Below are 72,089 nucleotides of genomic sequence, written 5' to 3' on the forward strand. Positions count from 1 at the left end.
AAACAAACGCAATAGTGAAAATTGCGTTGTGAGGGTTGTGTTCCATGAGAAAAATTATATTTTCAAATAAAAAATCATATTCATGGTTGCAAATAATTACTGAAATGGAGCTTCATGTTGTGATTCTGTGTATCATAGTGTACTAAATGTTAAAAAATGTCTGTAAGCAGTATAAAAAGGGATATACAGAGATCTGTGTTATAATCCTTTTACCTTAACCTGGTCCAGATTTTCATCCTTTGCTGCTTAATTCATGCAGCTCAGTGGCAGAATAAGATGATAATATGGCTCTCCATCTTTTCCACAGCACCTCGTCATGACTGGCATCATGATCTAGTGTTAAGTTCTTGCTACAACTCAACATTCAAGATGGAGAACTGACAATTTTAGGCCAAGTTACAGTAGAAAGTGTATATGCTGCTTGAACCCAGGCCCTTCACAGCACACCCTGACTGCTTAACTCCTCCAGTCCAGTGATGCAGTTTTTATTTTGATTCGGCCCAGGAGAACACCATCACTGGAATGGTTAATGGAGACACTAACTACCCTAGCCTTTCCAGTTTGAAAAGTCTCTCCTACGCAGAGTACAGCTGTTTGGAGGCAGTAAGAATAAATTGAAAAATACATCCTCACACTGAAAGGGTTGATAGTACTGCCAGCACATGTAATACCGTGTGTATTATGTGTTCATTACCAGCTTTATAGTGGTAAAATGTATTAAGTGAAAGGCCTGTATTCTTGCTGGGTAAAGAGGCTTCCCAGCACCTCTTCCTTAAGCAAGGAATTACTGTATATAGTAACAAATTAAACACTTACAAAGTAACGGAACAAGTACAATGGAAGTTTTCACACACACCTGACGTGTAATGGTTCTGGGAAAAGTATTCATTTTGGCCAAGGGAGTAGACTGTTTTGGGTCTCTAATATTGCCATCTTTTGACCTGAAATGGCCCAAAGTTACCATACTATCCTTCAATTCACTGCCACAGACAGATGACAAACACTACCAAGATGTATTTGGTGTCTATATGCAGACTAAACAATGTGGTTTTTAAATTATGCTCTAAAAAATCATGTATCTGCCCACTGTTTAACCCACTGACTGCGGCTGTATCATATATGATTTCCTGCTTTCAAAAATTCCGCCGTCAGAAATGGCACGAAATAAATCAGCTAACAACTCATGGCACCCTATAGAGTATTGTCATACATAGGTTATGAATTTTTACGAGGTGCAGAGCTCAGCTCAGTTACGTACAAAATGCCGAAGGTAAGGGTACGAAATCTTCTCCATGCTGCTGCTAGCAGTAGCCCAAGCAAATATTGGATGAAATCTCAGGATGAGTGTAGTAATGATAGTGATACATTGTTAGATGATGACAATGATGGTTTAGATGCTGATTTACACCTTATGTGATAGCAATATTATCACTGACAACAAAGTGCAACCATAACACATCATTCACCTGGCACCACCACACAGGGAATATTTATTCTTTCACAGACCTGTATCAGAGGTAATTTGTTTGTTTGCTATATTGTGTTATATACCATTGAACTCGGGATTTTTTTCTCTATCTTTTGACAGTATTATTTTTTTTTCTAATATTTTTTTCTAAATATTTGAAAACTGCTGCACACAGGATGTACATGTAAACAAACAATGACGCAGTGAATGGGTTAAGTGTTAAGTCAACATAAAATTCTCCAAATGTAAATCTAAAGCACAATACCAGTATTCAACATGTATTTCAGACTGGGAATGCTTGGACAAACAATTATATTTGCATACTTTATAAAAACCTACACATTTTCTCATTTATAGCAGCTCCAGCATGCATCGACCTTGGTCAGCTAATGGCGGCTCTCCACAGTGCTCTATCTCTAGCAGCCTCCTTATTCAGTTCCTTACATTGTATTACATCATCCCAACCTTTACTTTCTAAAGATGGTGCAAGGTAAGCTACAGACACAGGGAAAGAGATGGTATGAAAGAGGGAGAGCTATCAGCAACAATCTATTTCTCTACCTCAACAATCTATCTCTCTACCTACCTATTACTATTACTAGCTATCTACAGCCAGACCTCTTAATCCTTGGGAGGATGTCTACATACAAGCTGCCACCATGTTATCCTGTCCTCAGTCTCCCCTCCCTCCAGCTCAAAACACCTCCACTCCACCCTATTCTGCCACCTCATTCACAATCTCCCCCTCCATGTCACTCATGTACTCTCTCCCAGCCAGTCTTTCATTCTCCATTCTCTCCACATGACCAAATCACTGCAAGGTACTTCTCCTAATGCTTTTCAGCACCCATAAGAGTAAATATGCATAACATTCCAAAATGTCAATTTACTGATGATGATGATGATGATGATGATACTGTTGTTGATGCAATCCCAGGTCCATCTGGATGTGAAGCCAGTGGACTGCTTTGTACTGGTGCCTTATCTTTAAAATGAATGCTGATATGTATTCTCATGTTTGATTTAGTTCTGAACAGCTTACCACAAATATCACACTTGAAATTCTTTACTCCCGAATGGACCAATGCATGTTTACTGAGGAAATTTTTTCTAGCAAATCGTTCCCCACATTCCAGACATTCAAACATTTTCTCCCCAGTGTGAATCAGTGAGTGCTTGGTGAGATCATCCTTGCGAGCCAATGCCCTACCACACACCACACACTCAAATTTCTTTACCCCTGAGTGAACAATACCATGTGAATTTAAATTACTCTTAGTTCTGAAAAGCTTACCACAAATCTGACATTTAAAGTTCTTAACACCGGTATGAATGACTAGGTGCTTGTTGAGGTCACTGTTGACAGCAAACCGCTTACCACACTCCAAACACTCAAAGTTCTTCACTCCTGAATGTGTTAAAGAATGTTTATACAGTTCATCCTTGCGAGCAAACCTCTTACCGCACTCAATGCACTCAAAATCTTTTATCCCTGAGTGAACAAAGCTATGTGAATTTAAGTTACCTTTAGTTCTAAATGCCTTACCACACACGTCACAACTAAATCTTTTCACACCTGCATGGATTAGCATGTGCTGGTTAAGGTCAGCTTTACGGCCAAACAGTTTACCACACTCAAAGCATTCAACCTTTTTTTTATTTGCTGAGTGAGATTTAACACCATCATGAGTCAGGTAATGTTCGTTGAGGCCGTCCTTACGTGCAAACAGTTTACCACACTCAGGACACTCGTGTCTTTTCAACTCTGAGTGAACTAAGGAGTGTCTAGTAAGGTTCTTTTTACTAGCGAGCAGTTTCCCACATTCCAAACATTCAAACATTTTTTTTGTCGTAGGTGGACTTGAGAGTGGAACAATATCATTATTACTGTAGAATGTGGCTCTGCTTGAGTGTGGAATGTGTGGTAAAACATCAGTATTACCATAGCACAGGTTTCTACTTGCATCACCTGTGTGTGAAAAAATATCACTACTCATAGTTCTACTTGCATCACTTGAGTGTGAAACAACACCATCATTGTTCACGGTTCCACTTGCATCACTTGAGTGTGGAATAATGTCATCATTGTCTACCATTCTGCTCACAATATCTGAATGTGGACCGACATCAGTACACCTTATAGTTTCACTTGCATCACCTGAGAAAGGAATATCATCATTACTTCCACTTCCACTCACACCACTTGAGTGTGGAACAACACAATCATTGTTCACAGTTCCACTTGCATCACTAGTGTGTGTTATAGTGTCATCACTGCCCACCATTCTGCTCACAATATCTGAGTGTGGTACAGCATCAATATCACCCATATCACAAGCAAATTTTTCTTTGTGTCCTTCCTCACCCACTTCCATTATAAGGATTCAGGTTTATCCCTTTCAGTGCTGTATATGGAACTGGTGCATTCTGTTCATGGAAGGAAAACCCCAGCAGACACAGACATAACAGTTACTTTACTCCCACGCCAATTTAGGTTCAATTTGGTACTTCATACAGGTTAATGCTATAGTAACCCCTATGAGTTCAGGATTCCAGGTAATGAGTAATCATACTAAATATGCTTTCTGCTCTGGTCCATCTCACAGTTATATTACCACACTCATCATTATCATGCTGTCAAACAGCAGCTCACTCTCATTTCCACTGTTTTACCTTAGAGCTGGGAAAAATGCATCCAAAATCCTCACTGTTCAACACCACCAAGTTCTGTGGAATATGTTAGCCTCAGTGCTGAACCATCACTTTTAATCCATCTACCTTAACTTGGCCGAGATTTTTTTTCTTATGCAGCATATTCCATGCAGCTCAATGGTTGATTATGACAATACGATGAATCTATATCCTTTCCTTAGCACTCCTTCATGACTAACATCATGTTGTATTGTTTATCTCTTGTTACAACTCAGGATTCAAATGGAGGGATGGCAATATCACACCAAGTTAGAGTAAAATGGATATAGTGGTACCAACACACACACAACCTTAGAATAACAATACATCTATCAACAAACCCTTCACTACAATACCACTGTACTATCAACACACAATGTTTACTTTTCTAATATGAAGGGTTTCACAGCTTGTAAAAAAATCTATATGCCTTGTGTAACATACTTTTACTCACAATACTTTTCAATGGATTCACTTATACTCAAAAACTGTTGGTTTGTTCACCCATGGTGGCTGTGCCGGGACTGAGTACTCTCTTGGCCAACGATGAATGATGTGGATGGTGTATAGTTGGGGAGTGGTTGAGTGGTTCAGCAGATGTTGACAGCCACAAACTTGGTGCTTCCTATTCACTCCTGGTCTTCTTGTGCCTTCAATTGCACCTGGAATAACACTGTCATTAGCCTCATTCTTAGTAAAATCAAATCATCTGGAGCTGGGTGACCGCCCCTTACGGAATTAAGGCATCTGACTATAGATAGAGAGATAGAACTCTCCTTCTCTTACTGGTTCCCTTCAACCTCTGTCTCTTCACCACATTGTTGTTTTTATCTCTTTTCTATTGCTACTTCAATGGTCACTGCTCCTCTGAACTGTCTCTTAGCATATCTCAACCACTACAGCAGCCACGTAGCACCCGCCTAACAACAAACCCTCATCCCTTTTCTGCCCAACTCTCTAATGCAAGTGTTAACCAATATTCTCAGTCCTTCATGTTTGCAAAAGGTCAACTCATACTGTCTTCCTCTGTCTGTATTTCCTACGGCCTATGATCTCCAGTCATTTATATGCTGTGTATCCAGACATCTCGAAATGAAAGGATTTTAAACCTGGCTCCCAATTACTTTGTTTTAACTTGGAAGGAACAACATGCAGGCTTCTGGCCTTTGGTTCCTTCTTCCTTGCATTAAAAAAAAAAAAAAAAAAAAAAAAAAAAAAAAAAAAAAATCTGAGGTTTAGCAATTCTAAGCACTTTCTGCTACAAGCCATCACAAATGCTTTTCCACATACCATACTTAGTACATACAGAATTGGTGGTATACTTTCCAGTTCCTACCTCCATCATTTACTATATCAATGTTAAAATGAAATGAACTGAACTGAAGTGATTAACCTAACCTAATCTAATCTAGCCTAGCTTAACCCAGCCCAACTTAATGTCACATAGACGTGCTAAACAAACAAAGCTACGAGCTAGTCATCCTACCCCTCCCCCTTCTTATTTACCATCCGTCCATCCATCATCCAATCCTACATTGCCCCATGAGGAGTGTAGGAGCCCGGGGTTAGGCAGTTGGTCCTGACATTTAAGATGAGAGTGACCAGCCTCACTCATCCCTGAGTGGCATTGCATGAGCAATCAACCCCAACCACCCCTTGGATATAAATCTTCACCAGCTCAATCCAATTGGAGCGCAATAATTACCCACTAAACCACCAGGCGCCAAATTCTGGTTATATGGTTACCACCCAGTGTAGTAAATGGTTTCCTGGTGTACAGGGAACCATTTGGCTTGTCACTCAGTGTAGAGTCACCCACAGGCAGAAGGAAGAGGAAAGAATGAAGGAAAGAAAGACAGAAGAAGGAGTGTAATGTCACCCATTACACTCCCTCTTCTGTCTTTCTTTCCTTCATTCTTTCCTCTTCCTTCTGCCTGTGGGTGACTCTACACTGAGTGACAAGCCAAATGGTTCCCTGTACACCAGGAAACCATTTACTAAGCTGGGTGGTAACCATATAACCAGAATTTGGGAGATGGTGGTTTAGTGGGTAATTATTGCACTCCAATTGGATTGAGTCAGTGAAGATTTATATCCAAGGGGTGGTTGGGGTTGATTGCTCATGCAATGCCACTCAGGGATGAGTGAGGCTGGTTACTCTCATCTTAAATGTCAGGACCAACTGCCTAACCCCGGGCTCCTACACTCCTCATGGGGCAATGTAGGATTGGATGATGGATGGATGGATCATAATTAAGAAGGGGGAAGGGGAGGATGACTAGCTCGTAGCTTTGTTTGTTTAGCACATCTATGTGACATTAAGTTGGGCTGGGTTAAGCTAGGCTAGGTTAGATTAGGCTACATACTAAAATTTACGTTTGTAATGGGTGTAAAGTATAAGAGAAACTGCTTTTAACTGCATAAACTAATAGGATAATATTTTATTTTTGATATCCATCAGCTGGTGTAAATCCAAAATAATACAGGATTAAGTTTCACTGTATGGTATCCAAATTAAGGAGAAATATATAATACAATATCTGTTTACAGCCAGAAGACGATCCCACATGGGATGGCCATAAACAAACTGCCTCCATGTCGCCCTGTTCTCCGCGATTTGGCTGCCATCCCACCTACTTACACCCTTTCTCTCAGATACCTCTGTACTCCATCCCTTATCATCCTCAGTCTCCCCCTTCCACCTCACTCACTCTATCCAAGTTAGTCTCTCACTCTCCATTCTCTCCACATGGCCAAACCACCTCAGTGTATTTCTCCTACGGTAATGCTTTCTATCACATCCATATCCTCACCACAATGCTCCTTCACATCCTCATCTGTCTGTCAGTCTGTCCCTCCATGTAACTCCACATGCTTCTCTCAAATGACTCATTTCCACTGCTCTCACTCTTGACTTGGTGTCCTTCCAACACAGTCTAAGCTCCGTTTCCATACATTAGAGTGGGGATCACAATACTATCATGCAGCGACTTTTTTACTTCCATGCTCACTTCCCAATTTCTTATCACTGCTTTCAATGAACCAGCATCCTTCCTTCCCTGTTGTACCGGGTACCCGTTCACTTCATCCTCTAAACTTCCATCCTTACTCATCACACTACCCAAGTATAGTACTCAAATGCACATTTTCCATTTCCTTACTATCCATATACAATACTGTATTAGGGTGAGAGAGAGAGAGAGAGAGAGAGAGAGAGAGAGAAAGTGAAACTGCAGGTGAGCTTCCATGTACAAATGATGGAAATTTTATGGCAAATTATCTTTCATAACTGTAAATTCAGCTATGATACCCAGATTCTGCAGAAAGGTTAATTTACTAAATATTAAATAATTCATTCATGACACCCATATTCTCTGAAAATACTGTTACTCAAGAACACAAAGTTAGGTTTGCTGACATCAACGGTGGCATCCAACAGAGGGCAATGGGTCGATTTGGCCATGAAACTCAATTGTCCCCAAACTGTTCAGTTTACTAAGGTTAGAGTAAGTTGTGTTGGGTTAGGTTATATTAGGTTAGGTTAGCAGGCACACACAATTAGTGAGGAATTGACTTTAGAGTCAAATTAACCTAAAAGTTTGACATGGTGGGTGGCTCCCTGCCATGGTCTGCATATGAAACTGGTGGTTTTATGGTTGATATCAACAAAATTACAAATTTCTTCAACTTTTCAAAGCTATCACAATGATAATTACATCAAAGTTTATTGATAAAAATATCTATCTATTGCCAGATGCTTTAATCCCTCCATGTTGCCCTGTCCCCTATCATTTCACTGCCCTGCTCCCGGCTCACACCTCTCTCTTTCGTATACCTCTCCACTCCATCCCTCTATCTCATGGCAGCTCTCCTGCTGTTTCAATGCAAAAGTTGCTTCCATGTTAGTTATCCATGCCTGGCTCAGGTATAAAAATTATACTCTAACTTCAAAATTATGCATTTCTGCAACTTTTAAAACTGATTGCTTTAATGGGTTATATTTGTTGGGTAACTTGAAGATAAAAGTGCAATAAGCTTTATTATTACGTTGGTGGGAACTTACCAGTACCTGGATTTTCACCACATAACCTGTTCCATATGAGAGAGAGAGAGAGAGAGTGAGTGAGAGAGAGAGTAAAAAACAAACAAACAAAAAAGCTGGAAAATGTCACCACACACACACACACATACCTGTACAATAAGTAAAAACTGGGAGGGACAGAACAAGCATTGGTCTATAAAGCAAGCACCTGCAAATGCTATGTTGGACTCGGTTGGAGCCCACTAACTTTTACAACAAAATACTCGAAATTACAAAAGTAAAACTTCCATATGGACTCTTTAATGTGAATAAAATTGCTGAAACTCACAGCGGCCACAAAACTGCCTCAGGTATTGATGTTGATGTAGGTAAGAAACCCATCCCCTTCCCGTCCTCAGCTCCTCGAATCTTCCCTTCATGTTTTGCGTTCACGTGTGTTGTCCATTGTTTCTTGAATTATTTTCTCTTGTTTTCCAGATTTTGTATGGAGTTCTTATGGTTTCCTTTGTCTGATATATCACTGGGTGGAGAGGAAGTTCTGATTAGGGTCCCTATCCTCATTTATGGCTTTTAAACGACCGCAGTGTTACCAACTGCCAAAGCCAAGACCGCTACTTGATCCCCAATATTAAGTTTGATTTATGATTTTATGAACAAGTGCAAAAGTACTCGACCGACAGTGGAGCTTCAGCGCCTTAAAATGGAGCTTTGCTGAAGTAGCAAAAAGCTATAGGCGTTAAGTCGAAGATTCAGGGCCTTAATATGGAATCAAGCTAGTTGCTAAATTCTAAGGGAATGAAGCACGTTTTCGAAAAACGTTAGTGGGTGACAGGCGGACAAGGCAGTTCCTGGAGATACCCTTACATTTTTAAACATGTAGGCCTATTCACCACTGACCTACAGTAGATAATGAGAAAATGTCATCTTTATCCATTGCAGTTTGATAACCTAATCATGCATGAATATCAGCTAAAATTTCTGCTAGACTGTAGAAATTCGAAAAAAAGAGAGAAAAGACAAGTTATCTCGTTTTCCCAAATCCGCTAGAATAGATGTTTCCTGGATCTAAGTTTAAGTTGGCAACACTGAACGAATGTTGTCATAAAACTCAATTGACGGTCACCCTGCGCACACATTCTACGCTCAACATTTTCGAAAATAGCACATCAATTATGAGCTTGAATTCATAAATCTCCTCTTGTCATGTTCTTTGAGGTCGATAGGGATTGCCCTCGATAAATCTTTGAAATCTTTAACCTATGATTAATTTCTTACACTAACTTTATTCAGGGCTTCATTATTCCTCACGTAGGTGTGGCCCTGCAGTTGGCATGGGTATTCTCTGTGGCTTTGAAGATTTCTTAACACCACCTCGTTAGCAACTGAACTGAAATGAAATTTTTATTTCTGTAAAAGTATGTAGTAGACAAACAAAAGGTGGTGGTGGCTCTTGTCACATACCTCCTCCAGCACTGCACACACTACTACTACTAATTCTGCTTCAGCTGCTACTGCTACTGTTACTGCTGCTGCTGATACTGTTACTACTACTACTGATATATATATATATATATATATATATATATATATATATATATATATATATATATATATATATTAATTACTCTTTCCATTTCGGGTGGCTCAACACTTTGGCTCATGTTCTCGTCTGGTTGAGGCTTCCTAGCACCTCCTCTTAAGCGATTCATTTTTGGATATAGTTGGCTAATATCCTTTTGCATGGTATTTATCCTGAGCATGGCAACATTGGAAAGATTAATGCTACACAGGAGGGGAGAGTAAGAGGTAATAAGTAAAATAAATCACTTAGGAAAAGGTGTTTGGAAGTTTCCTTCATGGACAAATATGCGGACCTTAGTGACAAGCCTAATGATTTCCTGTAACCCAGAAAACCAATTACAGCACTGAATGGCAACCATATAACAAGGGATGTGGAGCCTGCTATGGTGCCCCTGGTAACTAGGTGTAGAGACAAATGCGGCGTCCATCCAGGAACCAAACTTCCACACTCTTCCCTGTGCCTCACTATGGGAAGGCACTATGTCACTTGAGAACATCAGTTCACTGCATGAGACAGTCCTGCAAGAGCAGTTGCTTGCCTGTGGTTGATGGGTCTGATTGGCCAGACTGGGGTTACTCAATAAAAAGAACAACAACAACAGCTACTACTACTACAGTATTTAAATTGTGATAGTGGCCTGGTTCCATCTGTTGAAAACAAACCCACTACAGTGATGAAGTAACTGAAACACCAACTGCCACACTGAAGAAAAAGTAGGGCAATTAATAACCAGGAAATGCAGTGGAAGAACAATTTCTGCAGAGGCATAAGACTGCTGGGTAGGTGAGTGTCAAGTTACCGGTGGAATGTTTTTTGATCTATCAGGTGGAGTCAAGAATCTAGGGCATCAGCGGTGTGTGAATGGGACTGTGGCCACTTTAACTGGGCAAACTTTGGTCAAGATCTTATTGTCAAGTTTCTCTGGCTCTCTGGACCCAACCTGGATGAAGATGATGATGATCTGTACAGATGCCTAGTGATCTAGTGCAGGGCTTTTTAACTGGTGGCCCACAGGCCAAATCTGGCCCTTGAGTCGATTTTCATTGGCCCTTTGACAGACTCAGAAGAGTGAAAATAAATACTGTATACCGTATGTAAAATAGCAAGTTTTGCTTTTTTCATCTATATCATCATCATCCAGACCTCCTCTCCCACCCAAGGGCTGGGTGAAGAGTAGAAACATCCAGACAGCCTAATTTTGCCCAATTAAATGGACCACATTTCCATTCACAAATCATTCAAGCCCACAGAATCCTGGCACCATCAGATAGGCCAAAAAAAAATTTACCACATTCCATAGCTTCACATATACTGTACCTATCTGTGCTTGGTGGAAAATGTAAAAGGAAATTACATATGAATTTTTTGTTCCTTCTTCTGTACAAGTGTTTACACAGAGGAAAGAAAAGGAGGAATGAAAAATGTATGGCCCTTCTATCAATTTGAGTGTCATGATCCAGTCCTACTCCTAGTGGTTGGAATGCCCCACTCAGAATGACTGCCTTGCACAGGTTTGATCCCTGAGATGTGACTGGAGGTTTCTTGAATCATACAATGTCATCAACCCCTTAACTGCGGGGTGTCACTTTCGTGACGCTTGGGAGCAAGGGATCATACCGCGGGGTGTCGCTTTTGTGATTCTGTGTTATTTTGAATTCACCCGGGCTTCCAAGTGGGGGCTTGTATCATCTATCAGTACTGCCAATGTCCAACACTAGTCGGCACTCCTAATCTCATCTGTACTCCCATCCATTGTTGACAATTTAGCCATTTCTCCCCGTTCTTGACTCCCCTCCCTACCCCCCCTCCATTACCCTATCCTCTCACCTACCCGGCCGTGCTACGCTAAGTAAATCTTCCCTGGAATTTTTCACTGATTTCATCCATTGAAATAAGCCCTATGTCGTATTCTTATACCAAATAATATATACAAGAAAGAAATAAGGTAAGTGAGAGTGCCATACACCTGGAATTGGCTAATTATCACCTGACAACACCTCACGTGCACTCGTTCGCTAATTTTCGCTGTTTTTTTCCCCTTGAAATATGCCCTATAATCTATTTTCGTAATAAATATACATGTAAGGAGGGAAGGGAGAAGCCTAAGTGATATTTACATTCACCTGGAACTACGGTACCTAATTTATAATGTATTGTCTAGATTTCCTGCCAATCATATCAGTGCTAGACAAAGCTGTTTCAAGATCTAACATTGGTAGCTCTGAATATATATCTCCTAAGTAGGCCTCTAATCTATTTTCGTAATAAATATACATGTAAGGAGGGAAGGGAGAAGCCTAAGTGATACTGTATTTACATTCACCTGGAACTACCAAATTTATAATGTATTGTCTAGATTTCCTGCCAATCATATCAGTGCTAGACTTAGCTGTTTCAAGAACCAATATTGGTAACTCTGAATAACCCCCAAGCAGGCCTCCACGCTGGCCCTCCGTTATCAGTTTACTCTCATCTTCTGAAGCGAGGGTACGTATGTTTCTTCTTGCTGACTTCAAGGCCTTTTTTCACCCCCATGCAAATGGCCCTGTGACCTTTACCCCCTACTAAACCTCGTGTGGAAAGAGGTAAAGGGCTGACAATTAATAAAAGAGTGACTACGATCTTTCTATTGAGTAAAACAGTGCAAGTGGAATTGTAAATAATGTGTAAATAATGTGTAAACAGCAAGTGAAAGTAATGAATGTAAATATACGTGAACAATGGAAAATAGTTTTATAAGTTATTTCAAGTGACAGTGCACTACACAGTGTAAATAAAATAGAAATGTAAATAACATAAATAAAATAGAGAACGTAAATAGAAATGTAAATGAGTAGTATTATAAGAATACGAGTATATACCCTAGGAGTAATGAAAGTGAAAGTTTCACTCTAGCATGTCTGAATGCTATGAGTTATGAGAGTGAAGATGAAAGTGACATTCACTCTCAATGCCAGTATACAGGACGAGAAAGTGAATGCTACGTACAGTATTTTACTGAAAGAAATTGAATCCCTACAGTGACAATAAACTAATACTACTGAAGGAAACTTATGGATAAAGACTGTAGATATATATAAGTGTTATATAGTAATAGAAATATAAAGTGTGAGGGGTTTTATGAATAATAAATGACAGAGTAACAAAAGCGAACTAGTGCCAGTGCGACGATCAGACGCGCTCGTAATTTCCATTGCTTTCACAGTGTTTTTTTTTTTTAGTATGGATCCCAAACTACTTGAAAATTGAAGAATAGTGTTTATAGTGTTTGTATCTGGCTGTGGTAATCATATTACAGGTTGTCGGGAAGTGTAAAGTGGAGACTTCGTTACCCTACTTCAGAGGTCTCCACAAGTCCTACGGTAACCGACGAAGGCTCAACAATCATTCCAGGAGAAAGCTGAAGGTATGTGCCATAAGCATATGTAATTTTGTTATTCTAGGACTAATAACTGATTTTTGGCAAATATTTTTTGAGAGTCTGTCGGAGCCCAAATAACCCCGCGGCACACACAAGTCATTGGTAAACAAGCCCGCGGTGTAGGGGTTAAAGGAAGCAGGCTGGTCATCTACCCTTAAATGTACTGGATTATGTTAGCCAAGACTTGAACCCCTGCCTCTCTGAGAGGGTAAACTGCCATTGCTTTTACCATTTTTTACAAAGGTCATCGTAAGAATGGAAAATGTGAGAATGATTAAGGGGAGTTTATGTGAGTGAAATAGAAGGGGAGACAGGAAGGAGACCAAGGATGACGAGAGGTATATGAATGAGTGTAAGTTGGAAAGAGGTCAGCCAGATGTCACTGTGACTGGGTGACATGCAGGCAATCTGTTTGTGGCCAACTCTTTTGATATTTAGGTGTCTGGCTATAGACAGACAGAAAGATGTGTACATAAAATGCAGCCTGGAGACCCTTCTATCTTGGCAATTCTCCGTGGGGACAATACCAAGACAAATACCATATATTTACAGCTATTTAATGTAAATTCACTTGGCTTACAAATAATAAAAGTATAGTAACAGTAAAAATATGGTACCAGTTTGCAATAGCTGTTTAACACTGAAAGTACTTTTGCAAAAACAAATCTTACAATGTTTTTGCACACCCTACAGCTCTAAAAATTGAAATAAACAATCTGTTTTCAGTAACATAAATATTTTTATAATAATAATAATCTACAGTCCTACTCCAATTCAACTGTTTTATCCAGTTAAGAGTACACTGTACCCCAGTGCGGTAGTTGTAGTTCCAATCAAATTTACCATGAATGACTGTTATATCACAGTATTTCATTAAAGACCTTTGTATGACATTAAAAACTAATACTTGACATGTACATACAGGATGCAAATATAGTACAGTATGTATACATACAATTTATACATAATGGTAGTGAGGCAATGGAATATGTTATGGCAACTGTAACAGCATAGTATCCCTCTTTGTATACTGTATAACTAACCACTTGTGAGCTTTGGGCTGTACGAGGACGTTCAGAATATCAACAATGATCAGTATGGAAGCGAGGCGTGGACCTTGCAAGAGGGGAACAAGTCAAGAGTGACAGCAGTGGAAATGAGTTACTTGAGAGGAGCATGTGGAGTAACGTGGAGGGACAGGTTGACGAATGAAGAAGTGAAGGAACGTTGTGGGGTGGATGTGGATGTGGTTGAGAAGATTAGGAGAAATACACTGAGGTGGTTTGGACATGTGGAGAGAATGGAGAATGAAAGACTGACTAAGAGGGTGTATGTACGTGAGGTGGAGGGAGGGAAAGGAAGGGGTAGACCGAGGATGAGGTGGAGGGATGGAGTTGAGAGGTATATGAGGGAGGGGGGGGGGTGAGTTGGGGGAGGGTAGTCAAATGGTGGGTGACAGAGCGACTTGGAGGCGTTTTGCCTGCGGCCACCCTTTGCAGGATTAGGGCATTGGGCTATAGATAGATAGACAGATAGATCAGTATTTATTGTACAGTATTAGCATAAACTGCATTTTAAATACATTAGATAAATATTGTGTGAAAACAGCTTTGACAAAATATCACGTACTGGCAACTGCTGAACAATGGCTTGCTTCCATTCTGCAGTAAATAAGGAATGTACAAAACTGAAGACTGTATATCTTTTCACAGTGTTTGAAAAACAGGTTATCTATCTATCTATTGCCAGACGCCATAATCCCGTACGGGGTGGCCATTTGACTCTGAGTTATTTGTTTTACAGGGAGGGGCACTAACCCTCCACCAACCCACTTGACACGTAGGGAGCACGTATGGTTTGGTTATATGGTTACCACCCAGTGTTGTAAATGGTTTCTTGGCTTACAGGAAATCATTTGGCTTGTCACTCAATGTAAAGCCACCTATAACGGAAAGAAAAGCAATAACAAGTGACAGGAAAGATGGGAGAAATAGGAAGAGAGGAGGGCAAGCACAGAAAAAGAATGATAAAGGCTAAGGAAGAAGTAGGCAGCACTACATCAAGACAGGTTATCATTCTCATTATTTATAACCAAATCAAAGCATTATAGTGTTTTAACAAGTTCTTGATATTATGTCAAAGTTACCATCACATGATGTTTATATATTTATTTTAAATTTAAGTTTTGCTGATTCTATGAATATTATCAATGTCAATATTTTTCATTTCCTTGTACGGTCCAAAATGAGCATATGGTCAATTAATTTCATCAATCAAATGTCAACTGTAACGAACTCTCTGAGGAAACTGAAGAACCTTCTCAGAATTACAACACATCAGGTTTGATAAAGAGGGCAGACACAGCCAACCATCCTGCCTACAATTTCAGTCTTACTCTGCCTGGCATTGCACTTCCACCACCGCTCTGCTACTTACCTAGACCCATTTGACTGTACTGTAATTTGGCCTACAATTTCTGTCTCTCCATCCTGAATACTGAGCTGTAACAACAAATTTACACTAGAATAAGATGTTAGTCCTGACTAAGTGTTATGAAATGGATGCAGAATGCTCAGGAAAGAGAGAAGCAGTCAGGGAGAAAGACTGAAAGTTGAGAAGCTGAGGATCAAAGAAATGGCAGATGAATACAGGACCAAAGTAGAGGACGAGTTAGAATTACTGAATTGGAATGAATTGGATCTGGACAGACTGTGGAAAGCATATAGGGACTGCTTAGTTAGGAATGCTAAAGCGGTGTGTGGTGTGGCAAGAGTAACAACAAAGAAGAAAGGTATGGCATGGTGGGAGGAAGAGGTAAAGAGAGCGGTGGAGGAAAAGAGGAAGAAGTGGCTAAAGTGGTTACAGGATAGGGGTTCAGTTGAAATAAGAACTGAATATGTTGTGAGCAAGAAGCACGTAAAGAGACTAGTGATGAGGAAAAAGGAGAAGGTATATGAGGATCTAGGAAGAAAAATTAATGCAAACTACTCTGAAAATAGAAAGTTATTCTGGAAAGAGGTGCGGAAATGTAGAAGTGAAAGCGGTAAGAAATGGGATGGTATGAAGGATGCAGGTGGTAGATTATTAACCCATGGAGATGAAGTAAGGACCAGATGGAAAGAATATTTTGAAAACCTGATGAATAGGGATAGAGAGAGCAGAGCAGCTGTAAACATGATTGGTTTTGGGGGGGTGCAGAGAAGGAATGCAGTGCCAGGAGACATGACACTCACACAGGTGAAGAGTGCTGTGAAGCAGCTGAAAAATGGGAAAGCAGATGGGGTTGATGAGGTGTATCAGAGATGCTTAAATGTAGTGGAGAGAATGGAATGAAGTGCTTGTTGGAGATATGTAAGAAGGCATGGATGAGTGAAACTGTTTCTGCAGAGTGGAAAAAGGCTGTGATTGTACCCCTGTACAAAAATAAAGGTGAATGAAGTGAGTGTAATAATTATCGTGGCATAAGCTTACTGAGTGTGGTAGGGAAGGTATATGGAAGAATTATTATAGAGAGAGTAAGAGAGATATCAAAAGTCCTAGAGAGTGATGAACAGGGTGGCTTTAGAAGTGGCAGAGGATGTGTGGATCAAGTATTTGCAGTGAGACAGATAGTAGAGAAGGCTTGTGAGAAGGACCATAAGGAGTTTATGACATTCATGGATCTGGAAAAAGCATATGACAAAGTGGACAGAGAAGGATTGTGGAAAGTTTTGTGCATGTAAGGTGTAGAGGGTAAGCTGTTAGGTGCCATCAAGAGTTTTTATGATGGTAGTGAAGCATGTGTCAGGGTTAATGGGCATCTAAGTGAATGGTTCACAATCAGTGTGGGCGTGCGACAAGGTTGTGTGATATCCCCATGGTTGTTCAATGTATATATGGATGGGGTGATGGGAGAAGTGAAAACACGAGTAATGGAGAGAGGGATGGCATTGGTAATGAATGGTGATGGATGGAATATCTCAAATTTGTTGTATGCTGATGATGCAGTACTGCTTGCAAGTACCGGACAAGAACTTGGTAGGCTAGTGCAGAGTCTTGCTGATGTCTGTAAGCGTCGTGCCTTGAGAGTTAACGTAGAAAAGAGTAAAGTGATGGTTATTGAGAGAGACGGTGACTCCCAGTGCAATGTCACAGTAAATGGAGAGAGACTGGAACTGGTGAGAGAGTTCAAATACCCGGGTACAGTGACAGAAAAGAGAGGAAAATGTGCAAAAGAAGTTGAAAGTAGTGACACAAAGAAGAATAGTAGCTGGTGCAATGAAGGCCTTAATAAGAAACAGAGGCTTGAGTGTTGCAGCTGCACGAGGCTTACATGAAGGAGTGTTAGTGCCAACTTTAACATATGGATGAGACTATGATGTGGCATGAAAATGAAAAGTCAAGAGTAAGAGCAGTGGAGATGGGACTGCTGAGGAATGTATGTGAAGTACAGAGGGTGGACAGGATACGAAATAATGTGATTCGTGAAAGATGTGGAGTGAGGAAGTCAGTGGACACCAGAATTGAAGAGAGTGAACTGAGATGGTATGGTCATGTGGATAGAATGGATAACAATAGAGTGGTGAAGAAGGTACAGCATATCTGAGCGAATTTGAAGGAGGGAGGAGGCGAGGTAGGCCAAGGAGAAGGTGGAGAGATATGGTGGATGAATGTGTGAGGAAGAGAGGTTTGGAAGTAGGTGAGGCTAGGGAACTGACAGGAGATCGAGCTGGCTCGATGAATTTTGTGAGGAGATATGCATGATCAGGGATTTTTTGGCACCCTTTTTTAACGTGGTAGCGTCTGGATTGTCTCTGTTGGATACGATATATGATACAGAACGTGATGAATGTTTTTGGCGTATCCGATAGAGCTAGGATTCCGGGGGCTTGAATTATGAGTGAATGGAAGCGTGACCCATTGGATTGGGCAATTTTGGGCTGTCTGGACACTGCTACTCCTCACCCTGCCCTTGGGTGGGAAAGGAGGTCTGGATGATGATGATGATGTACAGTACCTTATTTCATGTAGCTCAGTGCCAATAAAATGACAATCCTACAGTTCTACAACCTTTCCATGGCACTTCTGCATGACAAGCATTGCATTCTAGTATTAATCTATTGTTACAGCTTTTAAAACAAAGACGGCAGTTTTAAGTCACGTTAGAGTAAAAAGAGTACAGTATAGTACTGTCTTTCTGCCTCCAAGTTACATGAACAAAACTGCATGACAAAGAAAATCTAGACCAAGTCTGAGTAAAAACAGCATAGCATCATCACTCTCATGTAAGACAGACAGGATTAACAATGACACTACTGCTCCCAAATACCTTGCAGCATAAGAATCATATTTTAAGTGGGCTTATGTTTTTCTTAACACTTTTTCTTTAGCTGTTTACTCTGCACATTACACCTCACTGCCCTCTTGTCTGTTACTGATGCAAACAATGTCGATGTGAAAATGATATATGGAGCATACAAGACAATGTCCTATCTATCTAACCATCTATCATCACGTCTTAATCTCATAAAGGGTGGCTGCAAAAAAATCGCCTCCACAACATCCTGTCCTCTCTCGAACTCACACCTCCCTCTCTCATATATCTCACCAACTCATCCCCCATCTCATGCTGTCTCCCCCTCCACCTCACTCACATACACTTTCCTTGTTTCTCCAGCCTTGCCACATACTGTAACCATCTCAGAGTATTTGCACTAGTGCTTTTTTGCACATCCACACCAATACCACAGTACTTCTATGTTTGTAATAAGCAACCTAATTCACTCTGGAGGTGTTACAAAGACTACATAATCTATCATACAACTTGTCGTAATATTTTTCAACACTGTTCACACTTAATACTCTACGTTTTGGTATGGGTTTCCGAGTGCCGGGATAACTTACTTTTGGTGGGAAATGCTTTATGGCAATCAAGACATTCAAACTTCTTCTCCTTCACTTTAAAATGTATGCTGATGTGGTGTGCCACGTCTGATTTAGTTCTGAACTGCTTACCACAAACATCACATTTGAAATTTCTTACTCCCGAATGAATCAATGTATGTGCATTAAGATTATTTTTTCTACTAAACCATTTACCACATTCCAAACACTCAAAATTTTTTACTCCTGTATGAGTCAGTGTGTGCTTGGAGAGATCATTCTTAGACGCAAACCGTTTCCCACACTCCAAGCACTCGTAATTCTTCACTCCCAAATGAATTAATGAGTGTTTGCTAAGGCCTGCACTTTGAGCAAAGAGTTTACCACACACCATGCACTCGAACTTCTTCACCGCTGAATGAGTGGCTATGTGTTTGTTGAGGTCGCTAATGGTAACAAACTGCTTACCGCACTCTAGACACTCAAACTTCTTCTCTCCTGAATGATTGTACGAATGCCTGCTGAGCTGAGCCTTACGTGCAAAGAGTTTGCCGCACTCTAAACACTCAAACTTTTTCACCCCTGAATGAACTACTGAATGCTTGCCGAGGTCACCACTTGTACCAAATCGTTTGCCACACTCCAAACACTCAAAATTCTTCACTCCTGTGTGAGTTAACGAGTGCTTAAGAAGATCATCCTTACGAGCAAACCGCTTACCACACTCCAAACACACAAAGTCCTTTATCCCAGAGTGAACGAAACTGTGAGCATTCAAATTACCTTTCTTTCCAAACAACTTACCACACTCATCACATTTGAACTTTTTAATACCAGCATGAATCAGGGAATGCTGGTTGAGGTCAGCTTTACGGCCAAACAATTTACCACACAACAAACACTCAAATTTCTTTTTTGCTGGAGGTGCACTCTTGTCTTTAATTCCACTTGTACTACTTGAATGTGGAAAATCTTCGACCCTACTCACATCACTCAACTCTGGTGCAATAATAAACTTGTTGGTGCTTTCAACTGCCTCACATATGGGTGGAACAACATTACTGCTGTGCATGGTTCCACTCACATCATTTAACTGTGGAGCAATATTATTATTACTAGTGCTTTCAAATTCAATTGCCTCAAATGCTGGTGGAACAATATTACTGAAGCACATGATTCCACTTACATCACTTAATGGAGAAACCCTACTACTAACACTGCTCCCTACAACGTCACTTGCCTTATTGGAGTGTGGAATGGAATCGATAACAACGTTGCTTTTGACATCACACTCACGATCACTACTGTTGCATATGATTCCACTCGCATCACCTGAGTAAGGAACATCATTAACATCGTCGTGCAAGTCACCAGCACCGTTGGTGAAGTCCACACTTTGTCGTTCCTCATCCACCTCCATTTTAACTCTCCTGGTTCTCTTCACAATATCAAAGTCTCAGGCTTACTCTGGCATTCATTATAACACCAGTGAATCAGCTGAAGAAAATCCCTGTTAGGAAAAAAAAAAAAAAAAAAAAAAAAAGTACAAAATATTAACACCCAAGAGCTTTTGATGCTGAGGTAAATGACAAACAACTCTGCTTACAGTGATCCCTGGCAATCTAACCCACACAGTCTGTGATGTCTTTTTTCATTCTATGCTTTCCATATCCTGATGACTTTATTCAGCTTAGAACAGACTTTTTGAATTGGAGGGGTTAGATTTAGCTTGAATAAACCCTTACAGTACAGTATAAGAGGCCTTTCCTGAGTTGAATGAAACTGTCTGGCAGCAGCAAGAGTGAAGCAGAAAAAGAGGTGTCACCTACAAACAAGGGTTTAAGTTTATGGTTAAGGTCTATCAAATCTACAGCTGTTTTTGGCTTTGGGTGCATCAGACAGTATCTCACACTCATCATTATGCCGGCTTACCAAAGCTAGCAAAAATCTATAACCTGGTTTCCACATTGTTTCATCTTATAGCCAGAATAAATGCTAACATAATCATCACTACCAAACACCAGTGTGTTTGGTGGTGATGTGTGAGAGACATTCACTTATGTACTTATCCATCACTTGCACATTTTATTAATTATCCTACATAACTTTTGCTAAACAGAAAGTTAACAAGCACTACAAATTAATGGTGTTAAGTAATTGCTGTTAGGATGCTCACAAAAAGTATACAATCTCTTGGACAACAACCATGTGCGAACTTACTTGCATGTAAAGGGTGAGCAACTGAGTGGTTCAGCAGGTGTTGACCATGTTGACAGCCACAAACTTCTGATTCGCTTATGGTCTTCATGCAGTCTGCCTTCAGTTTCACCTGGAACAATACCTTCCATCATACAACTGTCTGTCTCAACAATGTGCAGAACTCAGTGTAGGTTCTGGCCCCTCTCATGTTAATTGTGTAAGCTGACAATGACTACCGTTATTCCCCACCAACTACCGTACCAATGATGCATACCATAATTCTCACAGTTCACCTCCTCCACAGTCAGCAACTAAAGAGTGATGACACAAGCCAAGTTCTTCAGATGAGCTGCTTCCATAACCGAATTCTGTTACCCTCAACATCCCATCTCACAAACTGAAGTCTTACATGCCATTGACATATTTCCTATTTCACTCTTGCCATCACCATAGGGTTTATTCACCTCAGGGTCATTGGACTGCATGGATTAAATACTACAGACCCAAGCATCATTGCCACACCACCTTCATCCTTTCCTATACATACACATGAGATGGTGAGATGGCTTCAGAAGTGGTCACAGTCCAGCTTGATGGGTAAGACAGCTTATAGTTGCATTGCTTTAGCAACTGTTATGCAGGTGATGCTTGTCATCCTGTAGCCCACAATGTTTTCCCTTGTCTTCCATAGGCTCAGTATTTCTATATGGGAAAATGGACACCAGGATCCCAAAGTGACAGAATATGAAAGCAGGATGCTGTCTTGGTCAACACTGCTTAGGAAACTGGCTCAGTTGGTTAAAGCGCTCTGCTCTGACCGAAGGGTCGGAGGATCGAATCCACCCAAGAGTCATTGGTAGACATCATGAAGGGCATCCGGTCATAAAATGCTACACGCTCCAAACCAAAGTCCTCTACCCAGGGGCAACGCCTTAGCCCTTATCCAAAAAAGGGGGACCTGGCGTAAAACTCACACACACACACACACACACACACACACACACACACAAAAACAGATGCCTGGGGCAGTGGAAACAGCAGTGTGTACCATGTGTATGCCATAAGGTATGTCTGGATGCTGAAGGGTTTCTTCTATGACTTACAGCTATATGGTATAACTTTGGACATGATATCTCACAACCGTTAATTTAGTGTTCCGAGACGATTCTCCACACACACCCATACTTAATCTCTGCACTGTGGAGGCTGTAGACTACTCTGATGTGTTACAACTGGGCTGGAGATTCCACAGTCTTACATATGGTTGACCTGACATGTAGGTGGGAGTGGAGGTACTACATACACAAACTTAGTCACCTATCTCACTAACCCCTGCCTGTATTAATATATTAAGACTAGGGCACTTACCAAATGACTGGTGTAATTAGACATATTACTATATGAATGGTTAGTTACATAGTACTAAATGACTACTGAAGTGTAATTAGGCATACAGAAGATATGTTGTGCATGACATTTCCACACACTCATGGTTTGCTTCACTGCGAGGGTGCACAGTGAAATCACTTATCAGAATGTCACATTCACTCATCCTTCAGTTTATTATTAGTCAGCCTTTGCTGAGAAGGTAATGTAATTCTGAAGAAAGGAAGTTCCTCCAACCTCTCTTATTACAGACCTGTGGCTATCACATCTTCACTTGGTAAAGTATTTGAGACTGTAATTAATAAGCACAGTGTTAACTATCTTGAATCCAACAACTTAATTAGTGATATACAATATGGTTTTCGCCATGAAAGATCCACTGTTGATATACTTAATTCCTGACTCACACCATCCATCAGTCAAATGACCAACATGATGAAACTCATGCACTAACCCTTGATATATCTAAAAATTTTGACAGCGTAAAGCACTGATCCCTGCTATCCAAACTCCCTTGTTTTCGCCTATCATCTTCCTCTGATTTCTTCATATCTCAGCGACAGAAAGATAAAAGCTGATGGTGTATATTCCAATTTCCACTCGATCAATGCCAGCATGCCATAAGGATCAGTTCTGGCTCCAACCCTATTCCTATCTATCTATCTATCAATAGCCCAACGCCCTAATCCCGCAAAGGATGGCCGCAGACAAAACGCCTCCAAGTTGCTCTGTCACCCACCATCTGACTACCCTCTCCCCATCTCACTCCCCCCTCCCTCATATACCTCTCAACTCCATCCCTCCACCTCATCCTTGGTCTTCCCCTCCCTCCACCTCACCTACATACACCCTCTTAGTCAGCCTTTCATTCTCCATTCTCTCCACATGTCAACACCACCTCAGTGTATTTCTCCTAATCTACTCAACCACATCCACATCCACCCCACAATGTTCTTTCACTTCTTCATTCGTCAAACCTGTCCCTCCATGTCACTCCACATGCTCCTCTCAAGTAACTCATTTCCACTGCTCTCATTCTTGACTTGTTCCCCTCTTGCAAGGTCCATGCCTCGCTTCCATACGTCAGGGTAGGGATCACAATACTATCATGCAACGACTTCTTAACTTCCATACTCACCTCCCTATTTCTCATCACTGCTTTCAGTGAACCAACAACCTTCCTTCCCTGCTGTACCCTTTCATGCACTTCATCCCCCAACGTTCCATCCTTACTTGTCACACTACCCAAGTACTTGAATGCACTCACATTCTCCATATCCTCACCATCCAACCTCACTGTGCATTCTGTGACTTCATTCCTCTCAAACATCATAACTTTACTCTTGTTTATATTAACTTTCAGATTCCTTTTCCTACACACTGTCCCAAATTCATTCACCAAATCTTGCAACTCCTATTCATCTTCACTCAACAATTGTATCATCAGCAAACAATAACAACGGAATCTTCCAAATCTCAACCTCATTCATTAGAGCAACCCCACATCCACTGCCCTACCTTGCACCTCCTTTACAACCCCATCCATATGTATATTAAACAGCCATGGAGACATCACACAACCCTGTTTCAGTCCCACACTGAGATCAAAGAACTCACTCAGATCACCATCCACTCGCACCGTAGCCCTAGCTCCTTTGTACATACTCTTCACAGCACTCAACAATTTCCTTCCACTCCATATATTCTCAATACCTTCCACATACCTTGTCTGTCTATTCTGTCATAAGCTTTCTCCAAGTCCATGAAGGCAGCATACACTTTCTTTCCTTCCCTAGATACTTCTCCACTAAACATCTTAGAACAAATATCTGATCTACACACCCTTTTCCCTTCCTAAATCCCCCTTGTTCTTCTCCAACTAGCTCCTCTGTTATATGCCTAACCCAATCACTGAGTATTCTACCATATATTTTTCCAGTCACACTAAGAAAGCAAATACCCCTGTGGTTACCACATACTTCTCTCTCCCCTTTTCCTTTGTATAAAGGAACAATTATACCTGATTTCCAGTCCTCAGGAACCTTTCCCTCTTCCCAAGCCAATCTACACAACATCCATATCCACTCCACTACAATCTCCCCCATACCTCAGCATTTCACCACACACTCCAGTTCCTGGGGTCTTTCCCATCTTGATCTTCTTCACTGCTTCCACTACTTCTGCCCTACTGAGCTCTTCTTCCCTCTTCTCATCTCTTCTTCTCCTAGCCATTCCCCAACCACTTATACTTGCACTGCTCTCACTCTCTACATTTAACAAATCCTCAAAGTGCTCCTTCCATCTCCTCAATATCTCTCTCTTCTCCACCAGCAATCTATTATTCCTGTCTTTCACTCCCCTACTATTACCCCTTTCACACTGCCATACTTTCTTTACCTCCTTCCAAAACAATTTCTTACTCTCCCTCCATTTTACACTCAGATTCCTCCCAAACTCTTCATTCACTTTCTTCTTACTCTCCTTCACCAGTCTCTTCATCTCCCTTCTCCTGCTCACATATATCTCTCTCTCATCTTCTCTCCTACCTCTACTTGCTAGCCATTCACTATATACCTTCTTCGTTTGTTCCACAGCTCGTTTCACCTCATCATTCCACCATGCTGTTCCTTGCACACCCCTGCATCTCCTCCTCACTCCACAAACCGCCTCACACACTGCGCCTCTCTCTTCCGTGAATATCTTACATATGTCTTCCACCCCTTCCATCTGCTCTAACTCATACCTTCCCAATCTTTCTTCCACTATGCTCTTATACTCTGCCATTTTCTCAATGTCTTGCAATTTCTCCACTCTTCTCACAGGAGCTGTTTCCTCCTGTCTTCCCCTTCGTCTCTTCAATCATTTTCTTTGCAGCCTTACCTTGGCCATCACTAAGTGATGGTCCAAGATTCCATTCCCCCACCCTCTCCACACTCTTGCATCCACCACTTGTCTTCTCATTCTCTCATCCACACACACATAGTCTATCATTGCCTTTTGTTCAACAAGTTCACCATCCATCCTCCTCATAACTCTCCATGTATACCTGTGGATCATCTTTTGCTTAAAGTAGGTGTTAGCTATTGCCAACCCCTTACCAGCACAGATGTCCACCTAAACACTACCATTCCCATCTACTTCAGCTGGCACACCCCACAGACCAACCACTCGTACATTCACAACTTTGCCATTCACGTCTCCAATCAAAAACTCTCTCTCACTCCTCTCAAACATGTCCATACATGCTCCTACACTCGCCCAAAACTCATCTTTCACTCTTGCCACTCGGTCCTTTGTCGGTGCATATGCACATACAATCGCCCACGCTTGTATACCTACTTTCATCCTCACCCATACAATCCTTGCACCCACTGTTCCATACTCTCTTATATTCTCCTTCCACTTCTTGCTTATCATCAGACATACTCCCTCTCTTGCCCTCTCATTCTCATTAACTCCCGCACATATTCCTAAACTGTATTCCCATTCTCTCACCCTTTCACCTTTCCATTTAGCTTCAGTCAATCCACATACAGTATATCCACTCTTGCATCCTCAAGCACCTGAACAATCTCTCTCTCTTTCACTTCATCATTCACTCCTCTCACATTCCATGTCCCCACCCTCAGAATGTTCTTTGTCTGTTCCTTAGTCATCAACGTATGGTCCGTCCTGGTCCAAAGCGCTATAATCGCTTGTTTAGTTCGTTCTTTTTATGGGGTGGGGCACTAAACCACCACCAACCCTTTTAGATGCCTAATACAACAAGCAGGGATACTGGGGGAGTATTCTTGAAACCCCCCTACCCCCAGGGGGGTTTTCATTCATAGGCAGATGACTCAACACTTAACAGTTCATTCACAATAAAACACCCATTCACAAAATTTATTAATATCTCTAACTCACAACTCAGTACAGCCATCTCCATTAATTAAGACGCAGCTAAGATCACTGAATAGGGATAAAATAACATTGTCTCATTTAACGTTACAAAAAACAAATATATACAATTTACACGTGATGTAGTGCTGCCTACTTCTTCCTTAGCCTTTATCATTCTTTTTCTGTGCCTGCCCTCCTCTCTTCCTATTTCTCCCATCTTTCCTGTCACTACTTAATGCTTTTCTTTCTGTTACAGGTGGCTTTACATTGAGTGACAAGCCAAATGGTTTCCTGTAAGCCAAGAAACCATTTACAACGCTGGGTGGTAACCATATAACCAAACCATACGTGCTCCCTACGTGTCAAGTGGGTTGGTGGAGGGTTAGTGCCCCTCCCTGTAAAACAAATAACTCAGAGTCAAATGGCCACCCTGTACGGGATTATGGCATCTGGCAATAGATAGACAGGTAGATACTAATAGACAGATATTGCCCAATGCCTATCTTACCTTCGATGATACAAATATTCCACTCTCTAAATGTACTGAAATGCTTGGTGTTTCAGTCAACAATGCCCTCAGCTGGATCTCTCATGTTAGATCACTTGCCAAAACTGCTTCAAAGAAACTTGGATTACTGTACAGAGTCTGGAACTTCTTCACTGATGAGGAGTTAGATATACTGTAATTCACAAGAGTCATGTGCGCTTTCAGCTGGAATGCTGTTCACCCTTGTGGAATGGATGTGGAGAGGTTACACTAAAACAACTAGACAAAATTCAGAACAAAGCTGTTGGAATTATAATAACCCTGCTATTATCAAGAAAATACCTCCCCTACAAGTAAGAAGGAATGTTGCCTCCCTTGCATTATTTTACAGGTATTTTTATGGCAAATGCTCAGACAAAGTTGCATCCATTGTGCCACCTCTCCATGCCTTCCCCTGGGCTATATGGGCAACTGGTAATCCTAATGACTGGACTGTCACACTGCCATACTGCAGAACTTCTGCCTATCAGAATTCTCTTAATCCCCAAACTACATCTCTTTGGAATTTGCTTCCCCAGATTTGTTTCCCCCCAAACTTTAACCTGCAGCTGGTCAAGTCACACTGTTAGATTTTCTGTGAATGGAGGGCACCTGTAATCCAATGTATGGATTAATTTTTTTATTTATTTGTTTTTCCTTCCTCTGTTGTTATTTAAAAAAAAAAAAAAAAAAAAGGCCGCACTCTCTCCCTCATGTACAAAACCCTACTCAAGCTTTCTGGGCTGTTTACTAGGTGTCGTAGGAGGTTTCTCAGCACATATTCCTTAGTGATTTACTTTGCATATTACTCCTTCACATTCTCTTGTATGTTATTTATATCACTGTAATAACAACATTGTGTTACTAATGTAGTTTGACCAAGGATGAGGTGGAGGAACGGAGTGGAGATATATAAAAGAAGGGTGCATGAGTTGGAGAGTGGGCAGCCACATGACAGGGGACAGGGCAACATGGAGGGGATCTGTCTGCAGCCAGCCCTTATGGGATTATATACTGGGATTAAGGCATTTCGCTACAGATAGATAGATATACAGAATCAACAACATACAAGAGGAGAGCCAAGTGCAATGTGCTGAATAAACTGCTGAAGAAGACGTATTACAGTATGTAATCTGCAGTCACTTACAATATAAATGTAATGGTCTATCTATCTATCTATTTATTGCCAGACGCCTTAATCCCATAAGGGGTGGCCACAAACAAATCGCCTCCATGTCACCCTGTCCCCTGCCATTTCACTGCCCTGCTCCCAGCTCACATCCCCTTCTCTCATATATCTCTCCATTCCATCCCTTCATCTCATGTAATGGTCATATGCTTAAACCTTGCATCAGAATGTGGAGTGCAAACCCAAAATATTTTACTGTACTTTTTGGAGGACCTGTGGTTAGTAGTTATGAACAGCCTGCTTCCCACATTACTGAGTGCAGTCAGCAATGATGCAGGAAGGCACAGGAAAGCTAAACACAATCTATCTTATTTACTGGCTTGAAAAATTGTTGCAAAAAAAAATGAAGCTTGCATTTCATTTTCTGGTTTAGTGTTTAAGCATATGACCCTTTAGATTTCAAAGGTATCTGGGCATGTGTAGTTTCATTCACATCTTGTTACTGTTGTTGCATGAAATCCCAGATTTTTTTTTTTTTTTTCGAGGTTATGTTGAAGGACTGTCAGTGTTATGATAGTATGGTGTATGTGGTGAGTAACTTCCATGTGGTGTGGGGGCTGCATTACAGTGTGGGCATAATGCAGTTTGTGTGAGTTGCATTTTGTGCTGGTATTGTAGCAGGGAGGGTGGTGGCAGCATCATAGTGTAGTTAGGTGTACTCGTGTCTCTCTGGGTAGGGAAGTTTCTCAGGGGTGTATGTCTGGTGGTGGCTCTTGATGGATGCCATTTGGTTGGAGGGTTTGAATTGTTGTGGTGCTAATGTGTTTATTTATGTGTTTGTGAATTTTACACATCAAATATCAACAAGAGTTATCCAATGTCAAACTGTGGACTATCTACAGCAAAATCCCATAATCCTGTTCATTAGGGGTGCCCACTTGTCTTGAGTTAGCTGTTCTATGGGGAAGGGCACTAACCTTCCACCAACCCACATGTTGACACATAAGGAATGTCAAAACTCATATCTGTACTAAAAAAAATTAATATTGTAACTATACAGTAGTATCACTTATTAAACTCAAAATTTCAATTATGCTGCTTTTGCCTATCTTATATACCAGTGACTAAATAATCTAATATGAAAAGCTAAAACTTGCTGCAAATACAGTACAGAGTACTGTACACAGTGTCCTGGGTAATTTTTGAAACTTCAGGAGGTTACTGTATGGCTAATTCTGAGCAAGAATGATATGAAACCTCTCTATCTACCGGTTTCTACCTATTGCCAGACACCTTAATCCTATAAGAGGTGGCCACAAACAAATCACCTTCATGTCGCACTGTCCCCCGCCATTTCACTGCCCTCCCCCCATGATATGAAAACATGGGTCATATTCTCAAATGTTATGCAGCTACAATTACTGATGATCTTATGGGTGAAAATTATCTCTATCATAATTTACTCATAAGGTCTTTAATAACTAAGATTTGGACCAATGATGACATACCAGTATTTTTTTTTTTTTTCCCTTTAACTCAGCCCCTGAACAACCTCCTCAAGTTTTTCAAAAATTTCCCCCCTGTATAGAGTAATAGTATGTCTCTCCAGCTTTACTGAATAGGGAGGCTGCCAGAGATCAAGCAGTGTGGGAAGTCGTCATTAGGTGACCAAAGCCGACACATGCAAGAATGTTGGCGTCTTGATAAGTGATACAAACAATAAACGATCTACCATGAAATAAAAGGTTACAAGGTGCCTACTGCTTACCTAATGTTGATAACTTTCCTCTTCTGCAGTAGTTTTGTTGGCTTCAATTTCCACAATTTCACTCATCTCCTCTTCGTCCTTCTCGTTCAGTGATTTTCCCTAATTTATCTGGCTACCCTCTTGTGATCTGAAAAGGGTTAAAATGGCATAAGCAAAAAAGTATGAAAGAAGCTACTTGGATAATGCCCTTGGTGAGAGAGAGAGAGAGGAACCTTCACAGCCTCAACCCAACCTGGAGTCTTCCAGGCTTATGCGGGTGGAGAAACAGTGTGCTATTCAACATCTCCCCCTGTAGCAAGTGTTCCTCCTCTTCCTTCAAAGTCATCTTGGTCGGTTATGAAAGATGGTGAGCTTAGACCTTTTCTGTCGGCATAGTGTAATACTGACCAAAGAAGTGTGCAAACTATGGCAAGTCCTGCCGGTACAGGGAGGAAAAGCGTGTTAGGCATTGCGACCATATTTACGTGATTCTGGAGGAGGGGGAGGGGGGAAAGCCTCCACGTAAAGTAGTGACGTGCACCGCCTTTTCCCCTCCCCAGAGTTGACAAGCTGGTCGAAAACAACACCTCCCCCAAAGCTGTTCATGGAGGGTTTTACACAGCTCTAAAGGCTGGGGCTAGTGGCAGTTTGATGGTTATGTCACTAGGGGGTCTGGGCAGGTGAAGCGCCCACAGTTAGGATACGTTCCTTCATTAGTCGCGTCAATTTTTTTCTATGATTTTTTTACATTTTTCAATCAGCTGGGCTTTAATTTTGTATTTTTTGATCAATTTTAATGATTTTTGTCTTTCATAATTTGAAAGATTTTGAAGATTTCATTCTGTAAGACTTCACACCCTAAAGGGGTATGGGTTATTTGCAATGAAAATGGATTTCAAAACTGATCAAGACACAAAAATCCCCCATCCCAGAAATAAATAAAAATAAATACTTCTCTCTCCTTCAGCTGATGTATTTTCCGCCATCACTGGCCTCAGTACTAACAAGGCATATGGGCCTGATGGGGTCCCTCCTGTTGTTCTCAAGAACTGTGCTTCCGTGCTTACACCCTGCCTAGGTAAACTCTTTCGCCTTTGTCTATCAACTTATACCTTTCCTTCTTGCTGGAAGTTTGCTCTCATTCAATCAGTCCTAAAGAAGGGTGACCATTCCCAACCCTCTAACTATCGTCCAATTGCTTTAACATCCTGTACCTCAAAAATTTTCGAGTCAATTCTTAATAGAAAAATTTTAAAGCATCTTTCCTATCACAACCTTCTTTCTGATCGTCAGTACGGGTTCCGTCAGGGATGCTCCACTGGCGATCTTCTCACCTACCTTTCAGACTCCTGGTCATCCTCCTTTCGGGACTTTGGCGAAAGCTTTGCCATTGCACTTGACATCTCAAAGGCTTTCGATCGAGTCTGGCATAAATCTTTAATTTCCAAACTGCCCTCCTACGGTTTCTATCCTTCTTTCTGTGCCTTCATCTCTAGTTTCCTTTCTGGTCGTTCTATAGCCGCTGTTGTAGACGGCCATCGTTCTTCTCCTAGATCTATCAACAGTGGTGTTCCTCAGGGCTCTGTCCTATCACCAATTCTCTTCCTTTTATTCATCAATGACCTTCTAAGCTGTACATCTAACCCTATCCACTCATATGCTGATGACTCCACCCTTCACTTATCCATTCGGTTCCCGCAACGTCCATCTCAGCAGTTACTTCAACAAACAAGGGACGAGGCTATGGCACACCTAATGTCCGACTTGGCTTGTATCTCTGACTAGGGTAAAAATAATCTGGTTGTTTTTAATGCATCAAAGACTCAGTTTTTACACCTATCAACCTGACAAAATATTCCGCAGGTATACCCACTAATGTTCAATAATATTCAGCTTAATCCTGAATCATCCTTGAACATGCTTGGGGTTTCATTTACTCGGAACTTATCTTGGAAAGATCATATTACATCTCTTGTAAAATCTGCTTCCAAGAGATTGGGTGTGCTAAGCCGACTCCGTTCCTTCTTTACCCCTGCACAATTGTTGACTATACAGGGGTTTTATCCGCCCCTGTGTGGAGTACAACTCTCATGTGTGGGGAGGCTCCCCACATACAGCTCTTCTCAATAGGGTGGAGTCAAAGGCTTTTTGTCTCATTAACTCTCCTCCTCTTACTGACTCCCTTCAGCCTCTGTCTCTTTGTCGCACTGTTGCATCTTTATCTCTTTTCTATCACTACTTCAATTGTCACTGCTCCTCTGAACTGTCTGCATGCATTCCTCCTCCTCTATGACGGGCACGTAACACCTGTCTAGCAGCAAACTCTCACCCTTTTTCTGTCCAACTCTCTAATGCAAAAGTTAACCGTTACTCCCACTTTCATTTATGCAACAGGTCAACTCTGGAACTGTCTCCCTCTGTCTGTATTTCCTGCTTCCTATGATCTCCAGTCTTTCAAACAGAGTGTGTCCAGGCATCTCGAAATGATCGGATCTTGAATTTGGCTCTCTCTTGTATTTTGTTTTTCTCTTGGAAGGAACAATATTTGCAGGCTCACGGCCTTTGGTTCCTTCTTCCTCGCATAAAAAAAAAAAAAAAAAAAAAAAAAACGTGTGATGTATAGTATCTTATAAATTTCTTTAAATTTTATAATATGTACCAAAGCTAGTCTTTGCTAAGGGGCGTGTAGCTACACCCAAGAAGTTAAAACCACTGACTGTAAACAACTGAATTTGCTGAAGAAGCTGTGTGGCATGACCCACCACCGTCTTTTGTTGTATAAGTACTCTGCATACCTTCACAGCAATGAATATTTTAACCAGTCAACTGCACTCATGGGAAGAAAAAATTCGGCCGCATCAACGCCCACCACCATTTGTCTAAAATTGAATTTGAAATATTTTTTGAAGCCATGAACCAGTGACAAACACTTTCATTTATCATTTCCTGTGAATAATGCGTGTCCAACTCACTATAATTATGGTAAAAATTATATTTTCGTTTCTATCACTAACACGTTCCACACAGCAAGCAATACACAACAAATATGGTGACGAAATTTCGGAGGCCGAATTTTCAACGGCGTTACCTTGATTGACTGAAATTTTTATTATAAAGGTATTCAAAGCACATCATTATACAACTAAAGAAGGTGGTGGGTCTTGCCACGCCTTCTTCAGCATATACAGTTCTCAAGCACTTCATAGCAGCACACAGCAAAGATATAGATATAAGTGATGATTGCTGAAAGACATATTGATAAAGATTAATAAGAACTAGAAGATAGAAATAAATAATTAAAATGCGATTACAGGGTGCGTATGGAACTAATACAAGCGACTTACACCCCTTCCCCAACTCTTACATGGTACACCACGGATTGCCCCGTGGGTCCTGGACCTCCTGGTCTTGAGAGCAGCGAGATAAGAAAGCTTCGCCTCACACCAGTGCCAGACGTACGAGTCATTTGTGCCCGAGGCGCAGCAGAGAGAGAAAACAGTGGGATGTCTATTCGTACGTCAGTGAATTCGGACCCCCTACGATATTCCGGGCTTGCTTCAAAATTTAATCCCGTGACTTTTACCATTCTTGCTTGTCATAATAAGGTCTCTTTTCCCCTGAACAATGTACAATGGGCCTAATTCACTGGGCCAAAAATAACGTACAGGACGAACTCTCGGTAAACAACGGAAGTGGGGTGTTGAGGGAGGCAGAACATTCACTGTTACTATTAGTAAAAGTTCCACTTAAATGTGTTAAGGTGACAGTTTAATATGGGTACCACTTATCATGTTCTCATGAGGTACCGGTAAGCCATGCCATTACGTGTTTCCTGTAAGGGCCTCCAAGACTGGTATTCTCTTTCAAGTAATGCAGGGGTGGAGAACGTCTGGTCTTCGGGCCGTATTAGGCCCGGAAGACCATTTGATTAGGCTCGCGAGGCAATTCATAAATGCAATTTCATAGACTCATGAACGAATATTATATATATATATATATATATATATATATTATATATATATATATATATATATATATATATATATATAATGTACTGGGCTACAGTTGTTTTTAATTTGATAATATTGTATGGCCCGCAAATGATGTTAAAAATATCCTAAATGGCCCTTAATAGGAGAAAGGTTCCCCACCCTTGAAGTAATGGATACAGGACATTATCACAATTAATATGTTTTTCTTGACGAATCAAATTACAAGGTACCTGTACTGTACTATAAAGGGAATATCCTGTAAGGCTTTCAGATTGCTTCTAGTTTTGGTGTCATAACACTCATGTTATCACTTCTCAAAGATTGGAAAATCATGTAATTGATGCCATGTTGTTGGAAAATGGCAACTCACATTAACAGATATGTTTGGACTGTGGGGTTATCTTTACTGCAATGCAAAGTGCAGTGCCACAGAAAGCAGTCAAGCTATGACTGACCAACATTTTACTGAATAAGACATCATAACTTGTTTTAAAGCAAGGTTTGGTGGATGAGTTTGGGAGAGTAGGAAACAGAATCTAAAGGTAAATGTATGGAAGAGTAAAGTAATGGTCTTCAACAGCAGTGAATGTACAGTGAGTTTGGATGAGGAGGAAATGGAAAATGTGAGTACATTTAAGTACTTGGGTAGTGTGATGAGTAAGGATGGAAGTTTAGAAGGTGAAGTGTTTGAAAGGTATAACAAGGAAGAAAGGTTGCTGGCTCCCTGAAAGTAGTGATAAGAAACAGGGAAGTGAGCGTGGAAGTGAAAAAGTAACTACATGCCAGTATTGTGATACCAATGCTAACATATGAAAGTGAAGCTTGGACCTTGCTGGAGGGACAGAAGTCAAGAGTGAGAGCAGTGGAAATGAGTTACTGTACTTGAGAGGGGCATGTGGAGTCACATGGAGGGACAGACTGACAAATGAGGAAGTGAAGGAGCGTTGTGGTGTGGATGTGGATGTGATAGGAAGCATAGGGAGAAACACACTGAAGTGGTTTGGCCATATGGAGAGGATGGAGAGTGAGAGACTGATGAGGAGAGTGTATGTGAGTGAGGTGGAGGGGGGGGATAGGAGGGGGAGGCTGAGGATGAAATGGAAAGGATGGAGTGGAGAGGCCGTATATGAGAGGGGGTGTGAGCTGGGAGTAGGGCAGTGAAATGACAGGGGACAGGGTGACATGGAGGCGATTTGTTTGTGGCCACCCCTTACGGGATTAAGGCATCTGGCAGTAGATAGATAGAATATAATTTGATGCTACAGTGATCTATAAAAGCTTTGTTACCGTAATGAAAATTGAATTAAATTATTTAAAAAGATAAAAACCCAAGTATTAATAGAGCCGTGGTTGTGATTATTTAGTTTCATTAGGGTTTGTTAAGATGAAGTGTTTATTTTTCTTCCAGTGTTGTGCTACTGTCATAGATTAGTAAGGTTAGGCATGCTTAGTTAGGTAATGTTACCGTACCTTAACTAGGCAGTTTAGATTTTCCATAGAGGTTTTGACCTTGAGAACTTTTTTTTTTCTTTTGTGTTTACAATTACTCGTCACATAACACTGGATAATAATATATGCTCCTAAAACTACCAAAGTATGTGAGAATTAAAACTTAGGTTTATGTTTCAGTAATGGCTGAGAATTGATGCCAAAAAAAAAAAAATAGTATTCCTGCGCCAAACCCTCGAACTTTGAGGCCTGTCTCAATATTGCCAGGATAATTGATGAGGTTGTACAGTATAATTAATATCTTCAAAATCCTGCATTCTATCCCTTTACCTGTCTGTCTCTCTATAGCCAGATGCCTTAATCCTGCAAGGAGTGGCTACAAATAGATCACCTCAGTGTCACCCTGTCCTCTGACCTAAAGCGATCCTCTCTCCAATTCACATCCCTTCTCATTCGTGTCCACCCCACCCCTCCATCTCCCCTCACTCATATGCACTCTCCTAGTCAATCTCAAATTCTCCTTTCTCTTTCAGATTTTTGGCATCTCAAAACCTGATTCGTTAATGCTTCTTGGATAAATCTGTGATTTATGCACTGAACTGAAGCACACCTAAAAATACCCCCAAATAGATGCTGATGATTAGGCCTGTGTGGTGCAGCCAGGATTCCAAGGGCTTCAGTGGTGAGTTAGTGAGTGTCTGGCCTATTTCCATTGGCATGCTGTTTATAGTTCTCTTTCTTGTACTTTGTTTCTCTTGTTTTCTTTACCCTTCCTCAACCCGTTCTTAGGGAAAAAAAAAATGGCGGTGGTGGTGGTGGTGATGTAAAGTATGAAGGGCATCCCAGGAGTGGTTAATGTTATTTTAATGCATTAATGTAAATTTTGGGGTGGGAAAGGAGATCTGGATGATGATGATGATATTGTTAAGTACGAGGGACATCCCAGGAGTGGTTAATGTCATACTTATCTCTCTGTAGCCAGATGCCTTAATCCTGTAAGGAGTGGCCACAAACTAATCGGTTCCATGTCGTCCTGTCGCCTGCCATTTTGCTGCCCTCCCCCCAACTTACACCAGCCTCTCTTATATACCTCTCTACTCCATCAATCCATCTCATCCTTGGTCTCCCGCTCCCCGCCTCACATACATGTACTCTCCTAGTTAGTCTCTCAACCTCCATTGTTTCCACATGGCCAACCCATCTCATTGTATTTCTCCTAATGCTTTCTATCACATCCACATCCACACCACAACACTCCTTCACTTCCTCATTTGTCATTCTATCTGTCCATATACGATACTTCCACACACTCCTCTCAAGTACCGTAACTCATTTCCACATCTTTCACTCGTGACTTAGGTCCTTCCAGCTAGGTCCAAGCCTTTCTTCCATGCATGTACAGTATATAAACACTGGGGTGGGAAAGGAGGTCTCAGTGGTGATGATGATGATGATGATGATGATGATGATGTAAAGTGAGGATTGATGTTGTTAATGTCAGGTGTTGTTGCAGGTGCAGGTGATGGCAAACCACATGAAGACCAAGAGTGAATCAGAAGCACTAAGTTTGTGGCTACCAACACCTGCTGAACCACTCAGCCACTCACCCTCTACACACCACCCACATCACACCTTGCCCTCTTATCCAGGAAATCCTACAAGACTGAACCACAACCAAGAGATATTATGTGGCAGATTTATAATTAGTGCAAATAAATGTTTGGAATTTCTGTGGCAAAGATCGCTGTCTGAATCAGTTTAGCTTTTGTGTTATCATTATTATTAATGCATTATGTTTGTCTTAGGTGTAGGTACATAGATAATTATTTAAGTGTCTGTGCTGAGTTCAGCCTGTGTGTTGGCAGTGGTATCTCAGAGTTCAACTTATACCCTAACCTGGCCCATATTTTTGTTCTTTTGTAGCTTTTTTCATGTAGCTCTTTGGCAGAAAAAGACAGTGCTGTGGCTCTACATTTTTTCCATAACTTCTTCATGACTTGCATCATATTCTAGTATTTATCTAGTATTACAGCTTAGCATTCAGGATGGAGAAATGGCAGTTTTAGTGCAAGCTAGAGTAAAAGCAGTATAATCATTTCATACAAGACAGTCATGCAGGTCATTTAGGGTTTTGTTTGTGTGTTTCCTGACGAGGCTTTTATAACTGAAGAGGAAATGTGGCAGAATGTTCATATTTTAACCTCATAAGACTAATTTAACCTGTTGAATGTTGGGATGTACAGTATTTTGTACTTACCATCTTCTGAGTATAATATTTTTTTCAGCTTAGATTCTGTGAACTGGAGGGGTTAGATATAGCCTTAGTAAACCCCATTAGCATGAGAGATCCTTCACAGTGTTAATAAAATCACTTGGTAGCAGCACAGATAAACTAAAAAGGACATCAGCTAGACTCAAGGGGCTAAAGTAGGGTTATTAAATAAATACAGGGCCCAGCACATTAGTGCACCAAGTACACAAACCATCAGCATCTCTAAATACTGTCCTGCACCAGCATTCCCTTCCCTCTTTTATGCCTGATCTCCAGCAGAAGATATATTTCCAGTGTTCATGACTGTTAGTATCATATTATTTGTTCTACTTTTTAAGCAATTTCTCCTTGTCTTAGTTTTAAAAGTTTGCTCAGTCAATTTAGAGGTGATACAGAACAGCAGCAAGATTTCATGTCAAGTGTGGTAAACCTCATTGTGTTGCTTTAGTACTTTTAACATAACTTGGCCCAGATTTGTGTCCTTCTGCAGCATATTTCACATAGCTCAGTGGCAGAATAAGACAATACTGTGGCATTGTTTCCTTTCCACAGCACTTCTTCATGACTTGCATCATATTCAAGGATTAATCTCTTGTTACAATTGCATCATATTCAAGGATTAATCTCTTGTTACAACTCATTATTCAAGATGGAGAGATGACAAATTTGGGCCAAGTTAGAATAAAACAGACCTATTACAGCCTTGCTCATTGACGCTTGAGTGTTGCCTATCATATAAACACTGAAATTAGTGCCAAGTGTCTTTAACTTAGTGGTTAATAGGAATCGATAATTATGTCAGCTAAAAAAAGGAAAGTTGATGAGGAAGGTCGAGTGGTGCAAGCCAAGTGGAGAAACTTGTATTTCTTTGTTGAAGGGAATGGAAAGCCAGTGTGTTTGATCTGTGGAAAAGAAGTGTCTGTTTGTAAGTCCTACAATGTTCGAAGACATTATGACACCAAACATGGAATGGAGTATGATGAATATATTGGACAGTTACGTGAAGATAAAGTTGCGAAATTAGAGCAGGCATTTAGGGAACGACAAGGGCCACTGTTACCACAGTCGGTCAGTGATTGTGTTGTAAAGGCTGGTTACATGGTTGCCCACAAAATAGCCAAGTCATCAAGACCCTTTTCAGAAGGGAATTTTATAAAGGAGTGTTTATTACTTGGTATAGAAGCAGTATGTCCAGAGATTCGTCAGGCAGTTACATTTATAAACCTGTCAGAAAATGCAGTTGCAGAGAATGTCAGTGATATAGCAGAGAACCTTAGTTGTCAACTGGAGGATAAAGTCAAATCTTTTGTTGCCTTTTCTGTTGCAGTTCTTGAAATTACTGATGTAAACAATGTGGAACAACTTGCCATTTTCATTCGTGGTGTTGATGACAGTGCACACATAACACAAGAGTTTGTTGAATTAGTTCCAGTGAAAGAAACAGCCTCGGATGATGACGTTTTTAATGATGTGGTGGTAGCTCTGGACAAACTAGGTGTTAACTGGTTGCACGCTGTGAGTCTAGCAATGGATGGAGCACGGCAAGAGGTTAGTAGAAAAGCTGGAGTCGTCACAAAGTTAAAAGAGAAACTTCTGAGTGAGAATCCAGAGCAAGAGTTTTATCATTTTCATAGCATTTTACACCAAGACATGCTATATAGTCAAGCCCTGAAGATGGATCATGTTATAGATATAGTTTTGGAGACAGTCAGTTATATACGAGCACACGGCCATAATCACAGACAATTTAACTGCTTCTTGGAGGAGAGTGAGAGCCCAGAAGGCGTGTCATATCAAACTGATGTACGCTGGGTAAGTGAGGGAGGTGTACTGATACACTTTTATGATCTGCGTGATGAAATACAAACATTTCTGGATCGCAAAGGGAAAGTTGTCCTGGAATTAAATGATAATGAGTGGCTTCAAGACCTGGCTTTCCTGGTGGATATTACAGAACACATGAGTAATCTGAATACAAAGATGAAGGTGCAACAGAAACTGGTTACTGATTATTATGACTGCATACGTGGGTTTGAGATTAAGCTTCAGTTGTGGGAAAGGCAACTGTCAGGGAACATCATGACACACTTTCCAACATTGAAATTTCTTCTTGAAAATGCAGAGTTTCCCTGCGATGCCAAGACGGGAAAGTATGCCATCAAAATTTCCAGGCTGAGAAATGAACTCCAGGCAAAACTTTCTGACTTAAAAACCCTCGAGCAGGATTTTGCCCTTTTTCAGAACCCATTTTCCACCCGAGTGCTCGATGTCCCGGACGACCTTCGACTGGAAATAATTGCGTTGCAGTGTGACTCAGAGTTGAAGGCAAAGTATGCTGGTGTTGATGCTGGTACGTTTTATCAGCATGTTGGACCAAGGTACCCCGGATTCAAACGCTTTGCCTCGAAAATACTGTCTATGTTTGGGAATACTTATGTCTGTGAACAGTTCTTATCAGCTATTAATAAGTCAAGATTTCATGGTGGGGCAACTTACACACAACTAAACTCAGTGCTGAAGGTTGTATCGGCCCAGACGCTAGCACCAGACTTTGATAAACTGGTTGAGATGAAAAGGCTGAGATCAGAAAGTTGAGACTATAGCAAGTTTGTTTTCATCTGATAACTGGGTAGTAGATGGATGGCCACCATTGACCCAGGGAGGTACAGTACTACCATGAGAGTTAAATGTGACTACAAGCTTGATATCTGGCCACACTGTCATCATTCTTGGGCAGGGAACATTCAGCCACAAGTACAGTCATTCAGTGATCTTTCTTCTGAGTGACCATATGTAATACAGGGATTTCTAAAGAGGAAGCGTGGCATCATTTGTATATTAGACAGAACTGGACCACTCTTACAAGTTGAATACCGAGTCGATGTTGCATGAAATTTGATGAACCTTGAGTATGAAGTATGAAAGAGTCTCTATGGTTACTAAGTTAGATTTATCCCCCAGTCTAACTGCTCCTTGACATCCATTGAGCTAAAAAAGGGTTATGGATCTCTCTTAGATGAAAACAAAAAGAAGACAGAAGGTTGAGAGTGCTTCATTTATTTGGTCTAGATTTCCATTCTTTTGCAACTTGTTTCATGTATCTCAGTGGTAGAAAAAGACAATGCTATGGGTCTCCATCCTTTCCATAGCACCTCTTTGTGACTAGCATCATATTCAATGTTAATCTTTATCATTATATTTTAAAGAGAATCTGTTACAATAAGCATTCAAGATGGAAAATTGCAGTTCTAGGCCAGGTTAGAGTAAGATGAGAATAGTAAGTGTTTGATGTCAGGGAGCAGTGAAGTGAGTAATAGAGTGAAATGCAACAGCAAACTTGTTGATGTTGTTTTGGCCCCAGAGTCAATTGAATGTGAACCCAGTGGAATGCAGAACTACTATAGTCGCAGCACACGACTCTGAGGTTGTCATTATCGTACCCTGGCAACCTACCATTCACAATTGTGCCCCACATCTTGTATAATGAGACGCAAGTGATTCATGTATAATATGTTTGTGCATAATAATATTCGTGTATAATATATTCGTGCATAATACTGTAATATGATTCGTGTATGATACAAAATTGGACGCACGTTTGAATGGTTGGTTGCCAGAGTACGATAATGACAACCTCAGAGTCGTGCGCCGCGACTATACATCAGAATTCTTGTTTTGTCCTCAGCTGAAAATGAACCCAATGAATTGCAGGCTAAAGTTGCTTCTCTCCTGCAGTCCACCATTCTCCTTTCCAGGGATAGGGAAGAAGCAGAGATGTCTATATTGTTATATCGATGCTACCACTAGAAGGTATACATCCACAGTACCAACATCAGACATCTTAGGCATATACAGTACATATTTTTTTTTAATATGTTTTCATAAAGGTTGAATATATTTTGCAAGTTCATTGTACAGTATTTAATATTTAGCTTACCAATACAGTGTGACCAGATTTTATATAACTTGGTATAATATAGTATAATTAGATGATTTAAAGATTATGTATGATATGGTGGAGTTTTGTATTAAATCTGAACCACTGTAGCAGAGTGTTTTAACACCCTTGCATTCTTTCATTCTGGGTACCGGTATTTGGAGTAGCCATTGTAAAAGATTCTCTCTTTCTCTCTCTCTCTCTTTTTGTCCACTGTGCTGGCTGACTCCTCGTGTGCTGAAGAGATGGCTCAGTCAGCGGTATGTCAATCCAGCATCATATATTTATTTCCTCACTGCATTATTTCATCACATCCACCTGAACCAGCAGACTGAGCCATCCCCTCAACAGATACTATACCTCCTTGTGGTTTCTTGCTAAGTGAATGAGAGATGACTAGAGAGTATGTGAGTGAGGTGGAAAGGGAGAGGAGGAGGGGAAGATCAAGGATGAGATGGAGGGATGGAGTGCAGAGATATGCAAGAGAGTAGGTGTGAGGTGGAGGGGGAAACTGGATGAGATGGAGGGATGAAGTGGAGAGACATATGAGAGAGTGGGGTGTGAGATGGAGGGAGAGAGGAGGGGGAAACCAAGGATGAGGTAATGGGATGGAGTGGATAGAGATGTGCAAGAAGAGGGTGTGAGTTGGAGGGAGGGCAGGCAAATGGCAGACGACAGGGCAACACGGAGATGAGTTGTCTGTGGTCACCCCTTTACAGGATTAAGACAACTAGCAATAAACAGATACACAGACAGACGGATTGACATTTATGGGCCACCCTGTACTGTATGTGTGAGAATCATGTTTCAAGTCATAAACAGTTATATTATATGTGTATTTTTTACATTCTATTGATCACCAGGTGTCCTAATCCTGTATGAAGTGGCTACAAACAAATCGCCCCCACACTGCTGCACCCTCTAGCATTTGGCTGCCCTGCCTCCAACCTACACCCCCCTCTCTCATATACCCAGTATATCTCCATTCCACTCCTCCGTTTCATCCATGGTCTCCCCCTCCTCACTCCCATACACTCTTCTAGTCACTCTCATTCTCCATTGTCTCCACATGTAATGAAATTGGTGAGTCTTCTCTATGACTTTTCCATCTCAAATACAGTACAGTACTTTGTTTTGTATCAAGTAAATAAGGAGGGGGAGGGGGGAGATTCTGCAGCCCCTTTAGCTTATTTATCTTACCTTGACGGAAACCATCCATCTGCACCCTATTTCCCATAGCTCAGTGGTAGAAAAAGACAACACTGTGACTCAACAACCTTTCCATGGCACTCATTTTTGACTAGCACCATATTTTGGTATTCATCCCTTGTTACAGCTCAATAGTCATAATACAGAGATGGCAATTTTACACCCAATTAAAACATAAGAAGTATTATACCGTGGGTTTGTTATTGAAGGTGTTATTGAAGGTGTTAAAGTGATGCCACTGGAAGGGGAGTGTGTATATCAGAGAGGGGGATGTGAGCTGACGGGAGGGCAGCAAAAAGGCAGGGGACAGAGTGACATGGAGGCAGCATTATGTTTGTGTCCACCCCTCATGGGATTAAGGTGTCTGGCAATAGACTGATAGAAAGATGTAGAGTATATGGAGAGACAGACAGACAAGTGAGGAAGTTGTTGTTGTTGTTGATCAACCTCAATCTATCTGGCTGAGCAGATCCATCAACTGCCCCTGCAAGGCTGTCTCGTGCAGTGAACTGATGTATCCTTGGGGCTGACAGTGCCTCGCCACAGTGAGGTGCAGGGATGAGTGTGGAGGTTTGGTTCCAGGATGGACACTGCACTTGCATCACTCCACCCAGTTAATAGGGGCACCATAGCAGGCTTCACTTCACCCCACAAATGAGAAGGTAAAAGGAGAGGATGGAGAATGACAGACTGGCTAGAAGAGTGTACCAGTGTGAGTAAGGTGGAGGTGGAGACCAAGGATGGGATGGATTGGTGAGATATATGAGAGAGAAGGATGTGAGTTGGAGAGAAGGCAGTTAAAAGGCAGAGGACAGGGCTACAAGGAGGCAATTCGTTTGTGGCTACCCCTTACAAGGTTAAGGTATATGGCAAGGGAGAGATAGATAATTAAAATGACAACCTAATCTAATGCGATTTGATGTAGACGTGACAGTGGTTCACCTCCTCCCTTCTGTATCTACTGCACTCTGTTAACTGTAAATACAGTCCATTTACTTTAGCTAGGTGGAGATTTTTCAGCCTTTTGTATACTCCTTTTACTCTAACTTGGTCTAAAATTGCCATCTCTCCATCTTAAATACTGATATGCTACAAGAGATTGCCATCAAAATGCAATGCTAGTCACCATGGAGCACTAGGAATTTTAAATGATGTCGAGCTGCAGCATTATCCTTTTCTGACACTGACCTATGTGAAATAAGCTATGTGAAGATCTGGGGCAATTTTGTATACAAGAGTAAAACAGTAGTCATGAAAATGTTCAATGGAAAGGATGCTAAGCTGTAGTAGTGTATTATCCTTGTTTGTAACTAACATATCCAGCTGGAAAAAAAAAAAAAAAAAAAAAAAAAAAGGCTATCTTTAATTTTAGCCAACATACCTGGCAAAAAAAAAAAAAAAAAAAAAAAAAAAAAAAGCTCTAGCCAAGTAGAAAACAGTCCTCAGTTTTCACCAATGTACCTCGTCAAAAAAGGATTATCCTGGGGAAAAAAGATAATAAATTTTTGCCAATATACTGTACATAAAAAGAAAAGACTAATTTTCATAGACATACCTGGACAAAAAAAAAAAAAAAAATCAAGCAAACCTCAAAGATTTCTCTAAACCTTAACTGTGAGGAAGTCACATTCTGGATAGTTTGAGATTTCCTAACATTTTTCCTTTTGTGATTTATCCTGCACATCAATCTTATATCTCTTATCCTACATATCCTCTGTTATTGATGCAAACTGCTGATGTTGCTTTTCAAGTACAGTACAGGAATTTACAAGAGAATAATGATGTACTGTATATAGTGCATTTACCCTAACCAACCCTTCTGCTCAGTTGGTCAAAATAATGTACCGTATTCAGATTGGAAGAATTATTTGACTAGTGACCAAGGAGAGTCATTCCTACTTCATAACAATGGCTCATCAAATATCAGGCAACCATGACTTAACTATTCATGTTGTGGGAGACTGGGAGTTGCCCAATTCTGTCTGATGAAAACAAATTATAAGAGGTATAACCAACTGGATAAGAAAGAGGTTGTATGAAGCCCCCTTTGCTAATCACTCCAATTAAGTTAGTGAAAACTGGTCATCAATGCCTTTTTAATTTTTATTTATTATTACAGGATGATCAAGGTCTGCAGAAACTCCCCAAGCCCATTCTTTGTCTCCTCCCACAAAAAAAAAGAAAAAAAAAGAAAAAGAAAAATCAATGACTGCGATTCCACGAGTCCTCGCCAAACCGAAGTAATTTTGTTTAATATGTATCATAAAATATTACTTAAGACTACAGTAAGGCTAAAATCTGCCAAATCCAAAACTCTGAAAATCTTAATAATAAACATGTGGCCTCTTTTTGAGCTGGAAATGTCATCCCTATAACCTTGCATAAAGATAAAAAAAAAAAAATCCTTGGAAAGTAGATGACAAACATATCAAGATATTTTAATGTTTAAATGCCCTCATACTTGTCAAAGTACATTAAATCCCAGGTAAATCAATATCACATTAATCGGTTACGCAAAACACGGTGCTAGAGAGGGTTACAGCGCGCAGATCGAACATCATATTTTAAAATTAGTGACTGTAATGAGCATAATCCTCTTGAAAACCGGAGTGTTGCCAGGTCAGTGAAGGAACGACTCGCCCATTTTTTAACCTAATGTAGCCCAAAGACAGCCCAGTGGTTGCGGCCCAGTATCATCTGGACATAAACCCGGTGGACTAGTGGATTAAGATGTCCTCCTCCTGCAGGCCATCATCCCATTTTCAAGGGATGAGGAAACAGCTAAAGGACATTTGTATAAACAAGCAGCAAAGTCACCTGCCATAGTCACATCGTTGCCATCATGTGAAAGCGTCCCTCTCCAATACTGCAAATATAATCTATATACCTAGGCTGCGAATATAAACTTTACTAAAATCATTGCAACCTTAGTTACCTTCGGCAAGAACAAAGGACAGCCTATTTTGGGAACCTTCCAGTAATATTAGGGAACAATAAACTTTGGGCTATATTTATTGCCAAAAGTATCCCGGTAGAAAATAATAATATACTTCATTGTATTTTCCAAGCACCATCATTCTCGAAGGAAAAAGTAGAGACCAATCTACTACAGCTTTGAACAAAATAAAATGTGAGCCATACCGATATAAACTGGGCTACATTTTATTGGACGTGGGCTATATTTCAGTGTATAATGGGCATAGTGTTGGGCGGGTTGATGACATTCTGAGGTGGCAATACTGTGGCCTCGGCGGGTCAGTGTACGCTTCTCCTTTTGTTTACTGTATCAGCTGATTGACAAGCGTTTTGGCCGTCTCATGTATCCCATTTTGTTTATTTATGGTAAGTCTGAGGCCATTTATGCACAGCAGCTTGCACAGGAATACATACACACGGGATTCCCAGTGATATGAAACAAATAACCCACAGGTGAACAGTTAGGCCTAAATGGAACGCTTCATCAGTGATCGTTGCCATTTGGCTAAGCGTTTGAGAACGTTTTGCATATTTTATATACGATTATTTATTCCAGGTATTCCCTATTAAAGAGTTAAGGCTATTACCATTAAAATGAGAACAGTGGACCCTTGGTGAAGGCCATCATCCTCCATTCAGAGGATGAGGAGGGGGCAGACGAGTGTTAGAAAGTGCAGCCAGGCGTCCTCTCACTAGATAATAATGGTGCCACCGCGTGAAGGAGCCCACCACCACGGATTCCAGGCTTTGAGACCCCCATAGTTGAATGGCAGGATCTTCATTTTCAATAAATTTCACATCTACATGAACCAGGGGTCACAAAGAATTAATGTAGCTTGATTCATTAAAAGGGGTTTGTGGGGTGCAGTTACTGTTAATGTGGATGGGATTGCAAGTGTTAAGATGGAGAGAGAGACTAACTAGGAGAGTGTATGTGAGTGAGCTGGAGGGGGAGGAAAAGACCAAGAGTGAGATGGGGGGATGGTATGGAGGTATCTGAGAGGGGTGTGTGACATGGAAGGGGAGGGATAGACCAAGGATGAATTGGAGGGATGGAGTGGAGATACCGGTATATGAGAGGGCTGTGTGAAATTGAGAGGGAGACAAATGATGAGATGGAGGAATGGAGTGGAGATGAGAGGGGTGTGTGAGATAGGGGAAGGGCACCCAAATGACAGAGGACATGGTGATATGGAGGTGATTTGTTTGTGGCCACTTCTTATGGGATCAAGGCATCTGGCTATAAACAGATAGATAGAATTATTTGTTATTTCTTGTATATATTTTATCTATGCCCTTGAGGTACTTTTGACAGTTTCATCAGTTTCGCTTTTTATTTATTTATTTATTTTTTAAATGTTTCAAACAGTTTTGTGCTGAAGTTGGTTACACTTTCATCAAAATGCAAAGTGTCCATGTGGAGAGGATGGAGAGTGAGAGCCTGATGAGGATAGTGTACGTGAGTGAGGTGGAGGGGAGGAGAGGGAGGGGAAGGCCAAGGATGAGATGAAGGGATGGAGTGGAGAGGTATATGAGAGAAGGGGGTGTGAGCTGGAAGCAGGGCAGTGAAATGGCAGGGGGACAGGGCAACATGGAGGGTGATTTGTTTGTGGCCACCCTTTACAGGATTAAGGCATGTGGAAATAGATGGATAAACTACAGCATCTTTGCAATTATCTGTTTTTGTATCTGTCCTTATTACGCCTTCTGCTGGGTAACACCTCAGAGGGAGAGTGACAGCCAGAAGTAACCCTTATCCATGCTGGTCAAGTATTGATGGGAAGGGGTGTCTGTAGATTGCGTGATTCTAGTGAAGTGTGTGTGTGTGTGTGTGTGTGTGTGTGTGTGTGTGTGTGTGTGTGTGTGTGTCATTGGTAGGGCTGACTGCAATCACACACATGCACATGAAAGTACACCCAACCAGCATCCACTATAATTGTGCATTGTGGGATGGGCTTGAACCCTAGACTTAAGGTTTATGCACCACAAGATGAATACTCTAACCACCAAGCCACTCCAGATCCATTTTTACAGCTGGAGAGGGATGCCTTTGTGTGGTGGCACTGGTATAATTGGGCAGTGGAGCTGCCTGGCTATATAAACTTTCTTCATTTCCTTCCCCATCTACCAAAAGAGGATGATGGAAGAGGGATGTCAACCAACACTCCACTGGGTTTACAGTTAGATGAGCCTGAGGTTGTAACTGCTATTACTATCTATATATCTATCTATCTATATATCTGTCTATATATTTATTACCAGACTCCTTAATCCCATAAGGAGTGGCCACAAACAAATCGCCTCCATGTCGCCCTGTCCCCTGCCATTTCATTGCCCTGCTCCCAGCTCACACCCCCCTCTTTCATATACCTCTCCGCTCCATCCTCCATCTACTACTTCTTCTACAGCAATATTGATGTAATTTCTCCATTTTTCTGGCATTTTCACTGTTCCCTGTAAGTAATGTTTGGGTAACTCTTAAAGGATGCAAAATGAGAGACTGACAAGAAAAGTGTGTGTGAGTGAGATGGAGGGGGTGAGGGAGAGGGGGAGGCTGATCAGAAGAGCATGTGAGTGAAGTGGAGTGAGAAAGGGAGACCGAGGATGAGGTGGAGGGATGTATGAGAGAGAATTGAGAGTTGGAGGGAGAGAGTCAAACAAAAGGGGAGATGGGACTAAGGATGTAATGGAGAGATATATAAGAGGGGAGGAAGAGCAGCCATGTGATGGGAGAAGAAGACCAAGGATGAAAGGGAAGGAGAAGTCAGAAGAGATATATAACAGCGGGAGGGAGAGCAGCCAAATGACAGGGGACAGGGTGACGTGGAGGCAATTTGTTTGTGGCCACCCCTTACAGGATTAAGGCATCTGACTACAAATGGGTAGATAGATAGAAACCCAAGCTCATTTGAATGTGAACCCAGTGGACTGCAGACTGAAGCTGTCTCTCCTACATTTCACTTTCTGGAGGATAAGGAAGTACAGTAGTTGAAGGACAGTGGAGCAGCTCAGTTCTGTTGATGCCACCACATGAAGGCATCCCTCACCAGCACCAAGAGAACAGTGAAATGTAAATATTCAGAATAAAGTGTTAAGCAAGGGGTGCTAGAAAGCCTTCTTAAGGGACACAAGTACGAGTGCTACACTCAAGGGCACACACTTATGTACACTCAGAGCACATACGTCATGGTTCATATTTACCCAGCTTATGGACTGTTTTCAGTACAAACACATCTTGAAACAGCTTGAAAATTCAGAGTGGAAATGATGCAAGCACGGCGAATCTCACCCCAAATGGAGACGAAAAATTACAACAGAGATGCCTTCACAAAGCTCAAAGTTATTCATATGGAAACAAAAAGTTACCAGTATAGCAAAACATTCTCATAGCTGAAAGTTACTAATATCACCTGCCCTTGTCATTGCAGGGTACCAGCCACTGACTTGGCCACAGTGCTATCTGACCCAAGCTTGCCTCTACACTTTAACCCTCCCTCATTGATCAGGGATTGGACTCGTTACCTCCTGCCCAGTTGGTTAGGGTAAGTTTGAGCACATTTGACCTCTTTACTCTTCCCACCTTAACTTGGCCTAAAATTGCTCCCCTCTTCATCTTGAATGCTAAATTGATTAACAAGCTTATACCAGTATGATGTTAGTTACAAAATATGTGTAATGGAAGGGATGTACATAGTATTAGCTTTTCTGCCACTGAGTTACATGAAATAAACTGCAAAAGAAGAAAAATCTGGGCCAAGTTAATGTGGAAGAACAATAGCCTATGTAGAAAGACAGTTTTGGTACATCAGGTGTTGTTTTAATTTTGTTTTTCCGAGAGCAGTTTCTGAGTTGTGGTTCTGGATTATGAGTGATGTTCATTTCTTGTGGAGAAGTGATATTTTCTTAGTTTTCAGTTTTTCTTCCAGTTGCATGAAATGATTATATTTTGCACTGCATATTGCATCCAGACTTGAAAGGAGCCAAGCCTGTGGTGTAGTATGTATAGCTACTGACTGAATAATTTATTTTGACTGAATAATTTATTTTAATTAGACCCCCCCCCCCCTGAAAAAAGACCAAGATTATGACTGAAGGATGTCAAGGAATCAAGGAGTTGTATTCTCGTTCTGGTACCAGCTGCCGCAACATTTGCTAAATGATTTGTTTTGCCTGTTACACCTTAGTATTCCTTCGTATGTTACATATGTGAATTACATCATTGTTAGTGTAATATGCAGAGTAAATCAGTTTGGCCATGTAGAGAAGATGGAGAGTGAGAGACTGATGAGGAGAGTGTATGTGAGTGAGGTGGAGGGGGGGGGAAAGGGAGGGGGAGGCCAAGGATGAGATGGAGGGATGGAGTGGATAGGTATATGAGAGAGGGGGGTGTGAGCTGGGAGCAGGGCAGTGAAATAGCAGGGGACGGGGCAACATGGAGGCGATTTGTTTGTGGCCACCCCTCACAGGATTACGGCGTGCGGCAATAGATTGATAGATAGAGAAATCAGTAACAAAGAAGTGCTACAAAATCCCCCAGTCTAGCAAGAATACAGACCAAGGTTAGGGCCAGAGGAAGTGGCTGTCACAATTAGGTCCTGTTAAGGTTAGTCTGCATAGTAGATGGGTGGCTACCACTGACCCTGGGAGATACAGCCATGAGAGTGAAATATGGGTACTAGCTTAGTAACTGGCCATGCAGTCATCACTCTTAGGCAGGAAACATTCAGCCACCAGTACACCCACTCAGTGATTCATCTTCTGAGTGACTGTACATAGAGTCAAAGCACAACCTGATAGTACCACATAGTTACACATCTTATTACACATTCAGTTTTTTTTTTTTTTTTTTTTTTTTTTTTTTTTTTTACAGCATCCAGCAGCTGCTAGGATGTACGGTAGTTAGCTGGTTTTGGCTCATGGTTTGACTTCCAGTCTATTGAAGGCACCAGCTGTACCTTGACCAACCCCAATACGAAGATTCATTAAGAGGAAACATGTCCGTATTTGTAGTAGATTAGATTAGATAAGTATGTAACCCTGAATACCCTTTCTGTATTCTTATTTGCACTTCTTTATGTGTTCCAACATTTAGTGTAATATTTTCTGAGCCCTTCTGACTCCTACCCATATTGTTGCAAGTTTCAGTATTCTTGCCCATGGAAGGGGTAAATTAAGGAAAACCCATTTGCACAAGAAATTATTATCATTACTGGAAAGAGGATAGTCAGAATTTAGAAAAAGTCTTATTTGTGGTATTACAGTGATGGAGCTTTTGTAGTTACAGTACTGACTGTGAGATTGACGAGAAGTTTATACGGTCTGACAATGAGAGACTGACGAGGAGAGTGTATGTGAGTGAGGTGGAGGGGGGGAGAGGGAGGAGGAGGCCAAGGATGAGATGGAGGGATGGAGTGGAGAGGTGTATGAGAGAGGGTGTGTGTGAGCTGGGTGCAGGGCAATGAAATGGCAATAGATTGATACATCGATAGATGGACAATGCTTACAATCACCCCATGATTTTTGCAAGTATTGTATTAGAGAACGGACACTTCCACAAAAGCAAAAATCTGTGAATAATGAATCTTGACATCTATTGACAGACACCTTTTAATCCTGTGGCCACTAACAAGTTTCCTCCATGTTACCCTGTCCTCTACCATTTGGCCGCCCTCATTCCAACTCACATACCCCTCACTCATATGGCTGTCCACTCCATCCCTCCATCTCATCCTTGGTCTCTCTCTCCACCTAACATACACTCTTCTAGTCAGTCTTTCATTCTCCATCCCCACCACATGGTCAAACTATCTTATAGTATTTCTCTCAACACTTTCAGTCACATCCACATCAACACCACAACACTTTACATGAATAATGAAAACCCATCTAAAAGGGCCCCCACATCCATAATTTAATTTTGTGATTGCTGATAAACCCTTTGCAGTGCCTCAAAACATTGCCACACATTAGAATACACTTGTTTAAGGTGTATTTTTGGATGCTTTAATCTCACATTTTGTTAGATTATCCCAAAGTACACCATAAACAATGCCTTTTTTACTTTGACTTGGCCTGAAATTGTCATCTCCCTGTCTTGAATGCTGAGTTCTAAGAATAGGCGAACACCAAAACAGGATGCTAGTCATGAAGAAGAGCTGTGGAAGGGATGTAGAACCATAGCATTTTACTCTTCTGTCACTGAGATATGTAAAGTAAGCTGCAAATGGATGAAAATCTGAGCCAAGTTAAAGTGAAAATAGTAGTGTATTTTGTGGTTATTTATTCACTTTTAAATAACCCAGATCATCAGAGTTTCTGTCTATCTACAGCTACATGCCTTCATTGCCTAAGGGGTAGCCACAGATAAATCACCTCCATGTCACCCTCCTCTGCTGTTAGGCTGCCCTTTCTTCAGTTTATATCCCTGCACCCATTCTCATCCTTGGTCTCCCCCTCCCCATCTCCCCTCCACCTCACTCAGATACACTCTTCTAGTCAGTCTTTCAGCCTCTGTCATCTCCATATGATTTACTCATTTGTGATTAACCAGAATGAACAAATTCTTTAAAAACAAAAACAAACAAGGGATGACTACACTATATTAAATCAGAACCAAACTTTGCAGATCTGTGCACTATTGAAAATTATTATTATTATTATTATTATTATTATTTTTATAATTATTATTGTTGTTATTATTATTACTGGGTATTATTATTGTTGAAATAGTGGGGGAGAGGACAACATGGAGGGAATTTGTTTGTGGCCACCCCTTACCGTACGGTATTAAGGCGTCTGGCGATAAATAGATATAGATTATTATTATTATTATTATTATTATTATTATTATTATTATTACTACTACTACAGTAGAAGTCCTATTTTTCGGCATCTATGGGACCAGGCAAGTGCCGAAATATCAAAATTGCCGAATTATCAAAAACCCTACCCACTCAGTACCTTATATGTTTCGGTGAACACTATCATCACTACTCATATCATTACAAATGTGTTTGGAGAGAGTACTGTATACTGTTTGATACTGTACAATACTGTAATGAATACAGTACTATACATGAATATGAAAAATAAAGAAATTAGTGAACATACTGTATATAAATGTAATGATACAGTAGGCCAACAAGTTCACATGCACTTACCTAAACTTATAGTAGGTTCCTTATTTACATATGTACAATAGAAGGGGTTGATTGGAGTCTGCTACTGCTGGAAGAAGTCCCCAGCAGTAGAGGGGACGAAAAAAAATCCGAAAATCTGCCGAACGATCAGAGATTTTCGTAAATGGGACTATTTCTCAAAACTGCCGAAATGTCAGATTTGCCGGGGAATTGGATGCCGAAGAATTGGACTTTTACCGTACTACTACTACTATCATTATTAATATTATTATTATTATTATTATTATTATTATTATTACTACTACTACTACTACTACTACTACTATTATTCATATTCTTTTTCTTCTTCTTCTTCTTCTTCTTCTTCTTCTTCTTATTATTATTATTATTGCTGCTGTATTTTATTTTTTCCTTCTCAGACTGAAGTACCAGAACTGTCTTGAAACATAGGCAACCGACTTGTAAACAAATTATTTTTAATGTGAAACTGTACTGTGTGTTACTTAAAGGATTTTGGTAAGTGATTCTGTTGCCACTACTTGTACTTAACTCTCTCTCTCTCTCTCTCTCTCTCTCTCTCTCTCTCAAATAAATTGGAATTGCTAATAGTGATTTTTTTTCTTCATCTGATGGAGCAAGGTCACTCCCTCAGCATGGACACTTAAGTCCTTGTTGCATGGAAACTGATGTGCCTTAGATACGAGTCTCCTTGGCTATTAGTCAGATCAGCCCTCCATTGTGGCTACACTTGGCCATAAACTGAGATGAAAGGGTTGAGGGGAATGAGTCTTCTTGGTTACTAATCAAAGTAACCCTTCATTCTGATTACGAATGGCCATTCACTGAGCTGAAAGGGATGAGGGGAATGAGTCTCCTTGGTCACTAGTCAGATCAGCTCTTCATTCTGACTACATTTGGCCATCAACTGAGCTGAAAGAGGTTAGGGATCTGTGTTAGGTTGGAGTAAACACACTACAGGCATGGTAGCTAGAGGGGGTAGTGATGAACCAAGCTTCCTTTACTGTTTATCATTCTACACCATTGAGAAGCGTGTTGCCATATTGCCATCCCGTCCTTCACAGGCCAGTATGTCAACTTAGCAATGTTCGTCCCATGGTAGGTATTGTCATCACGTATTTATTGGCTGAATCACTGTACCAGCTTTTTTATCAGTGTCCCTAGTCAGTTTTTCTGTTGGTGTAGTCTTTTGACCTTATCTTGACATGAAATTGCCATTGTTCCACTGTGAACACTAAGTTGTAATAAGAAACTGACATTATAATACGATGCTAGTCACAAGGAAGTCCTGAAAAGGATGTAGAGCTGTGGTATTGTTTTAAGTTTTTTGAAATACGATGTAAAAGGAAGAAAAAAACATGAAACAAGTTAAGGTAAACAAACTATATACTGAATGGATGAGAAGTAGAGTATTTGGCTGTGTAAGTGTTTAATATGGACTACAAATGTTTTCTTTTTCTGGAGGGGTAGACCAAGGATGAGATAGAGGGATGGAGTCAAGAGATATATGAGGGAGGGGATGTGAGTTGGAGGGAAGGCAGAGGATGTAGCAGTATGGAGGTGATTTGTTCGTAGTCACCTCTTACAAAATTAGTGTCTGGCAGTAGATAGACAGAATTTTACCTGTATAAATAACAACATGACAGTAGCTATCAGTAAATGGAACTGTTTAAAGTCTGCAGCAGGAAAAAAGTACAGTGAGACTGATAGTTAAAATCATTGTTTAGAATGATTTGGCATCTCAGTCGCCATCAGTGACCTAAAAATAAAGCAATAACAGTAATAGCTACAATCGGACTGTGAGTGACATACAGAGGTAGAAGAAATAGTTAACATCACAGCTTTTATATGCTCATGGTTTAATGTTTAATTTTGATTGCTGGTTTACTCATTTTACTCTAACTTGGCCAGAAATTCCCATCCCTCCATCTTGAATGCTTAGTTGTAGAAATAGATTAATACTGTATTGAAATCTAATGATAATCACAAACAAGTATTATGGAAAAGGTTTAGAGCTGTAGTATTGTCTTTTTTGTCCATTGATGTATGTGAAATAAGCTGCAAAAGGATGATAATTTGGGACAAATTAAGGTATGAAAAGTATATATATATTTTTTTGTGTGTGTGTAAGGAAGAAGGAACCAAAGGCCAGAAGTTCACAAGATTGTTCCCTCCAAGAAAAAAATAAAAAGATAACAGAGAGCCAAAATCAAGATCCTTTCATTTCGAGATGCCTAGACACACTTTGTTTGAAAGAGCTGAGGTTGTAGGCAGTTGGAAATACAGACAGAGCAAGACAGTTCCAGAGTTGACGTGTTGCATACATGAAGGACCGGGGGTAACGGTTAACTTTTGCTTGAGAGAGTTGGACAGAAAAGGGATGAGAGTTCGCTGCTAGACGGATGCTACGCGCCCACTGTAGTGGTGATGGAATGCAAGCAGACAGTTCAGAGAAGCAGTGACCATTGAAGTAGTGATAGAAAGGAGACAAAGATGCAACAGTGTGGTGAAGACACAGAGGATGGAGGGAGCCAGTAAGAGGAAGAGAGTTAATGAGATGAAAAGCTTTTAACTCCACCTTGTTGAGAAAAGCTGTATGTGGGGAGCCTTCCCATACATGAGAATTGTAATCAACACAGAGATGAATAAAAACCCCTGTATAAAGTCAACAACAGTGCAGGGGTAAAGAAGGAACGGAGTCGGCTTAACACGCCTAATAATATTATGCAGAAGGTTGGAGGGAAGTTTGAGAGGTGGAGGGATGGTATGGAAGCAGAAGGTCTAGAAGATTATTCAGTTAAAATAGGGTCATGGTCCAAAGGTGTGAGGGTGGTATTGTTTTGGAACAGGGTGTGTGGTCTTGTGTCGTGTGTAAAAAGGATGTAGGGTGGAATTCTGGTATGTCTACTACTAAGAAGGGTCAGCAAGAAATGCAGTGGTGTTAGTGGGAGACTACAGGATTTGAGAATTTTTCTGTGTACGAGATGTAAAGATGTGAGGGTAAAAATGCCGTGTAACAGGGTGTGTGGCCTTGTGCTGTGTGTACAAAGGGTATGGCGGAGAATTCTGCTCTTTGTACAACTTGGGTGGGTTCACCTGAATGTGAGGGGTTTTCCTGTTATGCTTAGGGTACTTATTACAAAACATTTATCAGAATTGTTTTGCCGTAAGGCTGTGAGACTTGACTTGTAAGGGTTGATGATAAGAGGAGATTGGAATGCACAGGAATGAGATTGTTGAGATGGGTGAATAGGGCATCATTGAGTGATTGAACTGAAAATAGTGTATTGTGAATTGCGAAAGACATCTGGCAGAGAGATGTTAGACTTTGATGGTAACTGGAAGGTTAAGATGGTCTGAACATGATGAGAGGAAGGGGGAGGAGGGAGACTAGCTGTGGAGAGTCACAGGCATGGAAATGGGGGGAAAGAATGGCCAGAGACTGCCTGTGGAAGATGTGGGATGCGGAACTGAGTGAAGACCTCCAGGATAGGGAATTATGCAGGGAAATGACTCAAGATCGCAACACATGGAGAGCAGCCATTAAGTGAAAAAACCGTATACCTGCTAGCATGGTCAGTGATTAAATGTAAATGTATACACTTATATTTTGCCATATACTGCAGCATTAGTACTGTATGTAATTGTTTTACTTACAGGTCACCAAAGATGACATTAGCTTTCAAAGCATCTAATATTAGAGGTGATTTTAGTTTTAGCTCCTATCATACCTTTCCAGTTGAAGCTGAGATTTCCCAGGCACATCCCCATAACTGAATATGGATGCTTATATACAGGGTGTTCTGGAGCATGACGCACTAACTATAGGAGGTGTTTCTAGGGCTGATTTTTAGTATATAATACTATATCAACATGGTCCAAATCTCAGCCATTACAGAGCTACAGCTGCTAATTACTTTATGGACAAAAATAAGGTTATCAGTAACTGTGGCTATATAACAGTTGAGAATTGAACCAATGTTAATAATAGTCTTTTCTACTTAAAAGCTGCCCTAGAATCACCTCCTGAAGTTAGTGCAGCAGGTCCCAAGACACCCTGTATGTACAGGTACTGCAAAGAACTATCACTTTTGAATGCTGCCACCTGATCAGGTTTAAACATTGCACACTGCCTCCACTACTTGTGCTCAGAAAATTTGTCTCTCTCTCTCTCTCTCTCTCTCTCTCTCTCTCTCTCTCTGCCTCATTAACATTATGTATATATATATATATATAGATAGATAGATATATGCAGCTCTCTGGTGTCTGTCCTTTCCTCTCCTACTTCCTTTCCTTCCGTCCTCTTCTGTCTTTCATTACTTCATTCATTCATTGTCCTGCCTACGGGTGACTTTACATTTCCTCTTTTGTATATCTTTCCTTCATTCTTTCCTGTTCCTTCTGCCTGTGGGTGACTCTACACTGATAAGCTGAATGGTTTCCTGTACACCAGGAAACCATTTACCATGCTGGGTGGTAACCATATAACCAAATTATGGCACCTTGTGGTTTAGCGTGTAATTAAGGCACTCCAGTCAGATTGAACCGGTGAAGGTTTATATCCAAGGGGTGGTTGGGGTTAGTGCTCACATAATGCCACTCAGAAATGAATGAGGCTGCCCACTCTCATCTTCAGTGTCAGGACCAACTTGCCTAGCCCCAGGCTTCTACGCTGCTCTTGAGCCAACGTAGGACTGGATGATGGATGGATATATATATATATATATATATATATATAGCAGCCGTGGCTCAGTGGGTTAGAGCTCTCCGCTCTGGCCGAAGGGTCGGAGGATCGAATCCACCCAAGGGTCATTGGTAGACATCAGGAAGGGCATCCGGTCATAAAATGCTACATGCTCCAGTCCAAAAGTCCTCTACCCAGAGGCAACGCCTTAGCCCTTCGGGGATACCTGGCGTAAAACCAAATTATTTTATTTTATTTTATTTTATATATATATATATATATATATATATATATATATATATATATATATCATCATCATCATCAATGTATTGTGTTTGGGAAGAGTACGAGGGTATATTTTTCCAGGTCCATTGTTATTGTTGTGCCATTTACGTTTATGATTTATCTTTCCTTATCTCTGCTCTTATCACAACATCACAACCCTCTGTATCATTTTGTAACACAGCCTCTGATTGTTCTCATACTATACTCAATCATTTTACTCTAACTTGGCCGAAAATTGTTGTCCCTCCATCTTCAGTGCAGAGTGATACAATAAATTAACATAAGAATATGATGCTTGACACGAAGAAGTGTGATGGAAAGGATGTAGACCCATAGCACTATTTTTTCTAACACTGAGCTATGTGAAATAAACAGCAGCAGAACAAAAACCTGGGCCAAGTTAAAGTGAAATGAGTATTACTGCATACAGTTTATAGCTTCTTCAGTCACACTTCCCCATTTACTTTCCCTTCGTAGGTTTTCGTGCCATTTTCTTTGCCACTTTCTTCTTGTATCCACTTTTCTCTTACCTCCCTATGTTTTTTTTTTTTTTTTGAAAATGTCAGCTGAATTAAGCACAGTAAACTCCTTACTCTTTTTGGTCCTCGCTTATTCCTGTGACCCAACTTCCACATCTATCCTCATTGTCCCTCCCCATACCCTCCTCTCTCTCTCTCTCTCTCTCTCTCTCTCTCTCTCTCTCTCTCTCTCAGTTTAGATATTCAACTGTCCACACATTCCTCTCTCTCTGTCTGCATATCCAACTCCCTACAAGAGCTGCTTATATGGTGATCTAGTGATTAGTATGTCCCAGTTGGAGTGATAGCCTTGAATAAGTTTGATTCCCTTGAGGTGACTGGAGGTTTTTCAGTCATGTAATGCCATCAGGGGAAGTAGGCTGGTCATCTGCCCTTAAATATACAGTACTGGACTATAATAACCTAGACTATGGTCCTTTTAATTCATAGGTGGTAGTATGGGTTTGGGTGTTGCTGATAACATTTAAATCAGTTCTTGCTCCCTGTCCTTCAGTGACTTAGTGTTTGTTGTATTGCTGTATTCTGTTAAACTGTGTGTGGAGCATTCAGCAGTTGGGTGGGTAGTCTGTGCATTAGCCTGTGTGTCTACCAGTTCTCCTGACTTGGGTTCCATTTCATGTTCTGACTTCCTGTAGTGTTATTTCAAATTTTACACCACACCCTGTCAAGGTTCCCTCACTGACATAGACTCACACCAAAATACAGCCACTACAGCCCATTTCCACAGTTTCACGCAGTACTCGAAAAGTCTTCTGATTATTTCATGAACCAACAACGAATATTCTCCTTTAAAGTTGTTTGGCCATGTGGAGAGGATGGAGAATGAGAGACTGACGAGGAGAATGTATGTGAGTGAGGTGAATGGGGAGGCCAAGGATAAGATGGAGGGATGGAGTGGAGAGGTATATGAGAGAGGGGGGTGTGAGCTGGGAGCAAGGAAGAAATGGCAGGGGACAGGGTGACATGGAGGCCATTTGTTTGTGGCCACCCCTTACGGGATTAAGGCGTCTGGCAATAGATAGCTAGATAATAGTTGTTTACATCTATAAATGGTCTGTGTGTAGTCCAAAACATTTGAGAAATAAAGACCTTAAGCACTTTCCTGTTTTCCCATGCACCCCTTTCTGATCTGTTAACATCTTTTTAATATTGATATTGGTTGCATAAATACCATACAAGAAAGTGTTAACAAGCCACATACAGGGATACACTATACAGTTTTTCCTCTCATTTGGCTGAGATTTTTGTCCACCTGCAGCTTTTATTAAGTACTCATTGCCTGAAAAAGACAGTGCTACTGCTGTACATCATTTCCATAATAGCACTGCTTTGTGACCAGTCATATTTTAGTGTAAAGCTGTTCTTACAAATCAGTATTCAGGATGGAGAGGTGAGAATTTTAGTCCAAGTTAGAATAAAAAGAGTATAGTACATCAAGGAAGAGGTGTGTGGGAGCCTCGTTAATTGACAATAATATGAAGCAAGGTATAGAGGTGGACCAGGACTGTATGATTAAGGGTTTGATTCCAGATGTTGTAGGGAGCAGTTTGAGGATTTGAATTTGATATTACCAAGGATTTGAATGTGATATAAGCACGTACACTGCTTGTCCATGTGTCCCCACTCACATCACAAAACACCCAGACTAATATCATAATGATGATTTGGGCATATGGAGAGGATGGAGAATGATAGCTGGGTGTGGAGGGTGAAAGGTGTGAATGTTGAGGGTAGGGCTGTGAGAGGAAGACTGAAAAAGACCTGGGACAAGGTCATGGGATGTGAAGGGACTAAATAGTGAGGCTGCTGGAGACAAAGAAATGTGGAGAACTGCCATTAGTTGACCAAGACTGATCTATACATGCATGTTCGAGCCTTTAAAAGCAAAGCAAAGCAAAATACTCCCCTTCCTCATTATTCTCGCACAGATACAGGGTGTTTCAAAAAGATGGATCCGATTTGAAATTGCTATATCTCCGCATCCACAAACCGCCCATGAATGAAATTCTTACCACTAGAAAGGACAGGGCATAGAGCGCACCAACAGCCTCTAGCCTCAGTCGTTCGCAAGATGGCGACCCTGCAACACGAGGCGTTTTGTGTTCTGCAGTTCAGCAAGACTGAGTCTGTAATTGCGGTACAATGTGTGTTTTGATGGTGGGCAATCTGCCAGTGCCAAAGAGCATTCGTCGTTGGTACCAACAATTTGAGGAAACAGGCTGTTTATGTAAGAGGAAGAGCCCAGGGCGACCACGCACTTCAGAGGAAACCGTGAAAAGAAGTCAAGAGAGTTTTATGCGTAGCCCATGCAAGTCCACTCATCAGCCGAGAACTTGCAATCCCTCATACGACTGTCTGGCGTGTGTTTAGGCGACGTTTAATCATGAGGCCATACCGGTTGCAACTGGTACAGGCTCTTTGTGCAGGTGACAAAGGAAAGCGTGTAGAATTTAATGATGTGACGTTACAGCATATGGAAGACGACAGCTTCTTAACACGTTTAATTTTAGTGATGAAGGAATATTTCATCTAAGCGGTAAAGTTAACCGTCACAATGGGCACATGTGGGGACTAGAGAATCCACACGAAACTGTAGAGCACAAGCATGATTCCCCGAAAGTGAACCTGTTTTGTGCCGCTTCTCAAATAAAGGTTTATGGCCCCTTCTTTTTTGAGAGAAAAACAGTTATGGGGCAAACCTATCTCATAATGCTGCAAAACTGGCTCTTTCCACAACTTACTGAAGATTCCGGATGACTTCATTTTCCAGCAAGACAGAGCACCGCCACATTGGCACCTGCAGGTTCAACGTTTTCTAAATGACATTGCCTCAACGTTGGATAGGTCGCACGGGACCCCAAGACTTGGCGCTACACTCTTGGCCCCCAAGATCCCCAGACATTACACCCTGCGACTTTTTCTTGTGGTGATACGTCAAAGACTGTTTTTGTGCTACCATTAGCGACTAATCTGGATGACCTCAAAAACAGAATCATGGCAGCGGTGACTTCAGTGAAAGAAGACACTCTAAGAGGCGTTTCGGACGAATTCAGCTATCGTCTCGATGTTGTCCGTGCAGCAGGTGGAGGGCACATAGTGTATTTTTAAAATGGTTAGTAAAACTTGGTAACTCATTAAACTGTTTGTAACTTTATGTGTAATTGTAATATGTTGCCATCGTGAAATGTACTGCTTTGGAATTGGGTCCCACTTTTTGAAACACCCTGTACACTGCTCCTCTTTTTCTTTGATAAGTCTGAAAGCAAATATTGTATCTCCAGTGCACCATAATAAAAGTTTATGGGTATTATGGTGCATTTACGCTCTCACAAATATCCCTGTTCCTTTTTAGTTCAGTTAATGCAATGTGTAGTCAGGCTGAAGGGTTGATGTGTCTAGTAACCAAGGCGACTCATTCCTACCTCATAACCAAGCCTTATCGAATTCCATATATCCACAACTTAGTATTCAAGTTGTGAGTGGCGCAGTTCCCTCAAATGAAAACAAACCAGCGAGAATGACCAAGTAGCAGGTAATGTTTGTATCATAGATGGATTACCAGACTTCAGGAAAGGGCTTCAAGGGCTTTTTCCAGAGTCACATGCATACGAAATTCCCTTGCTGAGGTAAAGATTTATCAAGAACACTGTAAAAAATCATGCACAATATAACACTGAGAAAATCATGCACAATTTAACACTGTAAAAATCATGCACGATTTCCCTGGGGGTTTGAGAAAAATGGCAGGGAGATCAAGGTGTTTTTAGATGCCACGTCATCCATTGAGTCAAGGGTCTTTATGCTCGTTGGTTCATGAAGCTCCCAACACCTTTTCTTAAGTGATTTATTTTAATTATTACACCTTTCTGTCATATCCTGTGTTATACTGTATAAATCCTTCCAGTATTGCCATACTCTTCAACGTACAAGGAGATATTAACCAGTCATATCCAAAAATAAATTGCTAAGGAAGAGGTGTTAGGGAGCCTCCTTACCTGATGAGAATTCGAGCCAAGGCATGTAGCCCTTAACCCACAGAGCCTGGGGACATCCATTTTCATTTTAGTCTTGCCCTCTCCTAATTACTTTATTCAGCTTAGGATAGACTTTTCAAACTGGAGCAGCTATATGTAGTGTTAATATATCCCCTTTCATACAAGAGCCCTCCCCCCCCCCACTTTTTTTTTTAGTTGAATGAATCCCCTCAAAAATATAATAGTTGTCTCCTTGTGGTTTCTCATTCTAGTCACTGAAACACTTGAGGCAAAATTACTATTATTATTTTGTTGCCCATGAGTTCCAGTGTGATACTGACAGTAGATTTTCTTTTCATCCTTTCTTTTAAAATATTGTTGCCAGTATTATTGTTGTGTGTTTTTTCTTCGTTTGTTTTCCTTGCCAGTTTATTGTTGCTAGTGTTCTTTCTTCGTTTTTCCCAGTTATTTTATTGGATATGTTCGGCCCTACTTTTTCTGCTAGTTTCTTCTACCCTTTTCTCATTTTCTTATCTAATCATACTTTCAGACAGGTAGTATGAGCCAGCAAGTGTACTGCAGGTATCCTCTCTGATATTCTTTCCTTACAACTGATCATAATTGCTGTACACATCCCCATTTCACTGTGCTTCTGCAAACCTGGTGTGAATATTTACTATAGTCACGGCGCATGACTCTGAGGTTGTCATTATTGTACCCTGGCAACCTACCTGTCAACAGCGCGTCCCATTTCGTATCATACACAAATCATATTATTATACACGAATATTGTTATACACAAAAATATTATACATGAATCACACACGTATCACATTATACACGAAATCGGAAGTACAGTTGACAGGTAGGTTGCCAGGGTACAATAATGACAACCTCAGAGTTGTGTGCCACGACTATAGTGCTGTATCAGTGTATCTCAGGTCAGCACTCTGTAGCTTTTAGGAGCAGTGCTAACACCTGCATTATGCCACTTTGCCCACATCATGGCAACCCCAGAAATTTTATGTGCACAGGTGATGTTTCTTTGTGGTATTTAAGAAAGCCATTAGTATTGTTTACTGTAGACTGGCCACACTGCTTGTCATATTTCAAGGAGAGAAAAACAAGAGCGGCAATGGAATATTTGCCCGTACAGTGACATTTGAAACCTGAAAAAACGAGGCTCATATGTCAACATACAGCCACAACCAAGCACTGTGGGACTGAGGGCAACATCTGTCACCAGTCACTACATGAGACAGGCCAAGTGTAAATCCACTGTGTGAAGTCAGTCAGAAACTTTCCTCATGGTTACCTGAAAGTGAGATATTTTGTTGTCATCATTGTTGTGGGGATTCACCGTTTTTTAAGACAGCATCCCTAGGTGGTGTTTTGATTTTTTCTTTATTTAGTTTTATTTTTTATTTCATACAGAATATAAACAGAGGAAGGAAAACATAAAAAAAACATGAAAAAAAAAAATCCATAAACCAGACTATAGGTGTCCATCATTCATAATAAAAAATCTGTATATATATCAGTTTAACTTGACTTGCTGTGGGTTGAAGTTTGGGAGGAAACTACCGTAATCTGGGTAAATGAATTCCAAAGAGAAGCAGCACATGAAACTCATGTTGCATTACATCTCCACTGTTATACCCCTCTTCCCTTTCCTTTTCTTGGTGATATTACATAGCATTCAAACCTCTAGTCACATGTTTGGGATTGAGGTGCATGCAAATGGCTGGGGTTTCACTGCAGCAGAGATATTGTAGCTGTTAAAGCATCAGGCACTTCTGCCATCAGTTGACATATATTCTAGCCTGCATACCATCAGTCACCTTTACCACCACATGCACTCAATATTCTCCCGTACATATATACACCCACACCTTCTCTTATTTAATGTTTGGGAATGAAAAAACTGTCTTGGCAAAAGTCACAAGAGATGAACTGAATTTACCATTACATACCATCTTAATATTCTTTCTCAGAGATACACATCCACATCTTTTCATGTGTAATTTTTTGTAATGGGAAAATGATGTCATAGCAAAACAGAAGAGGGATTGATTTTTAGGAGAGGTTAATTTGAAGTCACCAGAACCTGACCCTTGTATCCCCTTCAGACTGAACCTCCACCCAGCATTTTCAAACATAAGTTATATGAATTAATTACTGTAGATTTGAAAGTTATTTGCAAGTTTTATGAATTACTGTAGATTCTAAGTTTATTGGCATCCATTTAGCCTTACTTTTCAGCATCTAACAGCAAGAAATCTAGCAGTATTGTGGGGATTTTTACAAGGTTTTGGGAATATTTTAGAGACTTTGTATGAGGTCTGTCCAAAAAGAAACCAAACTTTTTAAACAGCACACCAATGAGCTGCAGTAGTGTGCTGGCAATGGGAGCAATGTGTGGTGGTGACTTTGATCTTTAGTCTGACAAAGCCACATTGCACCACATCACTTAGTCATTGAGGTACAGTACATGTGCTTGAGTGAACTTGTGTTTAGTTTGTGCACTTGGCAATTTGTTACAGGTTGAACAATGAAGGATCTTGAAGATCAATGTGTTTGCATGAAATTCTGTTTTAGATTAGGAAAAACTTTTATGGAGACTTTTCAGATGTTGCAACAGGCTTCTGAGGAGGATTATTTGAGCTGTACACAGTTTCACATTAGGCTCCTGTGGTTCAAATTGGGAAAAACATCCACTGAAGATGATCCAAATCTGGACGGCCTTCCATGTCAACAGACGACAATCATGTTGAGAAAGTGCATGCTGTGATTCATGAAAATCATTGTCTGACTGTATGTAAAGTTTCTGAAGAAGTAGGCATTTGTAAAATTTCATGTCATGATTTTAACCAAAAAACTGAAGATGCAGTGTGTTGTTGCAAAATTTGTGCTGCGTCTGCTGACAGATGAGCCAAAAGAGAACCGTGTCACTGTCAGTCAGGAGCTGTTTGTTTGAATGCTGATGAAAAATGCCAAGCTGGTGATGAAATGTGGGTGTGTGGCTACAATGTTGAAACAAAATGGTAGTCATCACATTAGATTGGAACATCATCACTGTGACCAAAACAAGCACATCAAAGTCACTCAAACATGAAAGTGATATTCTGTCTGTCTGTCTGTCTGTCTCTCTTTGTCTGTCTGTCTGTCTGTCTGTCTCTCTTTGTCTGTCTGTCTGTCTGTCTGTCTGTCTGTCTCTCTTTGTCTGTCTGTCTGTCTGTCTGTCTCTCTTTGTCTGTCTGTCTGTCTGTCTCTCTCTCTTTGTCTGTATGTCTCTCTCTCTCTCTCTCTCTCTCGTCTGTCTGTCTCTCTCTCTCTCTCTCTCTCTCTCTCTCTCTCTTTGTCTGTCTGTCTCTCTCTCTCTCTCTCTCTCTCTCTCTCTTTGTCTGTCTGTCTGTCTGTCTCTCTCTCTTTCTCTCTCTCTCTCTCTCTCTCTTTGTCTGTCTGTCTGTCTGTCTCTCTCTCTCTCTCTCTCTCTCTCTCTTTGTCTGTCTGTCTGTCTCTCTCTCTCTCTCTCTCTCTCTCTTTGTCTGTCTGTCTATCTGTCTCTCTCTCTCTCTCTCTTTCGGGCACTTTATCATGAATTTGTTTCACGTGGTCAGTCAATAAACAGTTTTACTTGGTTGTCCTGAAGTGTTTGAGGGAGGCAGTGTGAAGGAAGAAGCCTGAGGTGTGGACAGACAAAACCTGGATGCTGCATCAAGACACTGCACTGGTTCACGCATTGCTCCTTATCCATGACTTTTTGGTGAAGTGCGAGATGACAGTCATCCCCCCCCCCACTGCTCTACTCTCTGAATTTGGCCTCTGCTGACACCCCCTTAGTCGAAATCACCATAAAAGGTTGATGATTTCGTATGATAAAGAGAGGGAAGAAAATTTGCTAGGAGAACTGCGTGCCATCCATGAAAACGCATTTCAGGATGTGTTCCAGAACACTAAAAAGTTGGGAGAACATTGTATGAACAGTGGAGGGAAGTATTTTGGAGACAAGTCTGATTAAGTTGTAAGTAAAGCAGTAAATTTGTTTTTGAAAAGTTCGTTTTCTTTTTGGATGACTTTGTACATTTATGTAATGTGATAGGAAATTATTTTAGGACAATAATTCTGGCATTACTGTTAAAAAGCACAATTCAGAAGCCAAAAACTTTTGGCTTCAATATGTTATCTATAACCAATGCCTCCTCAGAAAGGCTACCCTGGCCTTATTGGTCTCATCTGTGTATTTCCTCTTGGAATGTCCAAATTTCCTGCTGGGGGGAATTCTCTCCCATTTGGGAACCTGTGCTGTAGGGGAGCTTTAGAGTTAGAACACATACATGTACAATACATGTAGATATGATCATTTGGATTATTACTGTACAGTCAAAGGCAATAAGCAGTATCCCATAGCAAGCAATGAACAGTTCAAAACACAAAACACTTTTAAGGTGAAACAAACTCCACAAGAGAGTAAGAGTGAGACTGAAAGTGACAGTGATCAGGAAGACAGTGAATGGTGCAAGCTGTCGATGCCTCTTGGTTTTTGTTGGCTGGGAAGGATACGACCTACTTCTTTTATCCGTAATATATGTTGTCAAAAGAGAAATTATTTGCGTTGAATTAAGTATCAGGAATGAGGGTGAAAAGTACAATTTTTCAGATTTTATCCACATGTGAACCATCCCCATCTGGCAACACACACACACACCTTTTCTGTCCAGCTCTCTGATGGAAGAATCAGTCACTACTCTCATTCATTCATGTATGCAGTGGGTCAACTCTGGAACTGTCATCCTCAGTCTGTGTTTATTTATGGCCTCCAGTCTTACGCAGTGCCTCCAGGCATCTCAAAATTAAAGGATCTTGAATTTGAATCTTGTTCAGTTTTTTTGGAAGAAACTTTTTTGTGGGCATTTAGCCTTTGGCTCTTTCTTATATGCATTGATAGAAAAAAAGTAGACCTGACACTTTATTACTGGAGTCTCTGTGCATCTTGTACCACTGTACTGTACAACCTTTATAAAGATATTTAAATTAGTAAGGTAAATGTGAAACCACAAAATTATACACCAGAAATAAGTTTCAAGCTGCACTTTTATATGATTATGATTTTTTTCTGATGTAAATTTCCTGAATCATGTTTGCATGCATGGAAAAATGGGTAGTAGGTGGGCAGTCAAGGCTGTCATGCTTAACCAGAATTCACATATCAGTAAGTTTGTGATCAGTGTGGTTATTAAGTATTGTAAAAAAAAAAAAAAAAAAAAAAAAAAAAAAAAAGCAGCAGCTAATTATTGCATTCTTTTTTTCTCTGCAGTCATGCTCGGTGTAAATACATACAGTAAAACATTGTACTGTTGTCCACAAAACATTTGTGTTGCTTATTTTGGATATTGATGTGCAGGAAAATGATCTGGAAAAAACCTTTCATTGATATAGTATTGTTTTTAAGAGGAGCACTGTGGTGTTGATGTAAGTGTTATTGAAAGTGTTAAGAGAAACACTGAGATGATTCATCCATGTGGATGGAGAATGAAAGACTGACTAGAGAAGTGTATGTGAGTGATGTGAAAGGGGAGAGGAGGAGGGGGAGACCAAGGATGAGATGGAGGGATGGAATGGAGGGAGAGATGAGAAAGGGAGATGTGGGTTAGAGGGAACACAACCAAATGGCAGAGGACAGGGTGACATGGAGGTGTTTTGTATGTGGCCACCCCATAAAGGATTAGGGCATCTCGCAATGGATACTTAGGTAGATGGATAGATAATGTAGTAAATAAGATATTGCATGGGTTATCCACACAAGGTTTAGGCATATGGAAAATACCCACTTCTGTGGTGTGATTGCAGTGGCATACCTACAGTATTCTCTTTTCACTCTAACTTGGCCTAAAAATGCCATCTCTCCATTTTAAATACAGTATTGAGTTGTGACAGCAGATGCACACTAGAATATGATGCTACTCATGAAGAAATGCTATGGACAAGATGTAGTCAGAGTATTGTCTCATTCCACCTGTGAGCTATGGGAAATATGCTACAAAAGGACAAAAATCTGGGCCTAATAAAGGTAATTGAACTAGAGTTTAATGCATATACATACATATATATATATATATATATATATATATATATATATATATATATACTGTATATATATATACATACATATATATATATATATATATATATATATATATATATATATATACAGATGCATACACACACACACACACAATGTTTAACCTCAATATAACAGACTTCAGTATACCAGAATTCACCTATATCAGACTTGGGGAGCCAACTGGAATAAATGCTTATATATTGGGAAAAGCAAATATCTGATATATTGGAAAAAGTCCGGGTTAGAAGGGGGAAATCCAGATGTTGCTTTTGTTGGAATTTCACTTTTTCAAAATGGCTTGGGCCCCAATTAGTCCATTACAGTAAGGTTTTACTGTATATATATATCAAACTTTGGACTGAAAAATGCTGTGTCACCATGCCATGGTTCAGCTCAAGGAATGGTTAAAAGTTTTTCCTGCTATGTAACTGCTCCCAGACTTGCAGTGGCCTACTGCTGCATAAACAGTGGATTATTGTATCCTAACCTCAGGGCTTCAGACATCCATAAGGGGCAATAGGCACTGATTATCATCAGTGTTAATATACAAAATACTAGCAAAATTTAGGTATAAGAAATTACTAAAATATATATTTGACTTTATTCTATGCCTGAGACAATGGCATTATGACTACTGCCAGATGTTACTCTGGTGAGGAAAAGAATCTCAGAATCAAAGTGTTGAGCCAGCAGCCAGTTGTACCTCACAAGATGCACTGCCGAGGGCTTTGGTGATTCCACGCACAAGGTAATGTTTGTGTGTGTTTTGGCTTGACCAGAAGTGTTAGTGGTGTCCATCCTGGCTCTGTGTGCAGAGTAGATCCCTACACAGTGTTGAGACTGAGATGAGTGTCTAATGGCAGGTCTTGTTGCAGGTACAACTGAAGGCAGACCACATGAAGACCAACACTGAATCAGAAGCAACAAGTTTGTGGCTATCAAGAACTGCTGAAGCAGTAAAATGCTGACTGTAAATGCAAGTGGCATTAAATATTGTTAGGCCTTTGTACAAGATAAAATTAAAATCTTATTTATGGTAAATTACCAGTTTCGTGCAAAACATAATGGTAATTTTTTGTCATGTGAGTAGTAGATTGTGTGGATCATTTGGATCTCACGACAGCCTCAGTACTGTTCTTTGCTTGCTGTAGCTACAGTTGTGATGTGTGTGTAGATGCAAGTAGTCAAGTAGCCAAGATTGGTGTACTGTCAGTCTCAACCTGTGTGTAAAGTGATCAGCTCTGACACAAGATAGTGGTGTTGCTTAGTGATATGCCTGTTGGCATTTGAATCCTATACAAAGGATGAACCCAAGTGGAAAACCATTTTTCTTGTCAGACATGAGAGGGATGGGGATGTATGGTGAATGTAGTGTTCCACCAATGGGATGGAACAGACCACCAGAGAACAGGTACTGGAATGATCACATAAAAGAGCCAGTTGTTACAATGGAGGTGGGTGAAGAACGACAGATTAAGTTTGACCACGAGGGGAGTGAGGAAGGGTGCGTCAGGGAGAAGGACAATATCCTAAACCAAGTTCCACCCACAGCTAAAGAAAAGTTTGAGTGTTTGGAATGTGGTAAACTATTTTCATACAAGAGCACCCTCTCCAGACACTCACTGATTCATTCAAAGATCAAGAAGTTTGAATGCCTGGAGTGTGGAAAATTATTCTCTCGTAACAGTCACCTCACCAGACACTCGGTAGTTCACTCGGGGGAAAAAAGGTATGAGTGTTACGAGTGTGGGAAGCTGTTCAATCAAAGCAGCAACCTAACTCAGCACTTGGTAATTCATACTGGGGTGAAGAAGTATGAGTGTCCGGAGTGTGGTAAGATGTTCGCTCGCAGTGGGGACCTTTCCCAGCACTCGTTAATTCATTCCGGAGAAAAGAAGTTCAAGTGTGAGGTTTGTAGCAAGATGTTCAGAACTAAAGGTAACTTGACTGAACACGTTGCTATTGTTCACTCGGAGGTTAAGAAGTTTGAATGCCCGGACTGCAATAAAATGTTCTCTCGTAATTGTGACCTTAAAAAACACTCACTCGTCCATTCGGGAGTGAAGAAGTTTGAGTGTTCGGATTGCAGTAAACAGTTTGCTCGTAATCGGGACCTCACCAAGCATGCACTGATTCATTCTGGGGTGAAGTTGGCATTAGTCAGCCACTTATTAAATATTCAGAAGCAACAGCAGCGGCAACAGGAACAAGAGCAACTTTATTCTCTCTTGTCTGCTCCTGATAAGTAACATAATGCCATTCATGCAGGGAGATATTTGAGTACTTGCGACTACTCCCTCCGTGCAATGATGCCATTTTATAATTTATTTTTACTCTCCCCAGACAATTTTATTCAACCCAGGAGAGACCCGCCTCCATTGTGAATGCTTAACCCCATTTTTCCAAGTTGGCCTTTTACTTTATTCTTTATTCCAAACGTGTCTTTTCTATTTTCTTCTTGGTTCTATGATTCTTTAACCTTGACTTGGCCCAGATTTTCATTCTTTTGCTGCATAGTTTATGTAGTTCAGCAGCAGAAAAAGACAATGTTATGGCTCTGCATCCTTTTCATGGCACATCTTCATGTCTTGTATCATATTCTAGTGTTAATCTATTGTTATTACTCAGTGGCAGAAAACGACAGCGTTGCATTTCTATATCCTTTCCATAGCACATCTTCATGCTATCCTTTCCATAGCACTTCCTTATGACTAGACTAGCAGGATATTCTAGTGATACTCTATTGTTATTATTCAGTGGCAGAAAAAGACAATGCTTCGGCTTTACTTCTTTTCCATAGCACTTCTTTGTGACAAGCATCATATTCCAGTGTTACTCTATTGTTACAGCAAATGGGCAGAGAAAGACAATGCTACAGCTCTGTACCCTTTCCATGGCACTTCCTCATGACTAGCATTATGTAGCATCATGTCCAAGTGTTAATCTGTTGGTACACCTCAGCACTGAAGATGGAGAGATGGCAGTTGTAGGTGCTGGTAGAGTAGGAAGAGCAGTGTACACTGAACATTTATATTTCCAACAACATCAGCCTGCCCTCCCTCCGACTCACACCTCCCTCACTCACATACCACTTCACTTCATTCCTTCATCTCATCCTCAACCCATTTCCTTCCTCCATCTCATCCTCAGCCTCCACCTTATTCATACACACACTCTAGTCAGTTTTTTTTTCCCTCCCAAGCTGCATATAATGATAAGGAGGAGGTAAGAATGTAAGAAAAAAATACTCTACTACATTGAGGAGGTGGAGACCAAGGATGAGTTGGAGGGATGGGATGGAGAGGTATGGATAAAGATATGAGAGAGGGTGTGTGAACTGGAGGTAGAGCAGCCTGATAGTGAAGGACAGGGTTAGGTGGAGACAGTTCATTTGTAGTCACCCCTTATGGGATTAAGGCATCCGGCTGTAGATAGATAGATAGATAGATAGATAGACAGGTAGCAAGAAGAGGAGAAGATGTCCTTACTGAGAGGATGATATTAAGAAAAGTAGATGTTACAGTGTGGTGTAAATCCAATTTCCGTTTAAAATTAA

The 72,089-nt window shown here is 40.8% G+C and overlaps 1 protein-coding gene, 1 long non-coding RNA gene and 1 pseudogene across 2 annotated transcripts; 1 reads left to right on the plus strand and 2 right to left on the minus strand.

The window, feature by feature from the left end:
* Window positions 1-19,012: 19,012 nt before the first annotated feature.
* On the minus strand, window positions 19,013-20,265 carry LOC145402143 (uncharacterized). Its single transcript, XM_080274266.1, has one exon. It carries the CDS (start codon window positions 20,238-20,240, stop codon window positions 19,047-19,049), a length of 1,194 nt encoding a protein of 397 aa, XP_080130392.1. The 5' UTR covers window positions 20,241-20,265; the 3' UTR covers window positions 19,013-19,046.
* Window positions 20,266-20,345: 80 nt separating this feature from the next.
* Window positions 20,346-30,051, minus strand: LOC145402146 (uncharacterized). The gene is made up of 3 exons (XR_013897711.1): window positions 29,957-30,051; window positions 21,287-21,395; window positions 20,346-20,576 (listed from the first exon to the last, which is right to left on the minus strand). It is a non-coding gene; the product is annotated as an uncharacterized LOC145402146 (long non-coding RNA).
* Window positions 30,052-38,443: 8,392 nt separating this feature from the next.
* Window positions 38,444-40,243, plus strand: LOC145402025 (general transcription factor II-I repeat domain-containing protein 2 pseudogene; annotated as a pseudogene).
* Window positions 40,244-72,089: the final 31,846 nt, after the last annotated feature.

This window comes from Coenobita brevimanus, chromosome 57 (genome assembly GCF_032717465.1).
Source record: "Coenobita brevimanus isolate Jiangsu-jjx chromosome 57, ASM3271746v2, whole genome shotgun sequence".
Lineage (NCBI taxonomy): Eukaryota > Metazoa > Arthropoda > Malacostraca > Decapoda > Coenobitidae > Coenobita > Coenobita brevimanus.

Bases quoted from the DNA above. Each gene is read 5' to 3' on its own strand.
- LOC145402143 (XM_080274266.1), bottom strand. From the start codon at position 20,240: ATGTGCTTCAGTAATATTGTTCCACCAGCATTTGAGGCAATTGAATTT.